The 72,089-nt window shown below is 43.8% G+C and overlaps 1 protein-coding gene across 1 annotated transcript; it reads left to right on the plus strand.

The window, feature by feature from the left end:
• The first annotated feature begins 6,444 nt into the window (after positions 1-6,444).
• Positions 6,445-30,841, plus strand: hapstr1a (HUWE1 associated protein modifying stress responses a). The gene is made up of 4 exons (XM_052021372.1): positions 6,445-6,794; positions 14,715-14,795; positions 20,110-20,388; positions 27,986-30,841. Exons 1-4 carry the CDS (start codon positions 6,584-6,586, stop codon positions 28,228-28,230), a joined length of 816 nt encoding a protein of 271 aa, XP_051877332.1. The 5' UTR covers positions 6,445-6,583; the 3' UTR covers positions 28,231-30,841.
• The last annotated feature ends 41,248 nt before the right edge of the window (positions 30,842-72,089 follow it).

The raw sequence follows: 72,089 nt of genomic DNA on the forward strand, positions 1-72,089 counted from the left end.
GATCGTGAGGTCACGGTCCATCTCATTGTATAAGGGGACTGTTCAATAGTCTTATCACAGTGGGGCAGAAGCTGTCCTTAAGTCTGGTGGTACATGCCCTCAGGCTCCTGTATCTTCTGCCCGATGGAAAAGGAGAGAAGAGAGAATGTCCCGGGTGGGTGGGGTCTTTGCTTATGCTGGCTGCTACACCAAGGCAGCAAGAGGTAAAGACAGAGTCCAAGGAGGGGAGGCTGGTGTCTGTAATGCACTGGGCTGTGTTCACAACTCTCTGTTTGTGCACGAGGTTCAACAGATCAAGCAGATTCCTAATTGTAATTCAGCCATTACCCTGTACTACCTCAGTGCACTCTGTAATGAATTGATCTGTACGAACAGTATGCAAGACAAGTTTTTCACTGTACCTCGGTACAAGTGACATAATAAACCAAACTGCATAGTTGGACGATCAACTGTGGGACATTGTGTTGTGACACATAATTTTTGTTTAATCTGGTTGTTGCACCACATAGAATTGCTCTGGCAATGAGGGAGACCTTTCAGTACATGGAATCTGGGCTCAGTCTTGGTGAGCAATACCATCAGTCCTGTTCCTCTTCGCTCTCCCCATGGACCGGCAAATCATTTTCCCTCAAAGGTTTTCCTTATACCCCTTGTAACTTTTCCCTAAAATTTAAAATCTGCACCTCCTGTCTTTGAATATTCTGTTATTGGAAAAACTTCCCTTCATTTATCCCATCTGAAGCAGCCATGGTCTTGTATAGGCTTACAATGATTTCTAACATAAGGACAATAGTGAAGATCACTTCCAAAAATGTGAAGATTGCTGCTATTTGCAGAACTTTGTGGGTAGACTCCATTTAAATCAAGCAAAATACAAATGGATGAACTCAGCAGGTAAAGCAGCATCTTTGGAAGCAAAGGGATGATCGACGTGACATTTCATGTTGAGACCCTGCATCAGGACTCAAATCATTTGCTCACCTGCTACATGATGTATGCTGTGTTAGTACAGTGTTACTGAGGAAATGAATTCACCTGGATCGTTCCTTCAAGTCCACAAAGCATACTTCATACTTGCTTTAAAAATACATTTTCATTCTTTTTTTAATAGACTCAATAGAGTAGTCCCTGACCTGGAGGAAATAGCTTCCTTTTTTCATTCTTCCTTTACACTTTCAGAGCATAGGCTTGTTGAAATGCTGGGAAAAATCTGCTTGTTGAACCTACACCAGGTTAGATCTGCACAGGAATACTGAGTCCATTCCTTTGACTGGAGAAATACAGCTGCAAGGAAGGAAAGGTCTTTAATCTTTTAAAATACAGTTCACAACTTTTCAGTTGTTTACTCGTAGTTTTGGAAATTCAGGGACGTTTAGAAGCATCAAAAATTCTTTCAATAACCAGCTTTGCCTCAGGCTTAAATCATTTTCTTCCTCAGTTGGTTTGTATGTTCTGGCCCACCCATGTGACAACAATGTGTTGGTCAAGGTCCGACCACCACATAGGGCTTTATCTTTTGGTGCATGCGTCAGCAGTAAGTATTGGTGACTCATTGGCAAGACTGGCACTCATTGTCCACGCCTAATTGCTGCTGAACTGAGAAAGTCATAGAGTCAACAAGATTGGTGGCACTGGGATCATATATAAATCTGAACAGTTGAGGATTTCTTCTGTGACACATGAATGAATTAAATGGGCTTTTAGCAGTCTGACAGGTATATACATAGTCACCATAAATGATGCATTAATTCCACATTTATTTAATTACTTGAATTTATGTTCCCTAGCTGCCTTGGTGAGATGCTTCAGCTCTCCAGATACCATCCAGTAATGTAACCGTTATACTCGCACACCCTCCCATATCAAGCAGTAAGCATTTTGACCATAAGACATAGGAGCAGAATTAGGCCATTCAGCCCACCGAGTCTGCTCTCCCATTCAACCATGGCTGATTTATTTTTCCCTCTCAACGCCATTCTCCTGCCTTCTTCCCATAACCTTTGATGCCCTTACTAATCAAGAACCTATCAACCTCCGCTTTAAATATACCGAATGACTTGGCCTCCACCAACTCTCCCTTGTCTGTCCTGCTTGTTACTTCCTCAAAGAATTCCAACAGATTTGTCAGGCAAGATTCCCCTTAAGGAAACCATGCTGACTTCGGCATATTTTATCATGAGCTCCAAGTACCCCGAAACCTCATCCTTGATAATGGACTCTAACATCTTACCGACCACTGAAGTCAGCTAACTGGCCTATAATTTCCTGTCTTTTACCTCCCTCTGGAACCATTCCTGAATCTAGTGATTCTTGAAAAGCCTCTACAATCTCTACAGCTACCTCTTTTAGAACCCTGGGGTATAGTCCATCTGGTCCAGGTGACATCTACTTTCAGACCTTTCAGTTTCCCAAGCACCTTCTCCTTAGTGACTACACTCACTTCTGCCCCCTGAACCTCCCAAATATCTGGCACATTGCTGGTGTCTTACAGTGAAGACTGACGCAAAACACTTATTCAAATTCGTCCGCCATTTCTTTGTTCCTCATAACTACATCTCCAGCGTCATTTTCCAGTGGTCCGATGTCCACTCTTGCCTCTCTTTACTCTTTATGTATCTAAAAAAAACTTTTGGTATCCTCTTTTATATTATTGGCTAGCTTACCTTCACATTTCATCTTTTCTCCCTTTATTGCTTTTTAGTTGCCTTCTGTTGGTTTTTAAAAGCTTCCCAATCCTCTAGCTTCCCACTAATTTTTGCAATATTGTATGCCCTCTCTTTTGTTTTTATAGTGTCTTTGACTTCCCTTGTCAGCCACAGTTGCCTCATCCTCCCTTTAGAATGTTCTTCTTCTTTGGATGAACTGATCTGTCTTCCAAATTACTCCCAGAAATTCCTGCCATCGCTGCTTTACCTTCATCCGCTGCTAGGGTCCCCTTCCAATCAGCTTGGCTAGCTCCTCTCTCATGCCTCTGCAGTTACCTTTACTCAACTGTAAATACTGATACATCCGATTTCAGCTTCTCCCTCTCAAACTGCAGGGTGAATTCTATCATATTATGATCACTACCTCCTAAAGGTTCCTCTATTTAAAGCTCTCTAATCAAATCTAGTTCCTTGCACAACAACAAATCCAGAATTGCCTTTTCCCTTGTGGGTTCGAGCACAAGCTGCTCTAAAAAGCCATCTCATGGGCATTCTACAAACCCCTTCTCTTGGGATCCAGTGCTAACCTGATTTTCCCAATCTACCTGCATATTGAAATCCCCCATGACCACCGTAACATTGCCCTTTTTACATGCCTTTTCTATTTCATGTTGTAATTTGTACCTCACACCCTGGCTACAATTCAGAGGCCTGCATGTAATTCCCATCAGGATCTCTTTACCCTTGCAGTTTCTTAACTCGATCCACAAGGATTCTACTTCTTCTGATCTGATGTCACTTCTTGCTAAGGATTTGATTTCATTTTTTTTAAACCAGCAGAGCCACCGCAACCCCTCTGTCCATCTGCCTTTGAATGATTTCTTTACAAGCTTTCTTAAAACAAAAATTGATGGGTGGTTCTTATTGGTCTTTCAGGATGGTTTCTCTGGATCTCTTAGGAAATCATTTTTCACTGTTGTGTCTTCAGCCTAATCTTCACTTTATTTCTGCTTTACTCCTGTTTTAAGCTTGAATCTGCGAACAAGTTGTGATGGTGATATGGTGTTAGGAACCTGTGACGACAAAAGTGTGAGAACAGGAAGCCAATGTGCCAAACAGGAAATATGTGCCAGAAATTGACTTCTGATATATTGTAAAGAAATACACTTTATTTGGATAATGTGCAGAGATCTATTAGAGTGCAATTTCCTTGAGGGGCTTCCCAGTAATCTTAATAATGATGTTGTCATTTCATAGTCAAACCACTCATTTTACTTTGTATATGTTTAGTATTTTCCAATATTTCTCACTTTTTTTTAAATTAGAAGGCACAGAGGAAACAATTTGGTCTAAGACTGCAAGTTACTGCAGAATTTCCTGCACAATTACAAAGTTTGAGGTTTTTAGAGGTTGCAATGTAGACTTCCATCTTCCTCTGTGTATTCCAGCTTTTCCCATTTTCCTAATGACATCCAATATTTTTTTAATAGAATGTTATAGCACAGAAAGAGGCCACACCAGCACTAACGTTTACTTCACATGACCAACCTAGAATAATCCTACTCTCTAGCTAGTTCTGCACATTTATTGTACTCTTTCTAAAGCAAATGTCTGATTAATTAATATGGCTTCTGTTTCATCAATAACAGCTAAACATTCTCCATTCTAAATACCTACTGTTTCTTCCACTTCAGTTCTGTTTTTTTTAATTATTTGAAACGTATGCAAAAGTCAAAAGACAAAAGACAAAATTGGAAACATAGCTCCATTTTTGAACATATGCTTATTTCACAGCAAGCCATTAGCAATAATTCTCAAAAAAGTGTCATAACTGCTAGCTCAGTTTCATTAATAATCAAGTTGCTGGTTAAATATAGATGTTTATAATTGATAATTGGTTTATTATTGTCACATGTACTGAGATACAGTTAAAAGGCAGACATGGTAGTGTAGTGGTTAGCGTAATGCTATTACAGCACCAACGACCCGTGTTCAATTCCGGCCACTGTCTGTAAGGAGTTTGTATGTTCTCCCTGTGTCTGCGTGGGTTTCCTCCAGGTGCTCCAGTTTCCTCCCACATTCCAAAGACGTATGGGTTAGGAAGTTGTGGGCATGCTATGTTGGTACCGGAAGTCTGGTGACACTTGTGGGCTGCCCCAGAACACTCTATGCAAAGATGAATTTCACTGTGTGTTTCGATGTACATGTGATATCTTATCACAGTATGAAGAAAACATACTGATTCGAAAGACAATTGGCAAACCTTCCTGTTTAAAAACACTTTGTCACCTTTGTAAATAAAACACAAAAGAACCCGTGGCTTGTTATTAAACTTTGTAACTATGGAGTACAATTTTCTTTAGTCTTGATCCAGGGGAGGAACAATGTTAACAGTAATGCAGTGCATTATCTCAAAACCATGCACTAATTTTGCACTCAAATGTTTAAAGTACTTCAGGACGTCTACTAGTGATTTAAACACAGAAAGTGTTTGAAATCACTGTAGTAGATTTCTAGGACTATGTGTTATTGGGATTCTATTGTGTGGAAAACAGTGGGTTATGTCTGATCTCTCAGTGGATGTAAAAGATCCCACGATGATGTGAAGAAAAGCAAGGGAGATCCTGTGTCCCCCAAATTTCTCTCTCTCTCTCTCTCCATTGATATCATCATTGAGGTATCAGGTTATCTGGTCATGATCACATTACTGTCAAAAGGGATCCTGCCAGACATAATTGCCTGCCACGATTCCACACACTTTTCCAAATCACTCACCATTTCTGACTCCAAAACACACTGCTGTTCCCTTATTGCCAGTGGAACCTCACACCCAGCAGCGTTCATGAAATGCTTTCCCCAGATGGATCACAAATCAAAATGGCAACTCACCACCATCTTCTCAAGGGACAGGCCAGTGACACCAACGTCCCAAAGAAGAGGATAACAACAACATGACTTCGAATTTTCTTACTAGATATTTTGAGATTTATTTTAAAAGAACGTAAATGGTACTCGATAAGTTCAAATCTTGCTTTCTAAGTTACACCACAAAGCCCAGTTAATCAACATGTCCAGATCACGTGACTCACTGCCTGTCCCGGACCTGGCGAAGACTCTCCTTTCGCGCATGCGCACCGCCCGACCGGACCGTTCGAGAAGCACTGACGCAAGACGTTGGCCCCGCCTGCTACGTCATATACTTCGCTTCCCTCCCCCCTCCCCCCTCCCCCCTCCCCGGACACGGCGTCACGACGCATCCACGCACGGGGAGAGCCTGCTCGCTCCGCCCCTGGAAGAGAGAGAGAGAGAGAGAGAGAGAGAGAGAGATCGAGGGGGAGGGGAAAGGGGTTGACGCACGTACGTACGTCCTCGCCCCGCCCCGCCCCGCCCCACTGGACAAGCGTCACACGCCGTCCCCGGCCCGCCCGCCGTCACGTCATGCAGAGTGACGCGGCCGCTCACCAATCGCCTGTGGCCCGTCACCAATGGGGAGAGCAGACGAAGGAGGCGGGAGGAGAGCGGGGTTGGAGGTGGAGGAGGAGGGCGGAGGAGGAGGAGGTGGGAACGCTGCGCGGTGTGGGGCGGCAGCTTCCGGCCATCACGTTAGGGGTGTAGGGGCGCGGCGGACGGCGCGTCCCTTCAGTTTAATAACGTCAGCGAAAAGTGCAAGTGGGCCGATTGTTGACGGCGCCGACCAGGTTTTTAATGGTGTCTGTGTTGGGGGAGGGGGGGTGGGGCTTGTGTGAGTTTAGGGTGTGGGGGGGGAGGGGGTGGGGCGGGGTGGAGAGACTGAGGGAAAACAGCCAGAGCTGAGGGGCAAAAATCATATAAAGCAATAAATTATACAGCGAAAAAATTACTAGAGAGAAAATTACTGGCCTCCCTCCCCCTCCCCTCCCGTCCCTCGGCAACGGGAACTCGAGGCAGGGTGGCCTGTGATGGAGGATAAGAAGGACGAGCGGGAGTCGGAGATCCAGGAGCACTGTCCCGAGCATTGGTTCTCCAAGTGGGAGCGGCAGTGCTTGGCCGAGAGCGAGCAGCAGCAGCAGGCCGAGGCCGACAGGGCGTCGCTGGAGCAGGAGCAGAGCCAGCAGAAGCTGTGGCACCTCTTCCAGAACTCGGCCACCGCCGTGGCCCAGCTCTATAAAGGTACGGCGGCGGGTCAGGGGCAGTGGGCAGGGTCCGGCCTGTCAATTCCACCCCCCCCCCCGACTCCCCTTCATCATCATCCCCCCCCCCCCATTCTCCTTCATCATCATCCCCCCCGTTCTCCTTCATCATCATCCCCCCCCGTTCTCCTTCATCATCATCCCCCCCGTTCTCCTTCATCATCATCCCCCCCGTTCTCCTTCATCATCATCCCCCCCCGTTCTCCTTCATCATCATCCCCCCCGTTCTCCTTCATCATCATCCCCCCCGTTCTCCTTCATCATCATCCCCCTTAATCCCCATCATCATCATCATCCCCTTCCACTCCCCATCATCATCATCATCCCCTTCCACTCCCCATCATCATCATCATCCCCTTCCACTCCCCATCATCATCATCATCCCCTTCCACTCCCCATCATCATCATCATCATCATCCCCTTCCACTCCCCATCATCATCATCATCATCATCCCCTTCCACTCCCCATCATCATCATCATCATCATCCCCTTCCACTCCCCATCATCATCATCATCCCCTTCCACTCCCCATCATCATCATCATCATCCCCTTCCACTCCCCATCATCATCATCCCCTTCCACTCCCCATCATCATCATCCCCTTCCACTCCCCATCATCATCATCCCCTTCCACTCCCCATCATCATCATCCCCTTCCACTCCCCATCATCATCATCCCCTTCCACTCCCCATCACCATCATCCCCTTCCACTCCCCATCACCATCATCCCCTTCCACTCCCCATCACCATCATCCCCTTCCACTCCCCATCACCATCATCCCCGTCCTCTCGCCATCACCATCATCCCCGTCCACTCCCCATCACCATCATCCCCGTCCCTCCCCATCACCATCATCCCCGTCCTCTCGCCATCACCATCATCCCCGTCCACTCCCCATCACCATCATCCCCGTCCACTCCCCATCACCATCATCCCCGTCCACTCCCCATCACCATCATCCCCGTCCACTCCCCATCACCATCATCCCCGTCCACTCCCCATCACCATCATCCCCGTCCACACCCCAACACCATCATCCCCGTCCACATCCCCATCACCATCATCCCGTCCACTCCCCATCACCATCATCCCCGTCCACTCCCCATCACCATCATCCCCGTCCACTCCCCATCACCATCATCCCCGTCCACTCCCCATCACCATCATCCCCGTCCACTCCCCATCACCATCATCCCCGTCCACTCCCATCACCATCATCCCCGTCCACTCCCCATCACCATCATCCCCGTCCACTCCCCATCACCATCATCCCCGTCCACTCCCCATCACCATCATCCCCGTCCACTCCCCATCACCATCATCCCCGTCCACTCGCCATCACCATCATCCCCGTCCACTCCCCATCACCATCATCCCCGTCCACTCGCCATCACCATCATCCCCCGTCCACTCGCCATCACCATCATCCCCGTCCACTCGCCATCACCATCATCCCCGTCCACTCGCCATCACCATCATCCCCGTCCACTCGCCATCACCATCATCCCCGTCCACTCGCCATCACCATCATCCCCGTCCACTCGCCATCACCATCATCCCCGTCCACTCGCCATCACCATCATCCCCGTCCTCTCGCCATCACCATCATCCCCGTCCTCTCGCCATCACCATCATCCCCGTCCACGTCGCCATCACCATCATCCCCCGTCCACGTGTCGCCATCACCATCATCCCCGTCCACTCCCAATCACCATCATCCCCGTCCACTCCCCATCACCATCATCCCCGTCCACTCCCCATCACCATCATCCCCGTCCTCTCGCCATCACCATCCTCCCCGTCCTCTCGCCATCACCATCATCCCCGTCCACTCCCCATCACCATCATCCCCGTCCACTCCCCATCACCATCATCCCCGTCCTCTCGCCATCACCATCATCCCCGTCCTCTCTCATCACCATCATCCCCCGTCCTCTCGCCATCACCATCATCCCCGTCCTCTCGCCATCACCATCATCCCCGTCCTCTCGCCATCACCATCATCCCCGTCCTCATTCGCCATCACCATCATCCCCGTCCTCTCGCCATCACCATCATCCCCGTCCTCTCGCCATCACCATCATCCCCGTCCTCTCGCCATCACCATCATCCCCGTCCTCTCGCCATCACCATCATCCCCGTCCTCTCGCCATCACCATCATCCCCGTCCTCTCGCCATCACCAACATCCCCGTCCCTCTCGCCAACACCATCATCCCCGTCCTCTTCGCCAATCACCATCATCCCCGTCCTCTCGCCATCACCATCATCCCGTCCTCTCGCCATCACCATCATCCCGTCCTCGTCGCCATCACCATCCTCCCCGTCCTCTCGCCATCACCATCATCCCCGTCCTCTCGCCATCACCATCATCCCCGTCCTCTCGCCATCACCATCATCCCCGTCCTCTCGCCATCACCATCATCCCCGTCCACTCGCCATCACCATCATCCCCGTCCACTCCCCATCACCATCATCCCCGTCCTCTCGCCATCACCATCCTCCCCGTCCTCTCGCCATCACCATCCTCCCCGTCCTCTCGCCATCACCATCCTCCCCCGTCCTCTCGCCATCACCATCCTCCCCGTCCTCTCGCCATCACCATCCTCCCCGTCCTCTCGCCATCACCATCCTCCCCGTCCTCTCGCCATCACCATCCTCCCCGTCCTCTCGCCATCACCATCCTCCCCCTCCGCTCCCCATCGTCGTCGTCATCCTCCCCCTCCGCTCCCCATCGTCGTCGTCATCCTCCCCCACCGCTCCCCATCGTCGTCGTCATCCTCCCCCTCCGCTCCCCATCGTCGTCGTCATCCTCCCCCTCCGCTCCCCATCGTCGTCGTCATCCTCCCCCTCCGCTCCCCATCGTCGTCGTCATCCTCCCCCTCCGCTCCCCATCGTCGTCGTCATCCTCCCCCTCCGCTCCCCATCGTCGTCGTCATCCTCCCCCTCCGCTCCCCATCGTCGTCGTCATCCTCCCCCTCCGCTCCCCATCGTCGTCGTCATCCTCCCCCTCCGCTCCCCAACGTCGTCGTCATCCTCCCCCCTCCGCTCCCCAATCGTCGTCGTCATCCTCCCCCTCCGCTCCCCATCGTCGTCGTCATCCTCCCCCTCCGCTCCCCATCGTCGTCGTCATCCTCCCCCTCCGCTCCCCATCGTCGTCGTCATCCTCCCCCTCCGCTCCCGCATCGTCGTCGTCATCCTCCCCTCCGCTCCCCATCGTCGTCGTCATCCTCCCCCTCCGCTCCCCATCGTCGTCGTCATCCTCCCCCTCCGCTCCCCATCGTCGTCGTCATCCTCCCCCTCCGCTCCCCATCGTCGTCGTCTTCCTCCACCTCCGCTCCCCCTCGTCGTCGTCATCCTCCCCCTCCGCTCCCCATCGTCGTCGTCATCCTCCCCCTCCGCTCCCCAACGTCGTCGTCATCCTCCCCCTCCGCTCCCCATCGTCGTCGTCATCCTCCCCCTCCGCTCCCCATCGTCGTCGTCATCCTCCCCCTCCGCTCCCCATCGTCGTCGTCATCCTCCCCCTCCGCTCCCCATCGTCGTCGTCATCCTCCCCCTCCGCTCCCCATCGTCGTCGTCATCCTCCCCCTCCGCTCCCCATCGTCGTCGTCATCCTCCCCCTCCGCTCCCCATCGTCGTCGTCATCCTCCCCCTCCGCTCCCCATCGTCGTCGTCATCCTCCCCCTCCGCTCCCCATCGTCGTCGTCATCCTCCCCCTCCGCTCCCCATCGTCGTCGTCATCCTCCCCCTCCGCTCCCCATCGTCGTCGTCATTCCTCCCCCTCCCCCCCGTCATCCTCGTCGTCATTCCTCCCCCTCCCCCCGTCATCCTCGTCGTCATTCCTCCCCTCCCCCCCGTCATCCTCGTCGTCATTCCTCCCCCTCCCCCCCGTCATCCTCGTCGTCATTCCTCCCCCTCCCCCCCGTCATCCTCGTCGTCATTCCTCCCCCTCCCCCCCGTCATCCTCGTCGTCATTCCTCCCCCTCCCCCCCGTCATCCTCGTCGTCATTCCTCCCCCTCCCCCCCGTCATCCTCGTCGTCATTCCTCCCCCTCCCCCCCGTCATCCTCGTCGTCATTCCTCCCCCTCCCCCCCGTCATCCTCGTCGTCATTCCTCCCCCTCCCCCCCGTCATCCTCGTCGTCATTCCTCCCCCTCCCCCCCGTCATCCTCGTCGTCATTCCTCCCCCTCCCCCCCGTCATCCTCGTCGTCATTCCTCCCCCTCCCCCCCGTCATCCTCGTCGTCATTCCTCCCCCTCCCCCCCGTCATCCTCGTCGTCATTCCTCCCCCTCCCCCCCGTCATCCTCGTCGTCATTCCTCCCCCTCCCCCCCGTCATCCTCGTCGTCATTCCTCCCCCTCCCCCCCGTCATCCTCGTCGTCATTCCTCCCCTCCCCCCCGTCATCCTCGTCGTCATTCCTCCCCCTCCCCCCCGTCATCCTCGTCGTCATTCCTCCCCCTCCCCCCCGTCATCCTCGTCGTCATTCCTCCCCCTCCCCCCCGTCATCCTCGTCGTCATTCCTCCCCCTCCCCCCCGTCATCCTCGTCGTCATTCCTCCCCTCCCCCCCGTCATCCTCGTCGTCATTCCTCCCCCTCCCCCCCGTCATCCTCGTCGTCATTCCTCCCCCTCCCCCCCGTCATCCTCGTCGTCATTCCTCCCCCTCCCCCCGTCATCCTCGTCGTCATTCCTCCCCCTCCCCCCCGTCATCCTCGTCGTCATTCCTCCCCCTCCCCCCCGTCATCCTCGTCGTCATTCCTCCCCCTCCCCCCCGTCATCCTCGTCGTCATTCCTCCCTCCCCCCCGTCATCCTCGTCCTCATTCCTCCCCCTCCCCCCCGTCATCCTCGTCCTCATTCCTCCCCCTCCCCCCCGTCATCCTCGTCCTCATTCCTCCCCCTCCCCCCCGTCATCCTCGTCCTCATTCCTCCCCCTCCCCCCCGTCATCCTCGTCCTCATTCCTCCCCCTCCCCCCCGTCATCCTCGTCCTCATTCCTCCCCCTCCCCCCCGTCATCCTCGTCCTCATTCCTCCCCTCCCCCCCGTCATCCTCGTCCTCATTCCTCCCCCTCCCCCCCGTCATCCTCGTCCTCATTCCTCCCCTCCCCCCCGTCATCCTCATCAACGTCCCCCTCCCCCCGTCATCCTCATCAACGTCCCCCTCCCCCCGTCATCCTCATCAACGTCCCCCTCCCCCCGTCATCCTCATCAACGTCCCCCTCCCCCCCGTCATCCTCATCAACGTCCCCCTCCCCCCCGTCATCCTCATCAACGTCCCCCCCGCTCCCCTTCCCCTCCTCATCAACGTCCCCCCCGCTCCCCTTCCCCTCCTCATCAACGTCCCCCCCGCTCCCCTTCGTCGTCTTCCTCATTATCATCATCAACCCCCCCGCACCCTTCCCTCCCCCCAACCCCCCGCACCCTTCCCTTCCCCCACCCCTGCACCCTGTCCCATCACCCCCACCCTGCCCCACCATCATCAGCCCCTGCACCCTACCCTCCCCATCACCCCACCCTGCGTCCTTCATCACCCCCAACTCCTGTCTCCGCCCCTGCCACCTGCCCATCCCCCGATATCAACCTCTCCCCATCATCGCCCCCACCCTGCCCCCTACCCCTTCATCATCCTGCATCATTAACACCCTACCCCCTCATCAGCCCCACTCCCTGTCCCCGTACCCCACATCATCAGCCCCTAACCCCCTCCCGCTCCCTTTCCCGAAGGACCCTGTACTCCTCCCTTCCATGTCATCGAGTTGTTCCACGTGGGAGCAGACCCTTTTGGCCAACTCGTCTATGCTGGTCATGTTGCCTACCTCAGCTTGTCCCAGTTGCCTGCGTTTGGCCCATATCCTTCTAACCTTTCCTATTCTTGTACGTGTCCAAATGTCTTCTAAATGTTTGAATTGTATGCTACTGTCCCACTGCCTCTGGCAGTTTGTTCCATATACTCTGTGTGGAAAATGTCACCCTTTGGGTCCCTTTCAAATTCTTTCTCTCTCACCTTAAATCTATGTCCCCTTGTTTTAGACTCCCTTGCCCTGGGGAAAAGACCGTGACTATCCACCTTATCTGTGCCCTTCATGTTTTTAAATACGTCTATAAGGTCAACCCTCAGCTGCCTCTGCTCCGGGGAAAGAAGTCTCAGCCTATCTAGTCTTTCTAGTTCAAGCCCTCCAGTCCTGGTAACATCCTTGTGAATGTTTTCTGCAATCTTTTCGGCTTAACGATATTATTCTTATAGCTGGGCAACCAGATCTGCACACTGGTGTGATCTCACCAACAACTTGTACAGTTGCAACATAAACGTCCCAAATCCTGTACTCAATGCCTTGACTGAAGGCCTCCTTCACCACCCTGTCTACCTGTGTTACCACTTTCGAGGAACTATGTACCTGTACTCCTAGGTCTCTGTTCTACCATACTCTCCAGGGCCTTGCCATTTATGTGTAAGTCGTGCCCTGGTGTAACTGACCAAAATGCAACATCTCTCACTTGTCTGCATTAAATTCCATCTGCCATTCCTTGGCCCACTTCCGCAGTTGAACTAGATCATGTTGTGATCCTAGAGAACATTTTTCACTGTCCATTACACCAACAATTTTGGTGTCAGCTGCAAACTTATTAACCATGTTAACAACATTGTCATCCAAATAGTTAATATAGATGACAAACAACAGTGGATCCAGCGCTGATCCCTGTTGCACGCCACTGGTCACAGGCCTCCAATCTGAAGAATGACCTTCCATTCCCACTCTCTCTCTCCTTGCATCCACCCAATGTTGTATGCAGTTGTTTAGCTCACCTAGATCCCATGTGATCTAACTTTCTATGTAGGATCTTGCTCTCTGCAATCTTCATTATCTCTTCAAAGATTAATCAAATTTGTGAGAGTCTATTTTCCACATTCAAAGCCATACTGACCATTCCTAATCAGCCATTGCCTTTCTAAGTGTAGGTAGATTCTGTCTCTCAGAATTTCATTGAGTCACTTTCCCACCACTGATGTTTGGTTCACTGGCCTGCAGTTCTCTGGCTTGTCCTTACAACCCTTCTTTAATAAAAACACATTATTCACTCTGTCTTCTGTTACCTCACCCGTTTCAAAAGATGATGCAAATTTCTCTGCCAGTGCCCCTGCGATTTCTTCCCTTCCTCCTCTCAGTGTGCCTCCTCCCCCCATCCCTCCTCATCTCTTCACCCCTCCCCCCCTTCTTCCCCCCCCTCCCCCACTTCTTCCCCTCCCCCCTTCCCCCCCCCCCCCCCCGGCACGGTGCCAGCGGTCTGTGGTGGGGGGTGGGTTGGCAGTTCATGTAGGGGAAGGGGGAGAGAGACTAAAAATTGTAAGGTCATGTTTTATTTCTGCAGGTGTACTTTAAGTGAGCTGGGAACTATGTAACCCAATCTTTGACGTTATGGAAGTGGGTGGGTCGTTAGTATTATGGTGGGATGCACACAGACAAAATTCAAAAGATTGTTTTACCAATTGAGATGGTTATAAAAATGTTTGTAGTCATAGTTGCAACCCCTTTATGTGTGTTTGTGTGGGTTGGGTGTTAATTTTGTAAGAACTGAAGTCGGGACGCTGTCTTGTAGGACGTGCTAGCATACACAGGAAAAACAACAGAAGGCGTGATTTATTTCCGAGCGTGGATTTAATTAGAAGAAAAAACATTTTAATGTTTGAAATCGCCTGAGTTTTTTAAAATTTTTTAAAAAACAGACGCAAGCAAAATGGCGAAATCAAACATGGCCGGCGGATTCTCTTTCCTTTTCTAAGTGTATTATAGTTGTCTTTTTGAGGAGCAGTTTGCGTTTAATGCACTTCTAACTTGCCTTTTAACCCTTCTTCCCTCTCCTTAAACCCCCTGCCCTTTCCCCTCCCTGCGTGGCCTTCGTAGATCGAGTCTGTCAGCAACAAGGACTGTCACTTTGGGTCCCGTTTCAAAATGCCGCTTCGGCTGTCACCAATGTGTATAAAGGTAATATTCAAATCTTTCTTTTTCTCAGCATTGTCTGGATTCGTGTATACTTGTGTCTCCGCACTCCAATGCAATGGGGTTGACATTTCAGGCGTCGGAGCTTAAAAACAGCCGAATGAAGTAATGTGCAACTAAATGTAATGGCATTTCCTAATAACTGCCAGTAGCGCATCTGTGAAGTATCAGGATTGAAAGTGAAATACTGAAGTTTCATGTAGAAGTTTGCTCAATTCTTCTTCTTTGGATGTGACTGAAACTTCTGATGAATTGATTTTGACAATTACACCATTTCAAATGAATCTGCATAATTTTAGCAAATGAGCTGAGTGCTGTTTCCAGTTTTTAAGTGACTCAAGGGCCGAGTCTAGAACTCTCTTCCTCTTCCCGTACTCCCCTCCCCTTCTTGTTAATTTCCTTGCATGACTCATGATTCTGGATACCCAAGACAGCCAAAACAAGACTTTTGCAATACATTTCCATTCTTGCATCAAGCATTTTTCGATTAATGCTATTTTTGTTAGCTGCCTTGGGTTAATTTTTAAAATTTATAATTGTGCTAAAAGTAAATAATAAAGGAAATTACTTTTCATTTTCCTTTAAAGAAGAATTGTACTCAAATATAACATTAACATTAGCGATATGGGGTGACTTTTTCTAAGCATTAAAGTGTGCAATTAAAATTACATCAGCCTCAGTTGTGTACATTTAATCTATTGATTGCTTTGCAACTAAAGCATTTCTATAATTGAAGCCCGTTGTACATGCCATAATTTGTTATTTTTATAAATTATGCAGAACCTTTACCAAACAATTGTAGAAAGTCTTAATAGCCAACTGGAAACTTGCTGAATTTCCCTTTTATGTTTTTATACTCGTATTATACTCGTAGTTGTATTCTGCCTGTATTTGGCTGTCCCTATTTGCTTTCTAAATGCTATGCTGTTTTAGTAAATCATTTGTTATCAGCCCTTATGTGCATCAACCTTAACATAGTATGCAAGATTTCCTTACTAAATACTTTGCCTAATCTTACAATAAAAAGGACAAATTACAGAGTTATATAAAAGAAAAATAAACACGTGTCCAACTGCTTCATACTACAGCGTGTTGGAGTGTAAAACTTAGCTACATTTGAATCATTGCCTTTATATTTGCACACAGCTGAATACGGGTCTTGTCTGTTTCATGTGTAGTGTTGCTGATCATATTACAGTCGCATGTACATGATGCATTCTGAGCACAAAGGAAAAGAATACTTGAAATCTGATACAAAATATGGCTGAAGTATTTTTTTGAGATTTTAAATAGTTCAAATCAAGTAATTTGAAAAATGGTAAACGAAGTATTTAATTTGGATTACCCAAGTTCACAGTAATAAATATAATTTGTAAGAGCAGTATTTACCAATAGATTGAGGGTTGAAAGATGAGATTAATCTTTACTGGTAACATTGTGTTGTTGTACTAGTGTTATTAATATAAAAATATCCTAGCGATCATCATTTTGCCAAAATCAACACGTTTTTGATTTGCACCCAGTAGCAATGATTTTGCTAAATTAATTTTAGTTGATCAAGGGAATTATATGTTGTGTGTTCTTCCAAATTGTTGACAAAGTGAATACAGTTTTAACATGTCAATTGGGGAAGAGATTTTAAGATCATAAGAGACAGGAGCAGAATTAGGCCATTCAGCCCATCGAGTCTGCTCTGCCATTCGATCGTGGCTGATTTATTTTTCCCTCTCAACCCCATTCTCCTGCCTTCTCCCCATAACCTTTGACACCCTTACTAATCAAGAACCCATCAACCTCCACTTTAAACATACCCAATGACTTGGCCTCCACAGCTGTCTGTGGCAATGAAATCCACAAATTCACCACTCTGGCTAAGGAAATTCCTCCTCATCTCTGTTCTAAAGGGATGCACCTATCCTGAGGCTGTGCCCTCTGGTGCTAGACTCTCCCACTACTGGAAACATCCTCTACATGTTCACTCTATCCAGGCCTTTCAATATTCAATGGGTTTCAATGAGATCCCACCACACCCCCCCCCCCCCCCATCCTTCTAAACTCCAGCAAGTACAAGCCCAGAGCCATCAAACGCTCCTCATATGTTAACCCTTTCATCACCTGGATCATTCTCGTAAACCTCCTCTGGACCCTCTCCAATGCCAGCACATTCTTCCTTAGATATGGGGCCCAAAACTGCTCACAATACTCCAAATGTGGTCTGACCAATGCCTTATAAAGCCTCAGCATTACATCCTTGCTTCTATATTTTAGTCCTCTTGAAATAAATGCTAACATTGCATTTGCCTTCCTTACTACCGACTCAACCTGCAAGTTAACCTTTAGGGAATCCTGCACTCAGACTCCTAAGTCCATTTGCACCTCTGTTTTCTGAATTTGCTCCCCATTTAGAAAATAGCCCACGCCTTTATTCCTTATACCAAAGTACATGACCTTATATGCTGTATTCCCTCTGCCACTTCTTTGCCCATTCTCGCAACCTGTCCAATCTTTCTGCAGACTCCCTGCTTCCTCAACATTACCTGCCCCTCCACCTATCTATGCAAACTTGGCCACAAAGCCCTCAATTCTGTCATCCAGATCATCAGCATATAATGTGAAAAGCAGATCCAACACTGGCCCCTGCAGGACACCACTAGTCACTGGCAGCCAACCAGAAAAGGCCCCTTTTATTCCCGCTCTTTGCCTTCTGCCAGTCAGCCAATCTTCTATCCACGCTTGTACCTTTCCTGTAAATACCATGGGCTCCTATCTTGTTTAGCAGCCTCATGTGCGGCACCTTGTCGAAGGCCTTCTGAAAATCTAAGTAAGCAACATCCACTGACTCTCCTTTGTCTATCCTACCTGTTACTTCCTCAAAGAATTCAACAGATTTGTCAGGCAAGATTTCCCCTTAAGGAAACCATGCTGCCTTCGACCCAAAACTTCCATGTGCCCCAAAACCTCATCCTTAATGATGCACTCTAACATCTTACCAACCATTGAAGTCAGGCTAACTGGCCTATAATTTCAGGTCTTTTTCCTTCCCTACCACCTTGAAGAGTGGAGTGACATTCGTGATTTTCCAGTCTTCTAGAACCATTTCTGAATCTAGTGATTCTTGAAAGATCAGTACCAATGCCTCCACAATCTCTTCAGCTACCTCTTTCAGAATGCTGGGGTGTAGTCCCATCTGGTCCAGGTGACTTATCCAACTTCAGACCTTTAAGCTTCTCAAGCACTTTCTCCTAAGTAATAGCGACTACACTAACTTCTGCCCGCTGATTCTCTCGAATTTCTGGCATGTTGCTGGTGTCTTCCACGGTGAAGACTAATGCAAAATACTTACGCAGTTCATCCGCCATTTCTTTGTTCCCCAGCACCATTATCCAGTGGTCCGATGTCCACTCTTGCCTTTTACTCTTTATATATCTGTAAAAACTTTTGTTATCCTCTTTTATATTATTGGCTAGCTTACCTTCATATTTCCTCTTTTTTCCCCTTATTGCTTTTTTTCAATTGCCTTCTGTTAGTTTTTAAAAGCTTCCCAATCCTCTAGTTTCCCACTAATTTTTGCAATATTTTATGGTCTCTCTTTTGCTTTTATACTGTCTTTGACTTCCCTTGTCAGCCACGGTTGCCTCATCCTCCCTTTAGAATGCTGCTGCTTCTTTGGGGTGAAATGATCCTGTGTCTTCAGAATTACTCCCAGAAACTCCTGCCATTACTGCTCTACCGTCATCCCCGCTTGGGTCCCCTTCCAATCAACTTTGGCCAGCTCCTCTCTCATGTCTCTGTAGTTACCTTTACTCAACTGTTCTACCGATACATCCAATTTTAGCTTCTCCCTCTCAAACTGCAGGGTGAATTCTATCATATTATGATCACTGCCTCCTAAAGATTTCTTTACCTTAAGCTCCCTAATCAAATCTGGTTCATTGCACAACACCAAATCCAGAATTGCCTTTTCCCTAGAGGGCTCGACCACAAGTTGCTCTAAAAAGCCATCTTGTAGGCATTCTACAAATTACTTCTCTTGGGATCCAGTGCCAACCTGATTTTCCCAATCTACCTGCATATTGAAATCCCCCATAACCACCATAACATTGCCTTATTACATGCCTTTTCTATCTCATGTTTTAATTTGTACCCCATATCCTGGCTACTATTCGGAGGCCTGTATATAATTCCCATCAGGGTCTTCTTATCCTTGTAGCTCCTTAACTCTACCCACAAGGATTCTACATCTTCTCATCCTATGTCACTTCTTGTTAAGGATTTGATTTTGTTTTTTACAACAGAGCCACCCCACCCCCTCTGCCCACCTGCCTGTCTTTTTGATAGGATGTGTATCCTTGCTTATTTAGCTTTCACAACATGCGTGCATTCAGATATAACACCTTCAATCCTGTATTCACCACCCTTGTTCTCAAATTTGTCTCCCATGTTAACTGAAGTTAAATTCTTATCCCTTTCTAAATTTTGTCTTATTCTTTATTCTGGAGACTTCAGTAACCTCTCGTGCACTCTCCTTCCCTTTTACTTTATCCCTACTATTTAGTTTAAAGCCCTATTCACAGCCCTAGTTATGCGATTCGCCAGGACCCTGGTCCCAGCATGGTTCAGGTGGAGCCCGTCCCATCGGAACAGCTCCCTCCTTCCCCAATACTGATGCCAATGTCCCACGAATTGATACCCACTTCTCCCACACCAATCTTTGAGCCACGCATTTAACCCTGAGATCTTAACAAATAACTCACCAATTCTGTTTAATCTGTGATTTAAGGATAGTACTGAATGATCTACGTGAGACAAGTTGTGCATCACTGGAAAAGATTCTGTATTACACTTCAGATTTCGACTGTTTCTTGAGTTTTCCCCCATATAGATGTATACAAAAATGGTCTTGCCACAACTCATTGTCAGCATACAATGTTACAACCAGATGCATCTTGGCTCAATCAAAATATAGTGCACACAAGTATTATAGTTTTATTTCAAAATCCAATTACCCTAAGGAAGTACTAGCTCTTCATTGGTTTTCAGTAACATGTTAAGCAGTTCTAGACTGCAGGCTTAAAAACAAAAGTGTGTAGTGTGGTTGGAAATAACCTTGCTCTAATTATGCTTAATCAAGTAGCTGTATCTGTTTGAGGCCTTGCAGAATTGGTTTCAAACTTCTTCCCTAAGTTCTGAAATGAGGAAGTAAATTGGTTCAAGAGCCGAATTGATATGGATAAATATGGTATATAGAATTTTAGTTTGGAATGTACCTGGCTATTCTGAGAAGTTTTTTTTGTTTCAGAAAGTATTGAAGCTCAACGCAGAAGTTATGATTTAGGAATTCAGGTCGGTTATCAACGACGTAATAAGGATGTGTTAGCTTGGGTAAAAAAGCGGAGACGAACCATTCGGAGAGAAGATTTGATCAGCTTCTTATGTGGAAAAGCGCCACCGCCACGCAATACCAGAGCTCCCCCTAGACTGACAGTTGTAACCTCTCCCACCAGAACACCCACAACAGAAACTAGCTCATCTGTAGAGACGGACTTGCAGCCTTTCCGTGAAGCCATTGCACTACATGGTAATTATGCTATTATGTGATTAAGCTCTTGGGAAAAGAAGATCCTGGTTTCAAAGAAGCTATTTATCTTTTGATATTCACTTGCTGAACTTCAGTGTTATTAGATTGATATCTCAATTTTGAGTATAGAGTAGTTTAGTTGGTGGTATGATAACTGTTGCTATATTGTAATGTGTACCTTCATTAATTGCATCAGCTGCTCTTCTATTATAATAAGCATCAATTAAAATAATACGAGTGAAATGGGAAAGGTTTAAATGCATTTTAAGGTTTGCTCATGTTTTGTAGCACACAGAATTGTGTGCTTTTATTGTTGGTAATGCCCTTTTAAGGTTCTATGAAATTCTGTATCATATTGCAGATTTGGCACCCTTTTCATCCAGAAAACAACTTTGGAACTTGGTATTGAGTTATGTTTTGCCATACGGTTGGAAATTATATAAATTTGGTTTAATCTTGTTTATCAAAATATTTTTAGTTATTTAACTTTTTTTCTGGCATTTCAATTTAAGGATTGCAGCACTGAATATTTAACACCTCTTGATTTCCTCTCTTTTGACATGGAGTTTTTAATCTGCTCTCTTTTCCAAGTGTGTTTTTTTTTACAATACTTTTATTAATTCTGCAAAGAAAATACAGAGTACATGAATCAAAAGGTACAAGTACTACTAAGTACATTGTGTTAAATCATACTTGAAATCACAATACTCTATATTAATAATCACACATGATAATTAATAACGAGTAAATTGGAATAATTTTATAAAAAAAATCTAAACCCACTACCAAGACCGAAGCTGTTTAATAAAGGAAAGGACAAGGAAAACCCCTTGATACATGGTGATATCAGCCAATATCTGTATTTTAGCCACCAAATCAAAGGTTTTGAAAATAATTCAAAAAAGGTCCCCACAGCATTTGAAAATCTAAATTAGATTCAGAAATTGAACAATGGATCTTCTCTAAATTTAGGTATGACATAACATCTCGTAACCATTGCGCATGAGTAGGCGGAGTGACTTCCTTCCATTTAAGCAACACAGCCCTCCTGGCTATGAGAGAAATAAAAGCCAAAATTTGTAGGTCAGAAGTGTCCAAAGTTGTATCTTTTTCTCCAACAATCCCACATAATGCAGTCAAAGGATTAAGTTTAAAATTTATTTTAAAGAGCACAGAAAAGTTTGAAACACCTCTGTCCAATTTTTTTTAAGACTCTGACATGTCCAGCAAATGTATTTTTAAAGCTTGTGTATTTCAGTTTTTGTTTGTCCATTCTAGTTCTATTAATATCACATGATATCCTCATGCCAAGCATTAATTTATACGATCATTACTTTAAACACTTCAAGAAGTTTTCTTGTCTTTGCTGAAGAACTTACGAAGTTTTGTACTTTATCATGGATGGTTTGTCGCATTCTTTCTTTGTGGAAGTAAACTTTCCTGGTTATTTTAAATTTAGACCGTTTTGCTTTAACACATTAGATGAAATTTTTGACAATACCATTTAGAATTCCATGATGGTGCGTATTAATTGGATTTGACATGTTAGGGAACTAATTTAACAAGGACTTTTGATGGTCTGTCTGGTTTTATGACTGGACTGTTACTACCATTTTCAGTTGTCACTAAATTGTAGTAGAATTACTCTCTCTATTTTGATCATTACTTGCATCAAGGGAGGGCAGTAAAAATGAGTCAAATGAATAGAACAAAATCAAAAAATACTAAACTGAGTCCATGCTGCTAGGTTTTATTAACTGCTTTTATGACGCGCACCCCCCCCCCCATATACTTCATAATTTTAAATTTAAATTCTTTGTAATTATCCAGTGTTTCTAAGTCTTTATTTCCTGTTTCCTTTTTGCCTGTTACCTTTTCTAAACCCTGCCCATTCATGTGGGCTAATTCAAATTTTGGAAATGGCCAGATGTAAATTGGTATGAAGTTTATTAAGAAGATTGGCCATGGAGGGAAGAAGTCAGCAGAACATAATGGGTGTCAATTGCTTGTTGGAAAAATTGGTAGGGGGTAAAATGGTTGCAAATTTTAATTTTGAGTACATGTGTGCGAGTAAAGTGCCACTATTGTCTGGGATTTCTTTAATTGGTCTGATACTCAGTTGTGTTGGTGAAGTTTATCCGAGAGCTACTTTTTAGAGAACTTGTAGGCTGAAACTAGTCACTGAGCCAGGCCAGGAAAGAAAATGCTGTTTAACCTTGCTTTTGTATCGCATGTCCAGTCTTTTGTTTGCTGCATGCTTTTGTAATTTGGTTAGATGCTAGTTATCTTGCATTTCTTGATATTGTGTAATTTCCCTGAAAGATCCTTAATCTGAATTAGGTATGGGCGGAAAAAGCTTTATGCAGTTTGTCATTTTATGTTTATTTTTGAAAAAGAGACACAGGCAGGTATAGATTGGTCTGTTTATAATTGGAGAAATATTTAGTCACTTAGAAGTTTTGTAGCATAGAGGGAAAAGAAATAGCTTGACAAGTTGAAGGTCAGTGTAAACAGTTTGATTATGAAGGATTTAATTTGAAGAGCATAGGGTCATGTTTCTAGGAAATGTACATTTGAGTTTTGATACTTAACAGGTACTGATTTGGATTGCAATGCTCAATTCAATGGTTTACTTGGGGGCGGAGGAGAAGAATTACAAATTGGCCCAGCTTTGTAGTGTTGGTACTTGAGCTTGTAAGAGTGAGATGTATTTGGAAAGAGGGGTTTGGTTTTGGGACATTTTTAGGGGATTGAGGAAATAGGAGTTGGGCTTGGCAGTGCATCTGAACCCCTGTTCAACAGCTTGTCACTTCAGATAAAGACTAGGAGTTTAGTTTTTGTTTAGTTTTTGTGGGAATCCATCTGTGTTCACTCCAGTTAAATGATTTATAACCAGAAGACCTGGCCATAACCCACACTTGTGGCAATTTTAATTCTGCACTGAACACTTAGGCTGGTTCTGACCCTATTTGCATCGAGTTTGAAATCAGAAGGGTGGTCCAGCTTTTCCTCTGCATTGGTTAGTTCAGTGATGTATGTTCCATTCTGTTTACTTGTATTCCTACCCAATTTGATAAATTCCTATGGCCAGTTATTAATGAAATGGACTTTTCTTTTACTGGCTCTGAAATCTGTTTTAGTGTAATATTTTGCCATGGGTATTTTAATTCTGTCAACTTTTGGTTTATGTTCAAATAATGGTATTTTTATTTGAAGCAATTTACTTCGTTTTGCTGAATGTTGACAGCAGTTGCATGTAGAACTGCTGGTACTTCTTTGTGTATTTGCAAGTTTCTGAAATCTTTTAGGTTTGTTGATCAAGCTCTGTCATATTGGCTGAGAAAAGATCCCACTTAACATTGAGACAGGATCTGTGAGCCCATTCATTTGGCTAAGGGCCAATGGGAGGAATAAGGTAGTTTACATTTTCTAAAATACTTTTTTTTTATGTTTAGCTCTTTAAATGTTTGGACATTATTCAAGTATTGAAAAGTTTTGATGGACTTATGCTGGGAAGGAGTGTATTAAGGAGGCAGGACTTTGCCACCAGTCAGACTTTGAGGAGTTTCATGGGCAGTATGTGTCCTGACATGTTTGTGTCATTATGACATTTGAGACTCTTATTACTGCGCATTGGACCATTTGGGCCATCTAGCTCTGCCTTCAGTGTATAAGGACTGTGGGCCCCACTAGGAATATCTGGTCATGAAACTTGGATGAGATGTAGTTTTATTGGAGTCATTAGACTCTCTGGTATCTTGCTGAGCAGATAGCACTAATAGCATTCTGTTAATTTTAGCTAGCCCTTTATAGTTATAAGAGTTCAGTCTTACTGCCTAACATCCACAATATGCACTTGCAGTAAAGGTTGTCAGATACTACTTGTCCTCCACATTTTACACCCCCCTCCTCTGCTGTTCTGTTTAAGCTGAATATCAGAGACTAGAGACTAGGGTTGCCCTTGTTAAATATTGTGATTTGAGCTGAAGGATCCTTCTGAGCAGCTTTATCTCCATTGTCCCATGCTGGAAGCTGACGGGCACAATGGGGACTATAACCTTCCCCATTTCCAAATCAAGAATCCAAATTTTTTTTTCTTCTGTTGTTTTCTGAAGATGGCCTATAAAACATTTCATACTTGACCATCTTTGAGCATGGTAGTTTGCTTGTGGCTATTCTTTTAAGCTTGGAAATCGAGCATTTATTTACAGTGGCACAGCTCATGGAGCCAGACACCTGGGTTCAGTCCTCACCTCTGTTCTCTGTGTGGAGTTTGCATGTTCTCCCTGTGACCGCATGGGTTTCCACGAGGTGGTCTGGTTTCCTCCCACAACCCCAGGGTGTCACAGTTAGTAGGTTAATTGGCCATTACAAATTGCCCTTTGTGAGTGAGTGGTAGAATCTGGGGGAGTTGATAGAATGTAGGGAGAAGGGGATTAATGCAGGATTAGTGTAGATGGGTGGTTGATGGTCAGGGTGCTCAGTGGGTCAAAGGTCCTGTTTCTATGCTGTATCTCTCTATCACAGGGACTCTATTGGTGGCGTCTGTTGATTATGATCTAGGGTTGAACATTTGTAGTTATTTGTAGCTGCTGTAGTTGGTCCAGAATCATGACATCCTGCAAGTCTGAAGTTGTTCACCGCACCTGTAAATGTGGAGATTGGAGACGCTGGAATCTGGAGCAAAAAAACAAACTGCCGGATGATATCACCTGTCCAGAAGAAGGGTCTTTACCCAAAACATCGACTGTCCACTTCCCTCCACAGACACTGCCTGACCTGCTGATTTCCTACAGCAGTGTTTTGTTTTGATACTTGTAAATGTCTTGGATTATGGGATAGAAAGTTTGATGGCCTGAAGGTAGCATTGTAAGGAGTTTGAATGGCAGGGTTAAATTAAAAAGTCTGATAGATTTGAACTGGCAAATTAATTTCAACAGGAACACGGGCAAGAACAGAAGAAAGGTCATCTGCTTTGAACCTAAAATGATAGAACAGAGTACTCTAAATGGGAAAAGCTCGAAGTAGTGGAGGGCAAAAAGATTTTGGGTTTCATTTATGTAGATTTTTAAGATAGGAAAACAAATGGCTAATGATCTCCTGCCCTTTATACCATGGGGACTAGAATGCAGGGACATTGAGCAATAGAAATAAAGCCCTGGTAAGATAACATTTGGGTATTGCCGGGATGTCTGGGTACCATATTTTGGCCTTGGAGGGCGTGCAGAGCAGGTGCATCAGAATGATGCCTTGATGTAAGGGTTTAAATTATAAAAGGTTACATAGAGATTTATTCTGGGGAATTTAGGGTATTTGGAAATGATCTGATATTCTAATTTCATGAAGGGTAACTGGCAAAATGGATTGAGGTTTTTTTTCTAGTTGGGGAACATCTATTCTACCAGAGTTGGATCTTTAGGAGTGGTTTAAAAATTACTTTTGCATGTAGAAGGTAGTATAAAGTTGGAATGTTTTTGCCATGGTAACTGTTGCTTAGCTTTAAATCTGAAGGAGTCAAAGATATTAAACAGCATGAGGGTGGTGTGTGAGTTATGAAAGACAGTAGAGGCATCTGGGTGTCCTCCTAAATGAAGCACAAAGCTAGACTGCGGGCACAGCAAGTTAGTCAGAGAGCAAATGGAAGATTGGCCTTCATTGCAAGGGAGATTAGAGAAGGAAGCCATGCTGCAACTTCTGGGTACTGATAAGACTATATCTAAAGTACTGTGTACATTTATAGTCTTTTAAATGAGGTGTATACTTGCATTGGAAATAGTTCAGAGAAAGTTCACTTGGTTGATTCCTGGGATGAAGTGGTTGTCTCGAGGAAAGGTTCAGCAGGTTGCGTCCATGTGCAGAGTTTAGAAGAATGAAAAGTGATCTTATTCAAACATGGGGGCTTGGCAGTTTATTTTCTCATGAGGAAGCCTAGAACTAGGGACCATAGTTTCTGAAATAAAGGAAGCCTTTTATGATGAGGAGAAATTCCTTCCTTCAAAGTTGCAACTCATTAGAATTGTCTAAGAAGGTGGAGTTGAGTGAAGCTTAGGCCAGGCTATTAAATGGCAGAGCAGGTTCAAGGGGCCATATAGCCTGCTCTTGTGTTTCTTGGGTGTGTATGCAGACTTGGGTTACAGATTAGCTGTGATCTTATTGAATGGCAGAGCAATGTCAAAGACTGAAATGGTGGCCTCCTGTTTCTGTTTACGCAGAATGATTTGTATAAGCAGTCCTTTAGTGGATCTAAATTTGTACCAACTAAGGACAGGGCCCTCACCAGCTTATGAATACATGAACAAGTGTTTTGGGAGATCAGCAGGATGGATTTGCTGGCTGCTGCAGGTAACTTCTGCCATGCGGGAACTCTGTTCACAGCCACATTTCTGACTTTCGAACTGTCTGGGTTATGAATAGTTCACAGGAATTGAACCCTGCTGTTGCATGAGGAAGACCTGCATGCTAAAATTTGTGTTCCTTACCAGTCTTTTGGCTTTGACTAAAACATCAGTATAATGCCCAAAAACATGTTTAGTTTAATGACAACAATCTTAAATGAAGATGACTTTTGTGAGCCAATTGAAATATTTCTTAATTATGTTGGTGAGTTTTGCCAATATTGGCTTTCTTTTTTCATAATGCTAGGAAGCAATTGTACACTGAACTCCTCCATTGCAAACACAAATACTGAAATATTAAATTATGCACAAGACATTTATGTGCCAAATTTGTTATGTAGTCCCTCAATTAACTCAGTAATTATATGCCTATTATTATTGGTTGTGGGAGCTTGTTATGTGCACATAAGCATTCATATTTCCTGTATTACAATAGCAAGGGCTCTTCAAAAGTTGGCCAACTGGAGATCATGAAAGGTGCATTGTAAATGTAAGTTTTTCTCTCTTGTTTCTGGTTCTCCTCTTCCCTGCTTAGTGTCTCAAAGATATAGCTCTTTGGTGTGCTTAAGTTGTCATCACACCCTAAATGGATATTATTAGGTGTAACCCATGGCTTTGAATATTGTCAGATCATTTAATTGTGCAGATCAGTGCAACCAAGGCTACACCTTTTCACTGCATGGAATCTCAGCAATGGTTGCTTAATAGCAACCTAGGGTTAGGCACATTAGCCAATTTCTCCTCTACATAACCCATAGTCAAGGCACCGATTACAACTCTGACTGAGATTGGTTTGCAGTACAGAAAAGGGTGAATCTATTTGGTCTCTATTGTTCAACTTTTTCCTGAGTAATGCACTGAGCTTTTTAAAGAGCCAGACTTCATGTTAATGGATTGTTTTGATGATTTCAAATGAATGTGACAAAATGAATTGGGCTTCTCATGCTGTCAAGTAGTTGAAGCCAGACTACTGAATTGTCATGTTTGGAATACATTTAAATTTTGGTGAGAATTTGCTTGTTACTTACTATTCGTGGGCTTGAACAAGGAAAATAGACAGTGTCAAAACATGCCTAGGTGCTATGAGCCTTCCAGTGATTGAAGTGGATTAACCAACTAAATACTAAAATTATAGTATCAGTGAACCATGCACTGGGGCCATTAACATACCCATTTAACAGTTGTTTTTTTTGTTTTCACAGGCCTTAGTGGAGCAATGGCTAGTATAAGTGTACGCTCAAGTACTCCAGGGTCTCCCACTCATGTAAGTGGTAGCTCTAACTCTTCTCGCAGGAGAAATGGACTCCATGATGTGGATTTGAACACTTTCATATCAGAAGAAATGGCACTCCATTTGGACAATGGTGGCACTAGGAAGCGTTCCTCAGCCCAGTGTACTGATGTGATCACTGATTCCCCAACGCACAAACGCAATCGAATGCTTTGAACTTTTATATTGTCGCCGTGCTACTTGAAAGCCACTTGATACTCGACACTTTCTTGAATGGAAATGGAGGGCCATCGTAACTAGTTTGATTGTGAAAGTACAAGTGAATTCAATAATGATTGCCATAAAGGAAGTTCTAACTAATGCAGTAGATGCCTCTTGTAATTATGGCTTTCCCAGTACTGGTCTTGTGACAGAGGACATCCAATCATTTGTGTAGTAGTTAGCAAGATCATCATAGGTAAACACATTAGGTTCCAAGCTAAAGTGACCTTAACTTTTTTCTCTTTAAGGGAAGGGTGATTTGGATGTTAATTTGGTTAACATGTTAATTGCCCTTTTTATTTTCTGCTGTGTTGACTGCTTGAACAGTTGCCAATGTATCACTGATATTGTCTATGTTAAAATGGCATCTTCTGTCAAATCTACAGACTTCCATTTAAAGCACTGTACTAAGACACTACTGGTTTTTGTATAGTGCAAGTACATAAGTTGTATCAATATTGGATTACTTTTAGTTAGACTCAAGCAGCTGCTAATTCTGTCGATTGTGGAAATGGTGCTATGATGGTCATGCAATGAATACTAAATATCAAAAAAATCAACAAAGATCTTTATTGGATTCACTTCTTGTGTTTGTGTTGCAAAAATACAAAAATACTATTGACTTCCCATAAATTCTAAAATACTCTTGTTATGTTTAAATATATAAATATATATAAATATATGTAATGTGTATATACTAAGCATTTGAATGCTGGTATGATACTCGTTCTACATAATGTAAATAAAATGTGCACACCAAACCCTGGAGTGGATATCCAAAATCAGAACTGCATCATGCTTGGTTTTAAATGTTTTCTCACACAATGGAGTTGGTTCAGATAGTTGGGTAGTTCTTGGAACAGAATCTTTGGTGGGTAGAAAATGACAACTTAGTTGTTTGTGGCCTGCTCACTCTAAAGTTGTCAGCAGTAGTTAGTTAAAGGAGGTTGATATTTTTGTGAAGATACTTGCATAAACTACTTGCATAAATTTGAAGAATTGCTTTTCGTCACGTAATTTGGTAACCTCTGATTGCATTATGTAGTGATGTTTGAAAGAGGAGCCTTGTAATGTCAGATTTTGGGGGAATTTTAACTTCTGAATTTACACTGTGGTAAGCAGGCTTAGCAAAAAAACTTCTGCAATTTACTGTAATTTTAATGGAGATCCTATTTCAGTTAATTTGTGTTTTGGCTTTCAAGTTAAAATCCATAACTGTGGGTCACTATGTAGTCCAACAACTTGCACAGAAACTTGATGTACACACACTAACTCAAGCAATTTGCCCATTTGCACATGCAGATAGTTACTGGTCTTGATGGCTATTTTGATTTGACTTGTTTTCTCACTGGGAAAGCTATGCAAAGTGCAATTTTACTGTTTCAAGTAATATTAACTGGGGGGTGTTGTCTGTTGGCCTCTCCTGCATGTTTGCAGTAGACAACCCAGCCAGCCTAAAAGATGGCTTGCTTTTTAAGCCAGAGGCAGTAGGGATATGCTGCAAGGCAGCACTTTTTCTTTTGTAATAGTTATAATTTTTAGGTAGATTTAATCTTCCATCTCTAGTTCCCTCTTTTCCCCACTCACTCCTCCCATTCACTGACTCCAAGCCAGGCAGAGGCCGTATTGGTAGATATTAGAAACCATGTCACTGGTTTCTAGAGAAGCTTATTTAAAAATGAATTGGAAAGTGCAAGAGGGGGCTTCATCTGATCCTGGATTTCCTAACGAAAATCCACATGGTAAGAACTGAGTACATCTGTTAAATGCTGACCTGTATTAGATTTTTAAAAAATTTATTTTGGTCTCTAGGTTCCTTTTGACATTGGAAATGCTAGGAGCTCACGATGATCAGTTTAGCCTTCAAAAAATGTTTTATGGCCAGGTATTGTGTTAAATTGTTTGTGTGGTTGGTGCGGAGGGGACAGTGTAATGTAAAGCTGCCCGTATATTTGCAGTTTCACTGTTTGAACAAGCATGGTGTTTTGTGGTAGGGTGGGGGGGGGGGGGGGGGGAGCTGGTATTGATCTTTACAGGTTTCTTTTGGGGGGGGTGGAAGAAAAGTAATGTACATTCAAAAAGTGAAAATAAGGCTTTCAGCAGACTTTGCACTAACAGTTTTTCTGTTTACATTTGATTGACATTTACGTGTCTGTTCACATCACATTCTTGCCACAACCCCCTCGATTGATCTTTTGCAGTAGTTTTTTTTTGCCACTTTTCTAGCTAAATGTATAATGTTAAATCTAGGTGATGAAGAACAGTAAGGGATAGGTCACCACCTTTGAGGCGATTGATAAAATTCCATAAATGTTTTGATAAAGTTAAATTTTAATAGTGTTCTGAGAAGGTATTACCAGATACCTTGATGCAAAGGTGCCTGGATGGGTTTCTAAGTTGCACGCTGTTTGCTTTTGAAGTATTTTCATTTGGTGGAAACCACTGTAAACTGTAATTGCCACTTTAAGAATAGGTAACTTACAGTTTTATGCATTAAAAATTTGTATCAAAATGTTACTTTAACTGTAGCGTGCACTTGGAGAAAGAATAAACACCATGCAAATCAGATCTTGATTTTTTTTCCATTGCACTGGTTTACTTGGAAATAATTTTAAAATGGCTTCATTTGGGGAGTAAGTTTTGTCTGTCTTCCTTTCCCCCTCCATTCTCCTGCAGTTGTGCGTCCACTCTGTGAGGGTAGGGACGGAATTGGTAAATTTGAGTTGGAAAATGCCTTCTAAAATGGGGAATTGAAAATGCAATGATCACACCAATCTGGGAAAACTTTTGGTTCATCTTTGCTTTCACCTCCAAAAACCCCAGCCTGTAAGGTGGCCAATCTTTTGCTAACTGGTATATTGCAGTTGCAAAAATGAAGTTAATTTTGGTTTCTGTTAGTTATCCTTGTAGCTGAGGGCATTACTGAAAAAATCAGTTAATGGTACGCTGTTAAGTTCATGGTACTTGTGCCATTTAGTATTCAACAGGTGTAAGTTGTCAATAGAAGATGGCTTTCAAAATATGGCATTTGCAATATAATAAGATTTTAGTTGCAAATGAATTGCTGTTATTTTTTAGTCAATACTCTTGAAAATGCTATAATTTTTAGCCACAAGGACTAGGTTGCAAAGATTTGAACTTTTGGCCTTTCAATCTCCAAATTTTGTTTTACCCTGTACACTCGAGTATCTCATTAATAAATATAACTGCACTTCCAGAGTGTCTGATTTAACTATAACAGTAATAAAGATCTACGAATTGTGTTGTGTCCAGTTTCCATGTTAGCACATTAGCCGGTGTCAATTTCTGTGTTTCTGATTTTAAAAATCTTGGTAGTACCCTTGGATGTTTTTGATCCAGTGTAGAACATTTTCTTAGAGTTCCTTTCATCCATCATTGCTGCCTCAACCAAAAACGGAGCACTAAGCTTAGAGCAGCACGTCTTCCTAAAGTTGCTTGACTCTTCTCTTGATTAAGGGGGGTGGGGGGGGGGGCGGGATTTCCATCAGCTTTTGTTTTGTAGGGGGGAAAAAACATCTTGACGAGATTTTATAAAATGAATTGAGTGAAATCTGGGTAGTGAAATTCAGATGGGTGTAAGATCGTAGAATTCAAGATATCAAATGCAGTGGATAAGCTATTCCAACCATACTGAAATAGGGAATTTGCGTTGGTCATAGCTTTACTTCCCTCACTTTGTAATGTAAGTTTATCTCTGGTTTTTGTTACAACACCGAGTAGTTGTAAAGGTCAAGTGTGAGGAGATGCATTTGGGGAGGACAGGTAAGAAAAGAGGTTTACACAACAAAAGTCTGGTACCAAGTAGTGTAGGGGGGGTTGAAGAGTGCTGGAGTGCATGTCCACAAATCTGCAGCAGCAGAACCTCAACAAGTGGTTCAAGAAACCATGTGGAATGGTCTTTAATAGCTGCAAGATTGATTAAAGAAACAGGAAGGTTACCCTCCATGTTAGGCTATATTATGTAGCCAGTTGTCACATTACAGAAAAGTTGTGAGGCTTCATCCCAAAGTGAGATATTGCCAGGATGGGACAAGTTCGAGAAAAGATTGGCTAGGCTGATTTCTAATTTTTATATAGCCAGGTGGCTTTAGTGGGTCGAATGGCTTTAGTACCACACATTTGTGACCCATCCACTTCCAGACCAATTGCAGTGGACTGTGCTGCATAGTCCATTGTAGATGATCACTTTCCTCAAGGAGAGGTTACTGAGTGTTCACCTTCCCATTGTTAAGATGGATCTTGGGGGAAATCTATTTAAATGCTGTCAAAATCTGTGCAGACAATGATTTGGGCTATTGCACAGATAAGTAATTTACTAATTAAAAGTTGTTCCATGTACAAAAATCTATAGTTCTTGGATGCTGCATTGATCTCCGCTTTGGTTGATGTATGGTGTCAATTACTATGGCGATCAGTGTGTTTAAGATGCAGAATACTTGGTACAATGAAGATGGTCAAACTATTAACCTTGTCATTAAAGAATTCCTGTGCAGTGATATTTCTCTGAAACAAATACAATATGAAAATTGAGTACTTCCTTCAATGTACTTGACCTTGTATATAATTAATGTGACCAAGTTAATCAAATTTTCATCAAGTGCAATAAACAGGCTTGTGAATAATTCAAATCAGGCAGCATCTCTTCTAAGAGGGAAAACAATTGAAGTTTTAGATCTTTTTGTCAGCACTGAAAGGTCATTGACCCTAAAATGTTAACATTAGCTCCACAGATTCTGTCTCATCTAATGAAGACTTCCAGATTTTTGTTTCATTCTGGCATTGGTATAGTGGACTGATTGAGCTGTTATTCCAGTAGTCTCTGATTTCCAGTATCTGCAGTATTTTACTATTGTTCTAATGGATTTGTGCTTGAGTAGAAATGTCTGATTATTTTATAACATCTTGGCTACTTCCTACACAGCCTCACTGCCATCCATACTTCTCAGATCCTGTCAAACCAAGTTTAAAACCAAGGATAGTTGAGTCCTAGCATTTGAATTACCATTTGTATTTGTGTAAACTTGGATAATATTTTAGCTTGCTAAGAGTCTTAAAATGTAAATATTTCAAGTCCAGAGACTGACTAACATTTTAAATGTCTCATGCTGAGATTGTTGCAAATAGCACTAGTCATAATGTTACTTAGAATAGCGATGTAATGTTTTTGTTGTGGATAACAGCCAGGATGTAAAATCATGAGGATATCAGTAACAGGACCTTAGTTTCCTGTAAGTGGCTGTAAAATTTTCAGCTTACTCCCACTGAAAATTATTAGCCAAACTTAGCCAAAGATCTGTGACTCTTCCGCTTGTTTTGCCTCACTGACTGGAGATGTGTCCCCTTTTCCCATTTATCGTTGTGATTTACATGACTAAGATTTTTAATTCATTCAGTGAATCTGACCTGCCTCCATGAGCACAGAGATTTACCACTGCCACACACTTGGTTGTTAAATTGGGAAAACGTTTTTTGTAATTAACTCGTTCTGTATAAATAGCTGTGTAAATGGAGCTCAATAGAATCCTGAGCGTACAGATGGCTACATGGCTCACCTAGATTCTGGCTGTTTTGGAGAAATCTTTTCAAGTTCCTGCCCTGCTCTTTCCCTATATTGCTGCATTTCCTGGTTGAAGTGCATTATTTTCCTCCTACCCTATCAGACAATGTATTCCAAATTGTAAATTAGAAGTACATAATGCTGGAAATGCTCAGTAGGCAGGCAGGCAGCATTTGTGGAGAAGGCAAGTCAATGTTCTGGGTCATTTAACTCTTTCTGAAGCATTAACTCTTTCTCAACACGTCACAGTATTTGTCGAGAATCTTGAGTATCTTCCGTTTTTATTTCATAATTCCAACCTCTGCCTGTTTCACTTTTCATTCCAAATCCTAACTAGTTGCTTTTGCAAGGTTTTCTTGTGCTGCTTCTGGTCTTTGCTAACTGCCCTCAATCATTCACTTTGGTTTTCAATCCACCACACCCAGGAACCATTTCAACCTTTTTCATTGTTTTATACATCTCTATCCAATCTCCTCTCGGCCTTCTGTGCTCTAGGAGAAACAAAGTTGACTAAAGTCTGTCGTGGTAATGGTAATTATCCCCATTCTAGTAAAATTTCTTCTGTGCCTTTCCTAAAGTATTCAGAATTGGACACTATCTTAGCTGGAGCTCAGCTGGTGTTTTACAGTGGTCTCGTACAGCTATGTGCCTTTTGTGTTCTTTCTCTTATAATAAGAGCCCAGCATTCCATGTGCTTTATCAATTACTTTCTTGACCTGCTTTTACACCTTCAAAGATCTATGCATGGGTTCCTCCATTCACACTTTTTGTGCACCTTCATTCACACTTCTTGTGTATAACATATATAGGATCCCTTTGAAAATTGCACCATTTATAGTTTCTTGTCATTTTCCCCTACCAGAATACATCACTTTTCTCCATTGAATTTCATGTGCCTCTGGCCTCTGTATGTTACCGTCTTCATTGTACTTCCATGTGTGTTCTCTGCACAGTCTTAAAAATGACCGATTTTGTCATCTTGCCTCTGGTTTAAAAGTAGCTCAGCCAACACCGATGTTGGATCCCTCATGGGCTGAAGGGCTTTACAATAAATATTAGTCGATTAGCATTGGTCCTGGATTGAACCACCTACACCTCATCTCCTGCTGCAATGAATAAGTCCATTTATTATTCAGTTGATTTACATATGAAACATTACAAATGTTCTGAAACCATTTGTAAACATTGCATCCAATCAATGCCCTTACTGTGTTGGGGATCTTGGCAGTGAAGCTAGACATGATGAGAGAGGTTGTATTGCATCCAACAATGTAAGGGTGTTTCAAAGAATTTCATAGCCACATAAAAGACATTTGGAAATGCAGTCACTGTTGAAAGGTGGGCAAACCTCAGTTATGAATTTTTGCAAGGCCATGCAAACAGCTTTATTGTTGAAAGACATAACATTGGATTAACAACATCTTTCTGACCAGAGCTATGAGGAATCCCATGCTTCTGCTTTGGTTAATACTGTAGAATAAAGTGTAATTGTTGTTCGTGATATCAACCCAACAAACTTTCCACAGTTCACTCTGAGATGTCTGTTTTCTGTCAGGATTCTAAGAACATAAAAATCAGGAACAGAAATAGATTATCCTGTCCTTTGAGCCAGCTCCGCCATTAATCATGGTCATGGCTGTTCCCCCACTTTCCGGCACTATCTGTCTATCTCTTGATTCCCTTGATGTCCACAAATTATCAATCACTGTTTTGAGTGAAGAGACTTCCAAAGGCTACCCTACGAGCGATGAAATTTTTCCTTTATCTTGGTCCTAAATAGCTGCCTACTTGTTCTCAGACTGTGATGCCTGGTACTAAACTCAGTCATGGGAAATTCTAACAATCTGATAAAACTTTTAATTTCATGGCCACATTAGGCAATATCAATGGGGGACATTTGTGGCAATGTCAAATTGTCTTATTTCAAATTTTGAACCTTCTGACCAGCTGGGTGAGGTAGACAGTGTCTTGGGTTGATGTTTTAACCAAAAAATAACCTTCAGCTTTACTTGACACTCCCTTGCTACTGGACTGAAGATTATGTATTTCATTCTGGAGCAAAACCCAACCTGTCTTGATTCCAAAATAAGATTGCCACCACTGAACTAGGGGCTAAAAAAACACTACTCGGATATCTTGGAAAGTGTAGGCCAAGACTGGGTAAACAGTTACGATGTTATCTGGCACATCCATTTAAGCAGACAACCTTGATTTCCTAGATTGGGGTCCCGATTACTTTTTTTTCCCCTCAAAGGGCAAGAGTCCCAATAACAGATTCAAGAAAACCATTGGGCAATTGGAAACAGTTGGAACAGGCAGCACCTCTGGACACAATCAGTTAATGTTTTGGTTCCATGACTTTTTATCAGAATGGGAAAAGTTAGAAACAAAATGAGTTTCAGATAGCTGAGGAAAGGTGGTGGAATGAGGGAAGAGGTTGTGACATGATGGACAAATGGGCACAGGTCCTTGACGTGATTGAGAGATTTGATGACAAAAGGGGTGTTGGAGTCATAGAGTCATACAGCACGGAAACAGGACCTTTGGCCCAACTGGTCCATGCTGACCAAGATACCCATCTAAGATGGTCCCATTTGGCCCATATCCTCTAACCCTTTCCAATCCATATACCTGTCCAAGTTTAAATGTTGTTAACCTACCTGCCTCAACCACTTACCACAGTTCGTTAATATATTAAAAAAGAGCAGTGAAAGCTGTAGAGAATAACAAAAGTTGGCACGGAGAAGGTGTAGATGAGAAGTCGTCTTTACCGCCCTCATTCACCTGGTTCTGTCCTCCAGTTTTGTCATTCATTTTCTATTCCTCCACTCTGTCACATTCTTGTAGGTGACGCATGTGTCTTGATGACTGAAAACGTTGTTTCTCTTTCCATAGGTGAAACAGAAGTTGTTGAGGATTCCCATCACTTTCCATGTTAGTGTCCTCTCCACCTCCACCACCAACCCTCCTCCTGCCTGCACACCTCAATTCTCTGCATTTCAGAACTTGTTTTAGCTCCAAACTTTTCCAGTTCCGATGAAAAGACTCTGGCGTGAAGCACCCGTTCTATTTCTCTCTCCACAGTTGCTGCCTGATCTGAATATTTCCAAAACATTTCTTTTTAATTGGGTTTCCAGCATCTGTTATATTTTGCCTTCAATCTTTAGAGATGTGCTATTTCAGGATTCTGTCAGCATACCGAATGTTTCCAAGTTGTTGCTGTCTCCAAGTTTTATTCCCATTTAGTCAATAATTGTTTGGTTATTGCAATCATACATTGTGGCAACTTGTGTCCTCTGCATACTTAGTAGTGATGTAGTCAGTCCAATTATAGGCCATGCATCTGAGTTATGGCTGTATTGAAACAATACAAGGGCATCAGATTGACTAGGAAGTGCTGCTCCTGAGATTGCATTGGCCCCAGCAGTATTGACCAGGGCATGTAACTTAAGTGAAGGAAATAAAAGAATAAAATGCTGGATACACTCAGCAGCTCGGGCAGCATCTGTGGAAAGAGAAACAGAGTTAAAGTTTCATGTCAAAGGTCCTTAGATAGAATTAGGACAGAGAGAAAACAAGTTAGTTTTAAGTTTGCGAGTGAAGGGAGGTCATGCTTGAATTGCACACAACAACACTGGTTGGGCCATAGCCGGTGCATGGTGTACAGTTCTGGCCACCACACTACAGGAAGGTTGTAATCGCACTGGAGCAGTCACAAGGGAAATTTATGTGGCTACCATCCAGTCTGGAGAGTTTTAGTTATGAGGAAGAGTAAGAAGTCTAGCCTTCTAATCTTCCCAGTATTTGATCACTCCCATTGGAAACCTTGCCTTCAGCCAACAAGACCCAAACTCTAAAATTCCCTCAAACCTCTTTGCTTGTCATTCTCTCTTCCTGTCTGACACACTCTAAAAATCAAAGTCATTGACTAATTTTTTTGTTAACTTAATATTTCCTTTTGTGGCTCACCATCAAATTTTGTTTGTAAATGCTCTTGTGAAGCATTGTGGGGCATTTCACCATGGAAGGTGCTATATGAATGTAAGCTTGTTGTTTTGTGGGTGGCCCTGGTGATAGGGTAAACCCTGATTCAGCCTTGAATTGAGCATTCTGTGCCTGTGACAGAATCAGAGCTTGGATTGCACTTGTGGTTACTGATACATTAGGATCTATGCCAGAACCCTTGCATTGGGCTTCTGGATACCTTTGAGGAAAGACTCAGGCGAGGCCAGTTTTTCACACTTGCCCGAGTGGGTTGGTGTGTGCTTCCCTTTAGCTGCTGGTCCTGTGATCTCTACTTCCATCTCACTGACCATCTGCTAGGTCCGGAGGTGAGGAGATGGAATACTAGTCCAGATGAAGGTGCTCATCCTGAAATGTCGACTGACCTTTTCCCTCTACAGAAGCTGCCTGACGTGCTGAGTTCCTCCAGCAGATTCCTTTTTACTCTGAATTCCAGCATCTGCAGTGTCTTGTATCTCCTCAACTTGGGATGGCTGATGTTTCTAGTGCAAATCCAATCACGGGAAGAATTGACCTCAAGTTTTTAAAAAAAGTGAAGGTGATTGGTTCACTTATTTTAATTAAATTTATCTTAATATTTTTTGTTTCTATTATTTACGGTGTTTCTAATTTTATAATATAGTCCCTTTGAATAGATTTTTTTTTAACAACTTTTGCTTATTACAGACATGTTAAAAACTGTTCAAAGGCCTTTGTTGGCAGTCTGTTAGGGCCATCTAAGGTTCCTCCACCTGAGGCCAAGTTGTTGCTCATGGCCTGCTTTGTCTGGTGGGAGGGCTCTCAAGTGCAGGTGGTCAGTTTGGTTAGCCATCTGGATTGGGTTACAGGGCGAGGGTGGATGGGTACCATGGGTGGCAAGTTCAGAAAGCAGGCTGGATCCAGGGTGATCTGGACCAATGTAGAGCCAGAAACTTCAAAATGACTGCCCCTGCCTGCCACTGTGAGCACTGCATGCCAGCATCCTGTCCTTCCAGTAAGTGAAACTCAAAAGAAACTGCAGATACTGGAAATCTAAAACAAAAAGAGAGAATGCTGGAAATATTCAGTAGATCAGGCTGCCCCTGTGAGAAGAGATCCCCGACCCGAAACTTTAACTCTGTTTCTCTTTCCACAGATGCGGCCTGACCTGCTGAGTATTTCCAGCATTTTCTGTGTGCTGTCCTTCTTGCTCAGGACTCGGCTGAGCACTGCACATGGTTTCTACTGCCTTTGGGCAAACCCTGTCTAGCACGTTGCAACAGGGTGACCAATGATGCTGATGGTAATAGGCAGGATTGTGCTGGACTGCGGCTCCTCAACCACGAGTCCAGACACACGGTCTGGAGAGTGACTGCGCTGCAGGTGGTTCTCTCCGATCCCACCCCTTCCACCTCCCTGAAGTGTCCTGACTACCCGTGACAGAAAGCAAAGCTGAAAGCAGAACTTTGTCGTCTGTCTAAACTCCAAGTGGTTTTAGCAGGATTTAGATGTCTCAGAATCAGATTTATTATCACTGAGCTATGACATGAAATTTGTTGTTTTGCGGCAGCAGTACAGTGCAAAGTCGTAAAATCTATACATTACAAAAATAAATAGTGCAAAAAATAAAGGAATAATGAGGTAGTGTTCATGGATCTTCAGAAGTCTGATGGCGGAGGGGAAGAAGTTGTTCCTGAACCATTTTTGATATCTACAAAATTTAAAATGCAAGCAAATATTTTGTTAAAAATTGTTAGGAATTCAAAGCATCAGGAATATTAAAGCAAAATAATCTTAGTAGAAGTCCAGATGAAGGGTCTCAACTTGAAGCGTCAACTGTCCATTCTGTCCACAGACGCTGCCTGACCAGCTGAGTTGCTCCAGCTGGGTATTTTTTGCTCTTTAATAAAAGGACCTTTCCCTTTGTTCTGGCTCTTTGGTCTACAATCCCCATTAATGTCACGGGGCCTTGGAATCCGCACTGGGTTTGACTGGCCCAGGATTCAAGTGCCCATTTCCCCAGTGGAACGTAGGGGAAGATCCCAGCAGCACAGGTGGATCCAGTAATGGATTGAACCACTGGCAGTAAATCCTAGAAAGTTGTTTCACGACAAGTATGAATAAATCCAGGTATTGCTCAGGTAACATTAGTGGAGGGAGAAAGAATTGATGTTTTGTGTCAATAACCCTTCATCAGATGAAGAAGAGTCGGATGAAGGGTCATTGATTTGAAATGTTAACCCTGTTTCTCTCTCCACAGATGCTGCCTGACCAACTGAGTGTTTCCAGCACTTTTTTTTGCAGTATTTTTCATATTTCTATTGATGCTCCAGTTTGAATACCCTTTTTGAATAGCTTACCGCAGCCAGCATGATTCAGCCCAATAATGCCCAAGGACCCAGAGGCATCGGCTGACAAGGCTGGACCCCTGTATTTCAAGTTGCATTGGGATTGTGAAGAAAATGACCAAAGAAATAATTCCAAAGGCTGAATTGAAGGTGTAAGCAGTTTTAATCCTTGTAGCTTATACTACTGCAGAGGAGTGATACCAATTTCAAACCAACTCATTGACCAAAGCTAGTTTGGACTGTAGTCTGCAAATATCCCAAAAGCCTACAGGAGATATTGGAAATCTGAAATCGGAACAAAAAATTTTGAAGATACTTGGGCTCCATCAATGCAGTGCGTAATGTTTAATCACTCCTGCCTCCATTTGTATGGATCTTCCTCTAGTTCTACCCCCTCACTTTCTCTGTGTTATAAAATGACTCATCTCCAACATTAATTCTTGCTGCCTGTTAATGTTGTGGATCTTTCCTTTGATGGGTGCCTTGCAGAGCTTGTGAGCTGCCCTCCAGTAAGATGGTGAAGCATGCATGGCTCACTTGCAGTCTGGAAGGTGTTGCCTGGTTTGCCCCTCACTGCAGTCATAAATACCAGGTATTGTGGGGTGATCCCTTCTCACCACTGGACCTCTTTGGTATAGAGGTGGTTTCGGGTCTTACAGGCGCTTCAATGCCCCTCTACCCCTGCAGAAAGCTGCTGAGTTGCCCCTGCTGACCTGGTTCTGTTGTGAGATCCTTTTCCACAGATACTCCCTGCCCCACTGAGTATTCCCATCATTTTCTTTCTGTAATCTGCCAATGTCATACTGATACTGTGATTAAATAAAACATTAACAACCTTGGCATTCAAGCTTTAGTCTTGGTGACAGAATATTTTTGTACAAAATGTATATGATAAAATGTAGTCTAAGCTATAGCAGCAAACAATCTGCTGGAGGAACTTAGTGGCTGAGCAGCATCTGTGGGAGGAAAGGAATTGTTGGTGTTTCAGGTTGAAACGCTGCATGTGTCCAACTGTGTTGCTCCCATTACTCATTCTTCGTAGAAGCTAGACCCATATTCCCACCACCCTTTGATAGAACATAGAACATTACAGCACAGTACAGGCCCTTCGGCCCACGATGTTGTGCCGACATTTTATCCTGCTCTAATATCTATCTAATCCTTCCCTCCCACACAGCCCTCCATTTCTCTATCGTTCATGTCCCTATCTACGAGTCTCTTAAATGTCCCTAATGTACCTGCCTCCACCACCTCTGTTGGCAGTGTGTTCCATGCACCCACCACTTTGCGTTTAAAAAAAACTTACCTCTGACATCCCCCCCCCCCCCCCATACCTTCCTCCAATCACCTTAAAATTATGCCCCCTCGTGTTAGCCATTTTCGTCCCGGGAAAAAGTCTCTGACTGTCCACTTGATCTATGCCTCTTCCCATCTTGTACACCTCTGTCAAGTCACCTCTCATCCTCCTTTGCTCCAAAGAGAAAAGCCCTAGGTTGCTCAGCCTATCCTCATAAGACATGCTCTCCAATCCAGGCAACATTCTGGTAAATCTCCTCTGCACCCTCTCTAAAGATTCCACATCCATCCTATAATGAGGTAACCTTAACTCAACACAATACTCCAAGTGTGGTCTAACCAGAGTTTTATAGAGCTGCAGAGAGCTTTATAGGGTTTTATGTGGGTTTTATAGGGGCAATGGGTTTTATAGGGCTTTTATAGAGCCTCACAGCTCTTGAACTCAGTACCCCGACTAATGAAGGCCAACACACTATACGCCTTCTTAACAACCCTATCGACCTGCGCAGCAACTTTGAGGGATCTATGGATGTGGACCCCGAGATCCCTCTGTTCCTCCACACTGCTAAAAGTCCTGCCATTAACCTTGTATTCTACCTTCAAATTCAATCTTCCAAAGTGTATCACTTCACACTTTTCCAGGTTGAACTCCATCTGCCACTTCTCAGCCTAGGTCTGCATCCTATCAATGTTCTGTTATAACCTACAGCAACCTTCTACACTATTCACAACACCACCAACCTTCATGTCATCTGAAAACTTACTCACCCACCCTTCCACATCCTCATCCAAGTCATCTATAAAAATCACAAAGAGCAGGGGTCCCAGAACAGATCCCTGAAGAACACCACTGGTCACCGACCTCCAGGCAGAATACGCTCCATCTACCTCCACCCTCTGTTTTCTATGGGCGAACCAATTCTGAATCCACACAGCCAAGTTTCCCTGGATCCCATGCCTCCTGACTTTCTGAATGAACCTTCCATGAGGAACCTTATCAAATGCCTACTAAAATCCATGTACACCACATCCACTGCTCTACCTTCATTCAATGTGCTTTGTTACATCCTCAAAGAATTCAATCAGGCTCATGATGCACGACCTGCCCCTCACAAAGCCATGCTGACTGTCCCTAATCAGCCTATGCTTCTCCAAATGCCCATAAATCCTGTCTCTAAGAATCTTCTCCGGTAAATTGCTCACCACTGAAGTAAGTCTCACTGGTCTGTAATTCCCAGGGTTATCCCTACTCCCTTTCTTAAACAAAGGAACAATATTTGCCACCCTCCAATCATCTGGCACTACTCTTGTGGCCAGTGAGGATGCAAAGATCATCGCCAAAGGTGCAGCAATCTCTGCCCTCACTTCCCGAAATAACCTTGGATATATCTCGTCCGGCCCCGGTGACTTATCTATCCCGATGTTTTTCAAAAGTTCCAGCACATCCTCTTTCCTCACATCGACATGCCCTAGCATATCAGCCTGTCGTACACCATCCTCACAAATGTCAAAGTCTCTTTCACTGGTGAATACCGAAGCAAAGTATTCATTAAGGACCTCCCCTACCTCTTTCGACTCAAGGCACGTTTCCTCTTCTATCCCTGATCGGTCCTACCCTCACTCTAGTCATTCTCTTATTTTTCACGTAGGTGTAGAACGTCTTGGGCTTTTCCTTAATCCTACTCACCAAGGCCTTCTCGTACCCCCTTCTGGCTCTCCTAAGTCCATTCTTAAGCTCCCTCCTGGCCACCTTGTAACTCTCCAGAGCTCTGTCTGATCCTTGCTTTCAAAACCTTAGGTAAGCTTCTTTCTTCCTCTTGACAAGATACTCTACGTCTCTTGGCAACCACGGTTCCTTCACTCTACCGTCCTTACCCTGCCTCAATGGAACAAACCTATCCAGAACCCCATGCAAATACTCCCAAAACAACCTCCACATTTCTGCTGTGCAGTTCCCCAAGAACATCTGTTCCCAATTTAAGCTCCCAAGCTCCTGCTAATAGCATCATAATTCCTCCTCCCTCAATTAAATACTTTCCCATATTGTCTGCTCCTATCCCTCTCCAAGTCTATGGTAAAGGTCAAGGAGGACATTTCTCCTGAATTCCCAGTTGGATACCTTGGTTCCATTTTGTATATTTGACCCTAATTTTGGTTTCTAGCACAAGGTGGAGAGACGTTCTCTACCTTACCAATCTTTCACATAATCTTAAGCACTGCATTCAAGTCATCCATCAATTTCCTCTTGACAAGAACCCCAGCCTATTCAATCTTTCCTAATGGACGTAACCTCCTGGTGCCATTTTGCAAATATCTACAACATTGCGAAATGCATTCATTTTACACAGAAATACATTCAAAATACACTTTTATGCCAGTGGATTGTGGATTTTAGCAAATGTTTTGGAAGCCACATTTCCCCTCCCTCTAAGCTTGTGTTTGTTGGAGGACTTGTTTTTAGTGCAATCTTTTCAATAAATTTTTAAAACAGTAATACAAGATTGGGAACATTATAAGGCAGAGCGGTCTCTGCTTTGTGGACACTGCTTCTCCTAATAAATTGTGTGGATGCTGTAAGTGCAGAACTGTCATCGTGCTGCAGTGAAATGACACCATGGAAAGTACCATGAGCAAACAAGAACTTAAATTTAACTGGCTTACAAGAATAATTCAATGTCGAGGTTAACCTGGGTTTACAATTAAAAGCTGACATCCCTTTGGCAATGTGGACCTGAGTCAAGGATTTACTGTTTTTATTGACACCGGACATCAGTCTGATGTGTATCTGGGTCTGAGTGAGCTCACTTTAGGCTGTACTGCAATATTCTGGCTACTGCAGTGAGCAAGTGGTGAACAGGGCTGACTTAAGCAAGTTTTGTGTTGACTATAGAAATAACTGTGTAGGGAAGGAATGGTCAGAAACTAGCTTCCTGCAGTGGGTGGCAGCTCTAGGCATGTTACAGACAGCTGAAATTAGATTAGCTAGGTCAGAGTAGAGGAGGCCTATGCACTGCTGTGGTATGTGGATTACATAAATGATTGGATTTGCTGCACTCTTTACTGTGTACATAATTAAAGCAATGGAGATGGTTTCATAAAATTGCATCGTATGATAATGCTGACCACTCTCGCTGGGCTGCGACAGCCTCGTGGCTTCCTGTGCCAATTTTGCTGAGGCATTTGGTTTGTAATCTGGCATCATGACCAGTAACCTGGTAACTGGTTCACGATCCTTCCCCAGAACTTTGGACCTGCAGTGATGGACTGACTTAGAGTCATAGAGCACTACAGCACAGAAACAGGCCCTTTGGCCCATCTACTCCATGCTGACCTGATCTTCCTAGTCCCATCCACTTGCACCTGGACCGTAGCCCTCCACACCTCTCTCATCCATGTACCTATCCAAACCTCTCTTAAATGATACAATTGAACCCTCGTCTGCCACTTCCGCTGGCAGCTCGTTCCACACTCGCACCACCCTCTGAGTAAAAGAGTTTCCCCACAGATTCCCCTTAAATATTTCACCTTTCACCCTAAACCTATGTCCTCTAGTTCTAGTCTCACCCAACCTGAGGGGAAAAAGCCTGCATGCATTTACCCTATCTATACCCCTCATAATTTTGTATACCTCCATAAGGTTTGGTATTGGTTTATTATTGGTATTGGTTTATTATTGTCACTTGTACTGAGGAACAGTGAAAAATTTGTCTTGCATACTGTTCATACAGATCAATTCATTACACAGTACATTGAGGTAGTACAGGGTAAAAACAATAACAGAATATAGAGTAAAGTGTCACAGCTACAGAGAAGTGCATTGCAGGTAGACAATAAGGCGCAAGGTCATAACAAGGTAGATTGTGAGGTAAAGAGTCCATCTCATTGTATAAGGGAACCTTTCAATAGTCTTATAACAGTGGGATACCTCCATAAGGTCTATACCCTCTCCACCAGTTGGCCTCGAGGGCGGCATGAGATGCTTTAAAGGCTCGTTGACTTCCATCACCAGACTTAGAGGTGCCTTTTGTTTTTGTGAGCATCTCTTTATTTAGTTACCTCCTCCTTCTGCATCAGCTCCGAAGGCAGATGGTGGATCCTGTGAGACTGAGGTGCAGGGCAAATGGGGAAGAAGGTGTCACTTTCTTGAAATCCACAAAAATCTGCAAATTTTACAGGAGGCTGCCCTGTGGAATCTCAATGATGCACACTGCTGTGAGCAACTAACTGTTGGGAATTGAGGTGAAGGCCTCAAGGACACTAGATTGCAACTGCAAACTTTTGCACTCTCTTTGCCCTGTCACTTGTTATTCGACAGTACTCCTGCTGCAGATCTTATACTGCTACAAAAAATAAGAATGTGTACTTCAGCCACTTTTCACACATTCAAAGTTGTTTCTAGCCCTCTCATGGAAATACCACGAGGATTTTATTGAGAAATTTGACTTGAATAGCAGACTGCCGGAGTTATTTTCACCCAAACAGTCTCTGCCATTCTATCTGTGTCCACTAGGTGGAGGCATTGACACATCGTCCAAACATTCAGAAACCTTCCCTTGGCTCAGGATCCCCACCGTATGGCCAAGGACTTGACTACATTCGAATTTTAAGGCAATTTTGTCCACGTTTTGCATGTATTTCCTTTGTTGGAGACCAGGTTTGGGGCTGATCAACTTTAATCAAATTGAATGGCATGGTAGACTTGAGGGGCTGACTTACCTACTCCTGCCCCTATTTTGTTATGTTTTTACGTTCTCATAGTCATAGAGAGAGACAGCACAGCAACAGGCCCTTCAGCCCATCGAGTCCATGCCGACCATTAATCACCCATTTACGGTAATTGTACATGAATCCTGTTTTTTATTCTCCTCACATCCTCATCAACTACATCCAGATCCTTCCACATACCTACACATTAGGGGTAATTTAAAGTGGCCAATTAACCCACAAACCTGCATGTCTTTGGGATGTGGGAGAAAACCAGGACACTCGGAGGAATCCCATGTGGTCTCAGGGAGAACGTGCAGTCTCCACACAGACAGCACCTGCGGTCAGAATTGAACCCCAGTCTCTGGCGCTGTGAGGCAGTAGCTCTACCTCTCTTTCTGGATGTGGGTGTAGCCCAGGAGAGAATTGTGAGAAAACTAAATAGTCACTTCAGGGAGCAGTTAACAGTGAGCCACTGGGGTGTGAGGTCTGGAGTCACAGATAGGTCAGACCAGTTAAAGTTGGTAGTCTTAGGTAGAGCTGTGGATGTCATCTATATGGACTTCAGTAAGGCATTTGACAAGGTCCCACATAATCAGTTAATCAAGGAAGTTCAGATGCATGGGGTCAGTGGAGAATTGGCTGTGTGGATCAGAACTGGCTTGCCCACAGAAGACAGAGGGTGGTGGTTGAAGGGACTTATTCAGGCTGGAAGCCTGTGAGTAGTGGTGTTCCGTTGGGATCTATACTGGGACTTCTGCTGTTTGTGATGTACAGAAATGACCTGGATGAATATGCTGATGGATGGGTTAGTAAGTTCGCAGACGATATCAAGATCGGTGGAGTTGTGAATAGCGTAGAAGACTGGCGACGGATACAGCGTGATATAGATCAGTTGCAGATGTGGGCAGAGAAATGGCAGATGGAGTTTAACCAGGATAACTGTGAGGTGTTGCACCTTGGTAGGACTAATGTCAAAAGGCGGTACACTCTTAAGGACAAGACCCTTAACAGTGTTGAAGAGCAGAGAGACATTAGGGTGCAAATCCATGGCTCATTGAAAGTGGCTACACAGGTAGACAGGGTGGTTAAGAAGGCTTATGGAATGCTTGCTTTCATTAATCGAGGTATTGAGTATAGGAGTCAAAAAAGTTATGATGCATCTTTATAGAACTCTGGTTAGGCTGCATTTAGAGTATTGCATGCAATTCTGGTCACCTCACTATAGGAAGGATATCGAGGCTTTAGAGAGAGTGCAGAGGAGGTTTACTAGGATGCTGCCTGGGTTAGAGGGCATGTGCTATCAGGAGAGGCTGGACAAACTTGGCCTCTTTTCTGTGCAGCGGTGGAGGCAGAGGGGTGATCTGTTGGAAGTGCATAAAATCATGAGGGGCATAGATAAGGTGGACAAGCAATATTTTTTTCCCATTATTGAGCAATCAAATACCAGAGGGCATGCATTTAAGGTGAGGGGGGTAGGTTCAGAACAGACGTGAGGGGTAAGTGTTTTACTGAGAGAGTAGTGGATGCCTGGACTGCATTGCCTGATAGGGTGGTGGAGGCAACTTCATTGAGGGCTTTTAAGAGGGGCTTGGATGGGCACATGAATGAGAGGAAAATGGAGGGATATGGGCGTTCTGTAGGTAGGAGGTGTTACGGACTCAGTGAAAGTCCCTTTAAGATAGAGAGTGTGTGTGTATGTGTGTGTGGGGCGTGCTTACGTCAATAGAAGATAAAGGACGTAATGACGTTGTTGAAGAAGTAAGAAGAAGAGGAAGGAGAGAGAGAGAGAGAAGGGAGAGAGACACCAGCCTGCTTGTTTTCTCTATCGATGGATGAGAAACAATAACTGTGTTTGCCACTGAAATCCATGTATGGAAGTTGGAAGTAATCCGGTGGAGTTCACTTTGTTGCTGACCTGTAGAAGGAAACAGGTATTTATGTGTGGACGACCACGGTTCGGATGCTTTTCGGGGTGAGGAAGTCACTACCGAGTAAACACTGAAGTGTCGTTTGGGTTCCATCGTGGAACATTTGGATTTCGTATGTACTCTCTCTATGTTTTTCTACATCTACATCTTATCTTCAGACAACGGTGGTTGTTGAAGAAGCCCTTGCTCATGTTTCACCTTATGGCTTGCGGAACTGAACTTTAAGAACCATTCCGGAACTGGGAGTTTTGGACTTTGTCACACACACACACGAAGAGTTTAGTTTTGGGGTTAACGTTCGAGGTTTAACATTTTTGAATTCTAACATACTAACATTTTTTTAAAACTTTTATTTTACGTATTATCATAAGTAGTGATTAATAAAATAGTTTTTAACACTGAATCATGCTCAGTGTGTTTCTTTTGTTGCTGGTTTGTGACAGAGGGATTAGCTATGTTGGCACAAGATTGTGGGCCAAAGGGCCTGTTCTGTGCTGTACTGTTCTATGTTCTATGTTCTTTCCTACCCCAGTGAGCAACCCGTGACAACTCAGGAGACACAAGAGACTGCAGACGCTGGAATCTGGAGCAACAAACAATCTGCTGAAGGAACTCTGCAGGTCGAGAAGCATCGGTGGTGGGAAAGGAATTGTCGGTGTTTCGTCCTGATGCAGGGTTTCGACCCGAAATGTCGACAGTTCCTTCCCCCCCCACAGATGCTGCTCGACCCGCTGGGTTCCTCCAGCAGATTGCTTGTTGCACTTGATAACAACCCAGCGATTGCAAAGGAACAGGTATCCATGCAGTGTTTTTCCATTGTCACGAACCAGCAGGTGTACCAGAGCTGCTGCAGGGTAGTGCTGAGGATGTGCTGCACTGTTGGAGCAGCAGTTGTTAAACAGAAGCCCCGTCTTCCCTCTCAGATGCGAATGATGCCGTGGCACTACTACAAAGAAGAGCTGTGCTGTTCTCCCCAGTGTTCTGCCCACTGCCAGGGCTCAGCAGTGCAGATAATGCTGACCGGGGAAGGTTGGGGTCAAGTGGTGAATGAAATCTGTTACAATCTGTGTGTGAGTGTGTGAGTGAGAGAGTGTGTGTGAGAGAGAGTGTGTGTGAGAGAGTGTGTGTGAGAGTATGTCTGTGAGAGTGTGTGTGTGAGAGTGTAAGAGAGTGTGTGTGTGAGAGAAAGAGTGTGTGAGATTGTGTGAGAGTGTGTGTGAGAGTGTGTCTGTGTGTGAGAGAGTATGAGAGAGAGAGTGTGTGGGAGAGTGTGTGTGTGAGAATGTGTGAGAGAGTGTGTGTGGGAGTGTGAGAGAGGGAGTGTGTGTGTGTGTGTGTGTGTGAGAGAGAGAGAGAGAGAGAGAGAGAGAGAGAGAGTGGTTGGACACACTGAGGTTGTTTTCTCTGGAGCAGTGGAGGCTGAGGGGAGACCTGATAGAAATTTATAAAATGATGAGAGACACAGATAGACAGCTGGTATCTTTTTCCCAGGGTTGAAATCTCTAATACTAAAGTGCATGCATTTAAGGTGAGAGGGGAAAGCTCAAACGAGATGTGTGTGGCAAGTTTTTTACACAGAGAGTGCTGGGTGCCTGGAATGCGCTGCCAGGGGTGGTGATGGAAGCAGATACGATAGCGAAGTCTAAGTGACTCTTAGATAGGCACATGAATGGAGCGATCTGGACCATGCACAGGCAGAAGGGTTTAGGTGTCATTAGCTTAATTAGTTTGACACAACATCATGAGCCGAAGGGTCTGTTCCTGTGCTGTACTGTTCTATGTTCTGTGAAGGTGGGAGCATCAGTAAATCTCAATTATTCTACAGAGGAAGGAAGCAAATACTGTGTGCAACTCATGGGTGAGAGTGAGGGTGCAGTTCAGACGTAACAGTGGACTGGGTGCTCACAGATGCAATCAGTGGCAGTAGGTTTTCTTTATTTGTTAATGAGATGTGGGGTCACTGACAAGGCATTCATTTCCCCAAGAGGCCTGGACCATTGATCCAGGGATTTGAGTTTAAATCCCACTTCGGAAGCTTGGGAACTTAAAATGGGAATAAAAAGCTAGTCTCAGTAATGGTAGCCATGAAACCTGCAGGTCATTGTAAAAACTCAACTGGTTCACTAATGTCCTGTAGTCTGTCCACTATATTCTGCATTCTTAACACTGTATTCTGCATTCTGTTATTGTTTTTCTCTTGTACTACCTCGACGTACCGATGTGGTGAAATGATCTGTATGGATGGCGTGCAAAACTAAGTTTTGCACTGTACATGTGACTATAATAAACCAATTACCTGGTACAGCCTGTGTGTGACTCCAGACCCACTAACTAACTTGTCTCTCCCTTCCCCAGTTCTGACAAAGGGTCTTCAACCTTAGTTTTCCTTCCATTGATGTTGCCTGACTTGCTGAGTCCTTCCAGCATTTTCTACACTTATTCTGGATTTCCAGCATCTGCAGCTGATGATTTTCATCCACCAGTTTAGTTGACCCTTAGCTATTGCCACAATCCAGGGCAATAAGGGATGGACAATAAATATCCGCATTGTCTGATGCCCCCATTCTTCGAATGAATAAATAAAAAAGCACTAAGCTAAGGCTGATAGCCAATGATATGGGTGTGTGGATCTTATCAAAGATTGGGCTTAGGTTGAAACCCCTTTGCGATTAAATACACTGTAAAAGTCAGTGTGAAGATTTACACATAAGTCCCAGGTATCGAAAAGATAAGATATCTTTATTAGTCACATGTACATCGAAACACACAGTGAAATACATCTCTTTGCGTAGTTTTCTGGGGGCAGCCCGCAAGTGTCGCCACGCTTCTGGCGCCAACATAGCACGCCCACAACTTCCTAACCCGTACGTCTTTGGAATGTGGGAGGAAACTGGACCACCCAGAGGAAACCCACGCAGACAAGGGGAGAACGTATAAACTCCTTACAGACAGTGGCCAGACTTGAACTCAGGTCGCTGGCGCTGTAAAGCGTTACGCTAACCGCTACACCACGTTTGCCCTTCTGGTGCCCACAGAGTACAAATCACACATGACCTGGATTTTTATATAGAGGGAGAACAAAATTGAAATAGTTGCTCATCTCAAGCCTGCCTGCAAAACGAATGCATTGACTGCTGTATTGATTATAAAACTAGGTGGACATTGCAGTGAGCAGATGAGGACTGCTTCAAACTGATTTAATCCCAGCAGCTGGCTGGGTTAGGAATTGGTAGAGTGTGGAGGGCTGAAGTGATATTGTTGAAAGAGTGGATCTTTATATTTTGAAACTATACCTCTGCTTCCTCAGAAGGTGAAAGAAATTCGTCATATCCCCGATAGCCAGTTTTCACTCTGCACCATAGAAAGCAGAGAAACAAAGGACTGCAGATGCTGGAATCTAGATGGAAAAATACTACGATGCTGGAGGAACTCAGCAGGCCAGGCAGCATCCGTGGAGAAAAGCAGGTGGTCAACGTTTCGGGTCAGGACCCTTCTTCAGGACTGAAGATAGGAAAAGGGGAAGCCCAATATATAGGAGGGAAAAGCAGAGCAGTGATAGGTGGACAACAGAGGGGAGGCGGGATAGGCGGAAGGTGGTGATAGGTAGATGCAGGTAAGAGACAGTGATAGGCAGGTGTGGGGGAGGAGGGGAGAGCAGATCCACTGGGGGATGGGTCAAAGGTAAGGAGAGAAAGGGGATAAAAAAGGGCTAGGAAAGGGAAGAAGAGAAGAAGCGTGTTGGGGGGTGGGGATTACCTAAAGTGGGAGAATTCAATATTCAAGCCGTGAAAGCATCCTACCCAGATGCATCACAGCTTGGGATGGTGGCTTCTCTGCCCAAGACAGCAATAAATTGCAGGTAGTTGTGAACACAGCCCAGTCCATCAAACCAGCCTCCCCTTCATTGACTCCATCTATACTTCCCGCTGCCTCGGCAGGGCAGTCAGCATAATCAAGGACCTCTCCCACCCCATCTACCCCTCCCGTCAGGTAGAAGATACAAAAGCCTGACAGCATGTACCATCGGACCCAAGGACAACTTCTATCCCACCGTTATCAGACTCCTGAATGAACCTCTCATACGCTAAAAGGTGAACTCTTGAATTCTTGATCTCCCAATCTACCTTGTCGTGGCCCTTGCACTTTACATGTCTCCCTGCACTGCACTGTGTCTGTAACTACAACCCCATATTCTGCATTCTGCTTCTTTTTTTCTACCCTCAATGTACGGCATGGTCTGTCTGGATGGCACGCAAAACAAAAGCTTTTCACTATATTTCGGTACATGTGACAATAATAAACCAATACCAACGGTGAGAAATAATACCAGGTTCCTACTTGTCCAATTGCTTTAGAAAAGAAGTCTGGACATAAGGAAAAATACGTTCTTGCAGTTGCACTAATGTCAGCTCCAATGATTGTCCGTAGTTGGACTAAACTTGGAACGTAGAACGAGTTTGCTTTGAATAAGGTCATTGTGGCACGCTTGTAATGGTCACACAAGCTCTACAGTCTGTGTAAGAGAGAAAGGATGCAAAGATCTCTGAGGCCATCTGCTTTTCTCTATCAATGGAGTGAGTGACCAAGCTGAGTAATTGCCTGATTTCTCCCACTTGCCCCCTAGAAACCTATCATCTAAACCCCTGAATCTTGTGACCTAATTCACACTGTCCCAATTGCCCATCTACCACCAATCTACTGACTTACTCTGGCTCCCAGTTAACAAACGCCTCCCTACTAAAATTCTCCTTCATGCTTTTAAATCTCTCCATGGGTTTGGGCCTCCCTATCTCCAGCCTGACACCTGCTCCATGCTTCTCCAATTCTGACTTCTCAATCACTCCCCGAGTCAATCGCTTCACCATTCCTGGCCGTTGCTTCAGCAGCTGAGACTCCAAGCTCTGGATATCCCTCCTTAAGCCTTCTCTCTTCCTCCCTTTCCTCCTACCTGATGTTTCTTAAGGCCTGTCTCTTTGACCAAGTGTTCGGCCATCTGCTTGACATTGATCCCTCTTCCTCTCAATGTCTGACCTAACATTTGGTGCAGTGTTTCACATTATACCGAACAGATGGAATAATTTAGACAGGATTGGCATATGATGTAGAAATGAGTCGTCAGAATCCACAGCTAATGAAGGCAATGTCCTCAGTCGGGAAACATACAGCCAGGACCTCCCAGTGGCCACCCATTTCAATTCCACATCGCACTCCCATACTGACATGTCTATCCACGGCCTCCTCTACTGCCACGTTGAGGCCAGGCGCAGGTTGGAGGAACAACACCTCATATTCCGGCTTGGGAGTCTCCAACCTGATGACTTCAACATCAGTTTCTCTAACTTCCGGTAACCCCTCCCCTTCTTTTTCTCCACCCCCCCCCCCCCCCCCGTCTTCCCTTATTCTTGTGTCGCCCTTCCCCCACCTCGATGACCTGCCCATCTCCTGTCCTCCCCTCCCCCATCCTTTATTCCATGGTCCACTGCCCTCTCCTACCGGATTCCTCCTCCTTCAGCCCTCAGCCTCTTCTAACCATCACCTCTCAGTTTATTACATCTTCACCCCCCTCCCCCACCCACTACCTTCCCCCTCTCACCTGGACTCACCTATCACCTGAACTCACTTATCCCCTGCCTGCATGTGATCCTCCACCTCCCCCCTCCCCTTACATCCTGGCTTCTGCCCTCTTCCTTTCCAGTCCTAATGAAGGGTCTTGGCCCGAAACGTCGACTGTTTATTTCCCTCCATAGATGCTGCCTGACCCGCTGAGTTCCTCCAGCACTTTTTGTGTATTGCTCCAGATTCCAGCATCTGCAGAATTTCTTGAGTCTCTGCTAATATTTTGTGCTTGATCTGAGTGGATCATGTTTCCAGCGTTTCACAAAGCAACTGAACTCAGCTGTAACGCAACATACACGTTCTCCTTCATAGGCAGCCTCTTGGGATCAAGGATGACTTGCTGCCATTCTGGTCTTGTGGTTCTTGAGTTAGCTAATGAGGCCAGTGCGAGAACTGCAGACTCTTCCATGGATTGGGCAGGAGCTGGATAGTTTGTGGGGTGCTGTGCTCTTTCCACTGCTTAAACCGGGCTTCTGTGTGCTCCTGATGCACAACCTTAAGGTTCTCAATACCATCCTGATTGCTCCTTCCCTACTTTGTGCATTCATGGCCCAGATATTCCCGGGAGTCAGTGGGAATGTATGGGTATTGGTATTGGTATTGGTTTATTATTGTTACTTGTACCAAGGTACAGTGAAAAACTTGTCTTGCATACCAATCGTACAGGTCAATTCATTACACAGTGTGGTCACATTGAGTTAGTACAGAGTGCATTGGTAAAAACAATAACAGTACAGAGTAAAGTGTCACAGCTACAGAGAAAGTGCAGTGCAATAAGGAGCAAGGTCACAACAAGGTAGATCATGAGGTTAGAGTCCATCTCAGGAGGCTTTGACCACCTCCTTTGTCCAACTCCTAACCTCATCCCAGCTCAGAAAAGTGTCTCTTTCAGGAGCCTGGTGTGTGGAAATGTACTCACTGTTGTAAGGGAAGAAATAAGGCATCCAATTTGTTCTCCCACATGCAGCATTGTGGTATGGACTGGACAATCTAGTTTCAATGACGTTGGATGAGGGATGTATATTGGCCAGGAGACCAAATATACCTCACCTGCTCTTCCTCAAAATAATACAATGGGATCTGAGAGTCATAGAGTCAAATGCATGGAAACAGGCCACACCAACTAGTGGGCACCCATCTGCATCAATCACAGGTTCCAGCACTTGTCCCCGTGGCCTTCAATGCTGAGGTGATTCAAGTATTCATCTAGACACCTCCTAAATGCTTTTACCGACTCAGCTTCTGCCCCCCTCTCTGGCAGCGGATTCCAGGTACTCACCATTCTCTCGGTGAAGAAGGTCCCTTACTAAATCTCTTACCCATTACCCTAAATCTACATCCTCAGGTTTTATTCACTCAGAGGTAGCTTTGTCATAATACCTTCTCTGAAAGATGGCACCCCCAACATTATCCTCTCACAAGGCAGGGCAGCATTGTTACTGGAGCCAGCTCTGTTTCAGTCTTTGGGGGGGGGGCGGGGGGGGGGGTGTAGGGTTTGAACCCACAATCTTCTGTCTTAGAAGCAAGATTGTTACCCACTGAGCCATAGCTGTCTCAACTCTATGATGTTTCTCCAGCTGGCACTGATTTACATGGACTGATGCCAGAGCCAGCACATGATGTGTAGTCCTGTGGCTATCACATGGGCCAAAGTTGCCTCATATTGCCTTCACAATGGGACCACCTGCTTTCACCATCTTAATGAAAACTTCTTCCATCATTCAATCCCCTGCGCCCATCAGCAGATTATATTTAAGAGCATTAGGTCGAGAAGTAGGAGGAATATAGTTTAATGTGCCTAATATACAGAGACTGTGAGCACTGACCCTTTGCTTGAGATTTTCAGCTCCATTCAGTAGGCTAATAGATTGATTAACAAGCAGGTCAATTCTTTGGGGAGAGTTTGATTTAAGACAGCTAAACTGTTTTATTGACATTGACTACAAACAAGGCTAGATAGGGATTGACTCTTTCGTGCCACTAATGTTGATTTTTCATTCATAAAGCAGTGCATGCTATAAACAAAGAAACCAATATTTGATTTTTTTTTGATTTTGAAAATCGTTTATTTATTATTTTGGTTGCTATAGTTTTGAGAAGGCAATTAATTTATCAGGTTCTTGGAATCCGGAATCTGGGATGGTGTACGACCTAGAGGAGAACTTCCAGGTGGTTCTGTTCCAATGCACCTGCTGCCCTTGTCCTCCTTAGAAGTAGAGGTTGCAGGCTTCAGAGGTAGTCTAGGTAAGTAACTGCCAGAGTAGTCTAGGCAAGTAACTGCCAGAGTAGTCTAGGCAAGTAACTGCCAGAGTAGTCTAGGCAAGTAACTGCCAGAGTAGTCAAGGCAAGTAACTGCCAGAGTAGTCTAGGCAAGTAACTGCCAGAGTAGTCTAGGCAAGTAACTGCCAGAGTAGTCAAGGCAAGTAACTGCCAGAGTAGTCTAGGCAAGTAACTGCCAGAGTAGTCAAGGCAAGTAACTGCCAGAGTAGTCTAGGCAAGTAACTGCCAGAGTAGTCTAGGCAAGTAACTGCCAGAGTAGTCAAGGCAAGTAACTGCCAGAGTAGTCTAGGCAAGTAACTGCAATGTATTTTATAGTTGGTGCACACTGCAGCCACACTGTACTGGGGCTGGAGGGAATGATAGGTTAGGGTCAAGTCAAGTGGAGATTTTTGTAATGTGCACAATTACAGTGAGGTGCAGGTACAATGAAAAACTTGCTCGCAGCAGCATTACAGGCGCGTGGATTCAGACAATACATAGAACATAAATTATACAAGACAGTGAAGAGAATGGTAGTGGATGGGGTGTCAATCAGTTAATTAATTACATACTTCTGAGTATTAGACAACATGACTTAACATCAAAGGAGTGGGTTTTGGACTTTAATGGGAGAAATAAGTGGGAAACAGTCTTTGGGAGAGAAACCCACAAGACAATTGGAAACCCAAACATTCACGGAAGCCAAGTTTGGTCGCCTTGGACCTGTAGAAAATCAAATTGTCAGAATTTATTGTATAACCACCAGAGTTTCATTACATTTGGCATTTGAATGATAAACTTGCAAAACCATAGAAACATAGAACCATACAGCACAAAACAGGCCCTTCGGCCCACCACGTTGTGCCGTCCATCAAACCATCCTCACACTATCTAAACCTTTCCTCCTGCATATCCCTCTATCTCACATTCCTCCATGTGCCTATCCAACAAACTCGAACCTGTCCAATGTATCTGTCTCCACCACCACCCCAGGTAGTGCATTCCATGTACCAACCAGTCTCTGGGTGAAAAACCTCCTCCTGACATCTCCCCTGAACCTCCCACCCATAACCTTAAAGCCATGCCCTCTCGTCTTGAGCATTGGTTCCCTGGGAAGGAGGAGCTGGCTGTCTACTCTATCTATTCCTCTCAATATTTTATATACCTCTATCATGTCTCCCCTCATCCTCCTCCTTTCCAGTGAATAAAGCCCTAGCACCTTAAGCCTCTCCTCATATTCCATATGCTCCAATCCAGGCAGCATCCTGGTAAATCTCCTCTGCACCCTCTCCAACGCCTCCACATCCTTCCTATAATGCGGCGACCGAAACTGAACACAGTACTCTAAGTGTGGTCTAACTAGAGTTTTGTAAAGCTGCATCATCACTTTGCGGCTTTTAAACTCAATCCCACGATTTATGAAAGCTAACATCCCATAGGCCTTCATAACTGCTCTATCCACCTGTGAGGCAACTTTCAGTGAACTGTGAATATGCACTTGAACAATATACTGTAGCCTGAACCATGGGGGACCTATTTAATTAGGTTTATAAAGAAACTTCCTTACAAATGGCAATGGAAACTTAGAGCTCATGACTTTCAAAAACCACAATCCTTTTCTCAATGACAATGTTTCCTTTCCACCAGCCAACCACTTTCATTCAAATGACTTCTGGTTTCATGGTGCTCCCACTGCCATTTGGCCTATGCCTGATGGCTGGAGGCTGATTCAGGCCAGAATTTGATTCACTGAGGGATGTGAATCTCTAGTATCCACTCCAACGACGAGTTGATCTCGTCGATACATGAAATTCTTTAGTCTTCGTATTACCTGCCCTTCCCAACAATGAAAATAATCTTCACATACGGCACCAAAGGTTTATATACCTTGTAACTCTACAATCAGTGACAGCTTACTTTAGTAACTGGCAGAAACACCATTACCAAGTAAGCCAAATGACGATCAAACTTCACCAGCCAAGTCAGGGATTAGGCACAAAGCCAGCAACCATCCTTTTTGCAGCTATGAAACTGCAAGCCAGAAATAAAAGAAGCCTGGTCTGGCTTCAACAGATTAAACAACAGAATGGCACAGGTGACAAGGGAAATCGAAAGCCCGTTGCCCAAATGATGAGATTCTGTTGTCAAAACAATAATTGCCATTGCAGTTGAGAATGAGAGACAATAAATCGCTTTGAAAGCTATATAAATGCATGATGGTATTGCAATAAATAGTGATCACGGTAAATTGATGAGCATCGTATAAACTGGGAAATTACACAGTGGTAGGAATATCAATACTCGAATGAAGCAACACGGGCTTAAAGAAGACCATAAAGCAAAATTAAAATTAGATTGCAGCAGCCAGTTCACTGTTGGCACAGCAATGTTACAATCCAATATAGTGGCATCTCTCTTCTGGTTCCGAAGTTCCACCAACTTCCATTTCAGAAGGAGATTGCAATGAACCGGTGCTAATGAGCTAGCTTGTATTTACCTTTCACCAGTGGTACTGTACAGAACTGTCCTCCTGTTTCACCCGCTGCACTTAAGACTGACTATAGGTGATCAAAACTGAACTTAAGTGCTGAAGATTAGCTTCAACAATTTGTGTTACTCAGTCTAAATCAAAAAGGAAAAACAATCTGGCTCAATGGGTTTGAAGGGCTTCGACAGAATAAATAAAGAGGAAATGTGTCCAGGAGGCATGTGAGGAGAATGAAGATGTGTTCTGCTTCTCATTCTCCTTGGGTTCAAGGATGGTTTGATTCCACCACAGTTCTGTGGGTTGGATGAGCTTAGTTGTGGAGAGGAGGTCACGGAGATTGAGCAGTGTCCCACTCACCCTGCAGCTAAATTCATTCCAGCAAGAAGCTTAATGCAGCAAGGAAGATTTTTGAAGAGGATTCATGGAACTATACACCTTTTTTTTTAACCTCAGTCTACACCGGGATTGGCTCTGCAGTGCTAACAATTATGGTCCCTCAGCCATCGTGGAGCAGAGGATGCTGACAAGTTTTTAAGGACCGCCTGTTTGAGAAGTAACGTCCATACTCCATCTTGTTGATGGAGTCAGAGGCTTTCATGAGGTTGAAGATGACGACGTACACGGCGCTGCTCCCTGCACTTGCCTTGCAGTTGTCGTACAATAAAGATCACATCCATAGTTCCTCGGAATGGGCAGAGGAGCAGGTACAGAAGGCTGGCTCCAGGGGTCTTTCCTCTAAAATGTGCCGTGGTTCAAATGATGGAGATGTCATTATAAGAAGAACAATGGTTTTGCTGTGAGTCTGGTGCCTCAAATAGCTGCACTTTTCACCTCCAGTCACGCTAGAGGTTTGGCACCACTGTGCTCATCTGCTAGCAGTGCACTTAAATAGTTTACAACATGGGTCACATCATAAACCTTTGACTTCATGCCACTGACAATTACTGACCTCAAACACTTTCCTTTCATGCCCCAAGCTCTCCTGCAAGACAGAAATAGTGCTTAATCTCTTGATTTAAGTTTTTCATTCCAACTTCGATCTCAAGCCCTTTTGCTTAGATACATAAAACCAGCACATTTTATCTCTTTTTCCATAAGTTTAAACACGAACACCTTTGTCCATTAATCTTTCCGGCAGCAGTGATAAGAGGGAGCACAGTAAATGGACAGCATTGTGTTGCATTCATGGATGTAGATTGCCGAGAGACTTGATACTGTCTCAACAGAATTTGAGGGCAAATACCCCATCAATAATAATCCAATCAGTGCAAAGAACCTCAGCAGATGCTTATCTGTTATTACTTGTAGGTGTGAACAATGACCTGGCATCAAAACAATCTTAATGACAAAAGGGGATCTAAAGGCACCCATGACGTACAGATAATGATAAATAAACTTACATGAGTGCCAATGAACATGTTACAGATAGTTACTGCTGTGATTGGAGTCTTTTGCCAACAACACGGATGTCTACTATGATTTTCTTTTAACGTACCATGCACAGAATTAACAATATTTTTAATGAAGTATATAGAACCTATAACACATCACAGTGCTGCTTGACGCCACTATTAAAGCTGTATTGTCTGACGAACATAAAACATAGAACATTACAACACAGTACAAGCCCTTGTTGTGCTGACATTTTATCCTGCTCTAAGATCTATCTAACCCTTCCCTCTCATATAGCCCTCCATTTTTCTATCATTCATGTGGCTATCTAAGAGTCTCTTAAATGTCCCTCACATACCTACCTCCACCGCCTCTGCCGGCAGTGCGTTCCACACACCCACCACTCTGGGTGTAAAAAAACTTATCTCTTTGTTTGAAATTCTTCCCTTGGATTATTTAAGGATTCCTGTTATATATTCACATGTGTAATACCAGGAATCATTAACAAAGGAGTTACACTTCTTTTAGACCACTAAGTTTAAGACATTGACTGTTTGGGCAGTGTTTTCAGAGAAAGGAACCAACTCCAGTTTACCACCACTCCCTGCAGTTTTCCGGAGCGATTGCCCTGTCTATAAAGAATGTGAGGAATAGAAGCAGGAGCAGGCTTACCCCCATCTGCTCTGCCATTCAATAAGACCGCGGCTGACTTTCTACAACAGCGGCACTTCCCTGCACTAACCTCATATCCCTCAGTTCCCTTAATGTCCAAGCATCTACCAATCTCTGGCTTGAATATACTCAGCGATTGAGAAACCGCAGCCATCCAAGGTAGGGAATCCAAGGGAAGAAGCTGGTGTAGTTCCTGCTTCCTTTGCTTTTCAGCTGGACTTAATTATCTGGCACATTAACTTTGCTATGAACCCAGATATATGCCCTGCTCCCACCTCCAGCTCTGATTAATGCAGTGTTGTCAACAAGGTTTCCAATAGCATTAGGATACTTGGTAATTGGTATATTATTATCACATGTACCAAATTACAGTGAAAAGCTTTGTTTGGAATGAGCTGCCATAAATATAGGGACAAATATATCCTTTTCAAATTGGCAAGCTGTAACAAATAGGTTGACGTGATAATCAGGGGACACAAAAGAGACTGCAGGTGCTCGAAATCTGGAGCAACATCCACAAAGTGCTGGAGGAACCCGGCGGGTCAGGCAGCATCTATTGGAGGGAAATGGACAGTCGACGTTTCGGGCCGTCCTGTTGAAGGGCCTTGACCCGAATCGTCAACTGTTCATTTCCCTCCTTAGATGCTGCCTGACCTGCTGAGTTCCTCCAGCATTTTGTGTTTGTGGCGTAGTAATCAGTTGCAGGGCCTTAGCTATTTACAACCTGAGTTAATAACCTAGATAAAGAGCCAAGTCTAATGTATTTAAATTTGCGATGGTACTGCAGGATATTAGAACATAGACATAGAACGTAGAACATTACAGCACAGGCCCTTCGGCCCACAATGTTGTGCTGACATTTTATCCTGCTCTAAGATCTATTTAACCCTTCCCTTCCACATAGCCCCCCATTTCTCTATCATTCATGTGTCTATCTAAGAGTCTCCTAAATGTCCCCACTTGAAGGGTAGATGGTGAGAGGATGTTATCGCTGCTTTAGATTTGTATCTGCCCCCACAACCCCTGCAGGCAGTGCGTTCCACGCACCCACCACTCTCTGTGTAAAAAACTTACCCCTGACATCCCCCTTATACCTTCCTCCAGTCACCTTAAAATTATGTCTCCTCGTGTTAGCCATTGTCACCCTGGGTAAAAGGTCTCTGACTGTCCACTCGATCTATGCCTCTTATCATCTTGTACACCTCTATCAAGTCACCTCTCATCCTCCTTCTCTCCAAAGAGAAAAGCCCGAGGTCACTCAACCTATATTGAGTTATGCAATGCATTATGTTTGTCTACCTTGGGGTTGCCATAGTGATGGCTTACCAGTAGTTAACCAGTAGAGGGCAGAAAATTAAAGATGGCTGCATACAGAAAAATAAGCACATACCTCTAACTTCCTTCCTGTATTATTATAACAAAGGTTGTTACAGGTGACCCAGATAAATGTTGCGAGGAGGGCAGAGAGTCTGCATAAAGGGAAGTAGACAGCGTAGGTGAGTGAGTAAAGAGGTACTCATGGAGTATAATGAGGGGAACTATGAGATTCTATGCTTTGGTGAGAAGAAAATAAAAGCAGAGCATTAGTTAATGATGTGAGACTATTGAATGAGATCAGGGAGTCCTTGTACACAAAACATCAAAGGTTAGCATGTAGGTTGAGTAAGTAATTAAGAAGGTTAGTGGCTTTATCGCAATAGAGGATGAAGTACAAAAGTCCGGCACTCTCATTGCAACTGTACAGTCCTTTGGTGAGACTATGCCTGGAGTACTGTGTTGGTGTCATTTGAGGAGCAGTATACTTGCCTTAGAAGTGGGACAGTAAAGGTTCACCAAATAGATTCCTGAGTTGAGGAAATTGTCTTATGAGTAAGGATTGAGCAGAATGAGCCTTTGGCATTTATAAGAATGAAAGATGCTCTTACTGAAACATGTAAAATTGTGAGGAGACTTGAGGGGTAGGTGGTGAGAGGATGTTATCGCTGCTTTAGAGTCAGGTGCACTGTGCTGACATGAGGAGTATGTCCTTCTCTCAGAGGGTTGTTAGTCCTCAGAACTCTCTCTCTCATTGTTTTGGGCAAAAATGGAGTTGAGACCAATGTTCAGTTCCACCATTGTCTTTATGAATGATGCAGTCTTGAGGAGTTATTTGACATTTATCAATCCACACTAGATGCCATGTAGACATGTTTTAAAGGAAAGGACGTTATATAGATGGGCCAGAGCTGTAACAGCACTACAGCAATTGCCAATGGCAGAAACATTAGTCGACACAAAGAGTCAGAGGCACCTCAGGAACATTTATTACACAGTGAGTTGCTGTGATTTAGAGCCCATTATCTAGAGAGATGGTAAAAGCAGATTAAAATAACTTTCAACAGGAAGTTTGGAGAAATACTCAAAGGATTTTTCTTTGGATAAATACTTGAAGATTTGGTCTCTGCAAGAGCAAAGAAGATTGGGTAGCTTATTCGAAGAAATGGCATTGACAAGAGGGGCTGATTGGTTTCTTGTTGCGTTATTCTATGATCCTGCAGGAGGTTGTGTGAAGGAATGGTCTGTGCTCCAACAAGATACGCATGACCCAGTGTGAAGGAAGAACATGATCTCTTGGATATAAGCAGTAATTAAAATTCAATTATTTAATAACTGTTGTAGTCAGGAAATCATTATCAAGTTAATAGCTGTCAAGAGACTGGAAAAAATGTAAAATGCAGTGCTAAATTAAACATAAGTAGGAAAAATGTATAAAAATGATTAATTATCTGCTCTTAATGAGGAGACAAAATTTGTGAAGATCAATGTACAATGGTAGGCTGGGTTAGGGGGAAAAGGTAAAGGGGGCTGCTGGATTGAATCAAATTGGGAATAAAACCAAGAAAGGATGCAGATGACTGAGTCCTGAAAATAACTTCTGAAGGTAGCTTTGATAATCTGGATAAAGATTTCTCAAATGGCTCATCTATAATTGATTGCAGCCTAATAAAGTTTGAATATCAACCTAACTTCTTACTCTCTTAGGAAATGATTTTTTTATTAATGAAAATGCTCAAAGAGGCCTATAACATTAAATTTTTCTTGGATATTCCTGAAGAATGTTTGAAGGAGGCATGAGTTTAACTATAATAAGATTGCAGGAACAGGATTGTTAAGAAATCAAAGGTAGCTGTGCTTTGGCAACCCTAATTTGAGCAAAAACAATCTAATAACTATTGAACTTTAATTGGATGCTAAAATCACTTTGACCACAGTGATCAGACACTGAAATTTCTTAAAAAGTTTAAATAATGAAACCCTTCTGGAGCTCGACTAACTCTCTGCTGAGAGTCCAGTAAATGCTTTGGAAACTAACAAGAGAAGTAAGCACAGTTACAGCTGAAAATAACTATTACATTATTATTCTACAGCTTGGAACAGTACAAAGTGAGCATAATCATGTGCAAAAGGAGTGAGCCAAATTCGAGTTTTATACCAGCAGGAGGAAAGAAAAGAAACCAGATTTTGAAACCTTGGAGAAAATAATAATTGCATTCATATAGTGGCCCATGGTTTGCATTTGCAATGATGTTGAAACTGATGTCAGCAAAACAAAAGTCCGGTCATTGACTTTGGGAAGGGGGGCAGTGCACATGCTCCTGTTTATATCAATGGTGCTGAGGTCGAGAGGGTTGAGAGCTTCAAGTTCCTAGGAGTGAACATCACAAAAAGCCTCTCCTGGTTCAACCATGTAGACGCCACAGCCAAGAACACTCACCAGCACCTCTACTTCCTCAGGAGGCTAAAGAAATTTGGTATGCTCCTGTTGACTCTCACCAATTTTTATAGATGCACCATAGAAAGCATCTTATTCGGATGCATCACGGCTTGGTACGGCAACTGCTCTGCCCGCAAGAAACTGCAGAGAGTTGTGGACACAGCCCAGCACGTCATGGAAACCAGCCTCCCCTCCATGGACTCTGTCTATACTTGCCTCCTCAGTGAAGCAGCCAACATAACCAAAGACCCCACCCACCCGGGTCATTCTCTCTTCTCCCCCGTCCCTTCAGGAAGAAGATACAAAAGCCTGAAAGCACGTACCACCAGGCTCAAGGACAGCCTCTATCCTGCTGTTATAAGACTATTGGACAGTCCCTTAGTACGATAAGGTAGACTCTTGACCTCACGATCTACCTTTTCATTGCCCTTGCACCTTATTGTCCACCTGCATTGCACTTTTTCTGTAGCTGTAACACTTTACTCTGCATTCTGTTATTGTGTTCCCTCAACTACCTCAATGCACTGGTGTGAAGAAATGATCTGTATGGATGGCATGCAAAACAAAGTTTTTCACGTATCTCAGTACATGTGACAATAATAAACCAATTTACCAAATTAATTTACCAATTTATTTATCATTATTGCACTGTGAAATGGACAACAGCTTCTTGAATTCCCTGAATCCATTTAACTTGAAGAAAACCAAAGCTGCAGTCGGTGATTTTTGCTCCTCTGCTAATTTTGTAGCCTTCTCTGCTTTAGTTGAGAAAAAGTAACAGCTTCAGATGTTCTTCAGATACTTACAAGCTAATGTCCCTTTACAATATTCTAAAAATGTAATGCTTTATATGATATTCCAGCCTGTGATTCACAAAAGGCTAGTATCCAGACACGGCATGTACATAGGGAAGTTAACAGAATGTTTTAAATTTTTGCTGGGGGAATTGACTAAAAAGTAGGGAGGTTATTCTTCAGTTATATGGGACGTTGGTGCGGTACTGTATGCAATATTAGTCTCTTTTATTAAGAATGATATTAATGTGTTGGAAAAGCTGTTCACTGAAGATTTATTTAACTAAAACTTGGAATGGGCAGGTAGTATTTTTGAGGAAAAGCTGGACAGGCTCAGCTTGTTTCCACTGGAGTTTAGGAGAGTGAGAGGAACTTAATTAAAGTATATAAGACCTAAAGACTTCAGGAATCCCTCCTGCACCACTGCTCCATCCACACATTTCCCTGTGCTCTCCTATCTCTGCGCTCACTGAGGCAGTCTGGAAATTGCCACTGCTTCAAGGATGGACTGTATTGACAGCTGTCACTCAAGCTCCAAAACTCAGAGGTCAGGCTCATCCAACAGACAACAATTCCTGCCCTGTATTTATCCAGGACATCGGAAGCATCCTGGAGTTCTAACATTGCATAATTTGTGCATTCTACAGGTCTATGGTGCCCTGCCATGCCTCTATTTGTTAGATTAACTCAACTAATGGAAAGGGTACGCTTAAAATACTATAACTGTTGGATTACGAACTGTTTTCCCTATCTCTAAAGGAACGTTTTAATTCTCTGGCTCTTTGTTTAAATTCATTGAACTGTTTCCTGTGTTTCTTTCACTCACCAAGGCTCAGATCCCTGATCTCCTTTTACCCACCTGGGACACAGGGAAACTGGGGCTTCATTTCCCAAACTCCTTTTACTCACTGGTGTTTTACATAGAACAGTACAGCACAGAACAGGCCCTTCGGCCCACTATGTTGTGCCGACATAGCTAATCCCTCCTGCCTACAGAACGCCCATATCCCTCCATTTTCCTCTCATTCATGTGCCCATCCAAGCCCCTCTTAAAAGCCCCCAATGAATTTGCCTCCACCACCCTATCAGGCAACGTATTCCACCACTCTCTGAGTAAAAAATGTACCCCTGACCTCTGTTCTGTTCTGATCCTACCCCCTCTCACCTTAAATGCATGCCCTTAAATGTTTTGTTTCCCGTTTTCCTCTTACTCACCCGTTCTCTGTCTCCCATATTCCCTGTACTCACCAGGGCTCTATTTCTAGCACACATTGTGGCTCTGTTTTCTGTAGTCCTTTTACTCTCTGGGCATTTCCCTGCACTCACTCTAGTCACTGGAACTCTGTTTCCTGCACCCAGTTTACTCACCAATACTTTGTTTCCAGCACTCCTTTTAAACTCACTGGCATTCTGTCTCCACTTTTTTATACCGATATCTGTTTGACGCTACTGAAAAGAGCCAGAAATTAGGGTCAGGTGATAAACACTGACCTTGCCAGTGACATCCATGCACTGTGGACGAATTACTAGAAATGCTCATGTTACCCTGTGAGATGATTGTATTCTTGAGGCTGATAAACTCAGACAGGGAACAATGAGGGATGAGGGGGAGGAATCAGAATCAGAATCAGGTTTATTATCACTGACATGTGTGGTGAAATTTGCTGTTTTGCGGCAGCAGTACAGTGCAAGACATAACAACATAAAAATTGCTCTAAGTTACAAAAATAAATAGTGCAAAAGAGGAATAACAAGGTAGTGTTCATGGGTTCATGGACCGTTCAGAAATCTGATGGCAGAGGGGAAGAAGCTGTTCCCTGAAACTTTGAGTGTGGGTCTTCAGGCTCCTGTACCTCCTCCCCGATGGTAGTAATGTGAAGAGGATATAGCATATACAGTACGTCCTTGAAATAATCATTCTCTCTTCTCCCCCACTCCTATCGGGTAGAAGCTTGTGAGAACATACCACTGGGCTCTCAGGCTTCTGCCCGATGGGACGGGGGAGAAGACAGCTCAAGGACAGCTTCTATCCCACTGTCCTGGGGTGGTGGTGGAGGCAGGTACATTGGTCAAATTCAAGAGATTACTAGATAAGCATATGGAGGAATTTAAAACAGAGGGATATATGGGAGGAAGGGGTTAGATAGTCCTAGGTGAGGTTTAAAGGTCAGCACAACATTGTGGGCCGAAGGGCCTGTATTGTGCTGTACTGTTCTACATTCTATGTTATCAGATTCTTGAATGGACCTCTTATCTGCTGAAAGACAAACTCTTGATCTCCCAGTCTATCTTGTCGTGGACCTCGCACTTTACTTGTCCTTGCACTTTACTTGTCTACCTGCACTGCACTTTCTCTGTGACTGTAACAATATATTCTGCATTCTGTTTTTTCCTTTTTACTACCTCAATGTACTTATGTATGGATTGATCTATCTGGACGGCATGCAAACTAAAACTTTTCACTGTATCTTGGTACATGTGCCAATAATAAATACCAATAATATGGTATAGGAAAATAAGCCTTAACAGCAGCCATTCATTTGGAATGAATGGTCATTGTCGTGAAACATGGTCATTCTTGTTCTGTGGGTACAGCTGAGAGCACTGCCAGCATTTTCTGTTTCTATTTCAGAATCCCACCAGACACAGGACTATGTGCTTGTACAAACAAATTAACGAGATTCTGGAGGTATTTGGCCATTTGGTGGCAGTGTTGAAGCAGTTAGGCACTCGGAGTGGATCCTACAGATTTTTTCAGTTTAGATAAATAAAATCGTGTATCTTCATTCCCTGCACTGAATGAACTGTTCTTAATGTTAAGAGACGAGGTCCCTCCATATTATGGTGATCTTCAGTAACACAACATAACTATTGGACATTGTTTCTATTGAGTTTCTACACATTCATTTCCTGACTTCTAAGGCCTTATATAAACACTATTAGTTATACTAAAATATCTCTTGGCAATCAAGGACATTCTATAGAGCTAAATGAATAAAATTGCTGTGATTTTAGGTGTGGCAGAGTACCAACAGAACAGTTTGATCAATACATGAAACAACGCTTCACAAAATAAAACTGTGGCAATGAGAGCAATGACAATACAGATATTCCTTGAAAAGCAGAGCTTCAAAATTTAAGCTAATTTTAAGCTATGAATATTACTGCATTCATATGACATGGTTTTGTAGTTTTAGGAAAAAGGTTAACCACTGATGAAACTCGGGTTAAAGATGACAGTGTAATCCTGATGAGTACTTGCTCATGCAATGTAAAGTCAAGGATGAACTTCTTGCAGAGGCTGCAGGGTAAAAGTGATGATCCTCTCTCATTCTGTGATGGTTAGACACAGTGGCATTTAGAACTGGGGTGTAATATCTCAGACCAACAAACAATCTGCTGGAGGAACTCAACGAGTCAGGCAGCATCTGTTGGGGCGGGCAAGGAACTGTCAACATTTCAATCTGAAGCATCGTTCCCTCCCCCCACAGATGCTGCTTGACCCACTGAGTTCCTCCAGCAGCTTGTATGTTGCTCCAGATTCCAGCATCTGCAGTCCCTCGTGTCTCCTCTGTAATACATTACAGCACAGTACAGGCCCTTTGGCCCACGATTCCTTAGAAACTGGCTAGCTTTGGCCAGGCTGAAGAGCAGATGGAGTCACTAGTCTCCAAGTCTCTTTCTCTGCTCTTTTTCTTGCATCCAGCGCTGTGGGTGAACTACTTTGTTGCATTCAGAGGGGAGTGGTGGTAAATTCCCTGGACAAGCATTTAGAAGGACCAGAATCCCAGAGGCAGCCTGAGAGTTAAAATTCAAGTAATTAAATACTCTGAAATTAACTTGAAAGAAACTAGTGCCAGAATGAAAACACCAGTTTGTTAAAATAGTCCACTTTTATTTCAGAGAGTTGAGGATGCTGCATCTCTGGGTACAAACAAGACTGGCATTGTTGGATTTTTGGGCTATGGTGCGTTGGGATCTGGTGAAAAACTGCACTTGTAGAGTATCGGCCGTGACCTCATGGAACGATGGAGAGGCTGGGATGGCTGACTGACCTATTCTGGCTTCTATTTCCTATGTTCTAAATATAACGTGGATTTCTGCCTCCAACTACCCTGTCAGGCAGTGGATTCCAGTTCCTCACCATGTTTGGTGATAATACCTTCCCTCAACTCATCTCTAATTAATCTACCAACTACCTTCAATCCCGGTCCCTTCACTACTGACCTCTCTGCTGGTGGAAATGTGTCCTTTCTGTTCATAAGAAGTAAAAACATAAGAAATAGTACATGAAGTAGACCATTCGGCCCCTCCACTATTTGATAAGATGGTAGCTGATTATCTCAGCATCACTTACCTGCATTAACTCCATGTCCTTTAATATCTAAAAATCTATCAATCTCATCTTGAATATTCACCATGTCCAGACCTTTCAAAATTCCATACATCTTGATTAAATCTCCCTCTCAGTCCCTTTTGCTCATAGAAAACAACCCCAGTCAAGCCAATCTCTCATCAAGTGTGAAACTCTTCAGCCCTCTTGATATTATGCGGAAATCTCCTCTGCACCCTCTCTAGAACGACCCCCACCCCTCTTGTAACTTGGGACCAGAATTTTACTTTCTTTCTGCCTTCCATCCATTAGTTTTACAGCAAGTAATGTTTCAGGCCATTTTTTGACAAACAGCTTGAAGTTTGCAACGGATGGTGATGTATTAAGTTAGCTTTCTGCTGTTCCAATCTAACACCACTTATGATGACTGAAACACTTGCTCTGCATTCATTAATTCTGTTGGAGTCATCGATAGGCCTCCTTGTGATAAGGTACAGTATTTCTGAGAAGTATAGGACATTCTTATTTAACCTGAAGGAAAATAATTCCCAAAGCAGATATCCATTTAACACCTATTCCTCTTGCTTGTTAATATCCCGAGGGTGTCACATTATTGAACAATGTGTGTTGCTCATTTTTGGAGCCTAAAGAGTAGATTTTGTCAGCGTGAAGGTCCAGAATTAACTTTTGTCAAGGGCTTTATGTGGGATGCTGAATTTAGCTCATTTTGAATCCTCTGACATAAAGCCAAAATAGATTATAATTAAAAGATCAAACTGCATTCAGCTACTAATGAGAACAAAGTACACGAGTGCTTGAGGTACTGTTTAATATTTCCTTACATTTGAATTAGCAAGTACTGCACTGATACATGGTGTCCTAAAAACAACTTACCTTTATTTAACAACTAAAAGCAGGATGATATCACCACTCATGTCACCACTTCCAAACAACAATTTAGTTCAACAGCACCACAGCACAATCTACAGATTTTAGTTCAGTATCACCTGACAGTGGCTTCATAACCAAAAATAACACGCTGTGCTTTGGGTTGAATAGGCTTTGCTGGGCAAGTCTAGTTTGATTCAAAGAAAGATCTTATCAAAGTGTTTGTCAAGTAAAGGTTTAGTCACACAGCATTTAGTTGCCTTGTGTTAGTTGCTCCACTGGTCTACAACCACAGTAGTCGGCTTTCAATCCCACTTTGCAAGTATATCTTTTCTCTTCCTATCTATTACTCACAAAGCATAGTCTACCCTGTAAGATTAGAACTGATTTTATTAGATTTTTTTCAATACCTTTTACATATTTCCTGCTGTTTATGGTTCGTTTCAACTTATCATGCTTTCCTTAAATCTGACCTTCCCTAAAGATGTCAGGTTATTCACTCAGTGACACTCAGCAGGAAGATGTGTCATCCTGCCGTTAAAATACTGCTTCTGAAATAGCTTCGTTCAATGGATTTCAAAGCAGTGCGTTAAAGAGGATGAGGTAGAATTAGGTGCCATTCGCTGTAATTTGCTTTGCTTTCCGAAAGCAAAGTTCTGCAGGTGCCGTAAAATTGAAACAAAATGGCAAATGCTGGAAATTCTCTGTAGACCAGGTAGCATCTGTGCTGAGAGAAACAGAGTTAACATTACAGTTTGACAATCATCAGGAATAAAAAAACTCATAAACAAATGAGCAAAAACATCACAAAGTGGGGCAGCGCCATATGATATGGATGCAATGGGTCTAAGGGTCTGTTACTCTGCTGTATGATTCTACGACTCTATACAGAGTCATACAGCACGGAGACAGGTCTTTCAGCCTGCTGAATCTGCACTGACCTTCAAGCATCCATTTGCACTAACCATATGCTAATCCCATTCTATTCTCCCCACGTCACGGCAGTGTAGCTGTTAGCATAACGCTATTATAGCACCAGCGACCTGGGTTCAATTCCGGCCACTGTCTGTAAGGAGTTTGTACGTTCTCCCAGTGTCTGCGTGGGTTTCCTCCGCATGCTCTAGTTTCCTCCCACATTCCAAAGGCATACAGGTTAGGAAGTTGTGGGCGTGCTATGCTAGCGCCAGAAGCGTGGCGACACTTGCAGGCTGCTCCCAGCACTCCCTACGCAATGGATGTATTTCACTGTGTGTTTCGATGTACACGTGACTAATAAAGAAATACTATCTTATCTTATTCTACCACTCACCTACCCACCAGCGACAATTTACAGTGGCCAATTGATTCACCAACATGCACGCCTTTGAGATGATGGATGTGGAGAGAATGTTTTCTCTTGTGGGAGAATCAAGAACTAGGAATTATTGCTTAGAAGTAAGAAGTCGCCCATTTAAAACAGAGACAGAGTGAATGTTCTTTTTCTCTGACAGTCATGAGTCTTTGGGGCTCTCTTCCTCAAAGGGCAGTCTATGCAGAATGTTTGAATATGTTTAAGGAAGGGGTTGATAGATTGGGTGTGAAAGGTTACCACAGGTAGACAAGAATGTGAAGTTGAGGTTAAGATCAGATCAGCTAAGATCTTACTAAATGGTGGAGCAGACTCAAGGGGCTGAGTCTCTCTCTCCTGACCTAACTGTTCATGTGCTTCTAAGTTTGTATCTTGGAACATAAGGCCATAGCTGTGACATTAGTCTGGGCTCTTAATTTTCTGGTGCTTTAA

This window comes from Pristis pectinata, chromosome 8 (assembly GCF_009764475.1).
Source record: "Pristis pectinata isolate sPriPec2 chromosome 8, sPriPec2.1.pri, whole genome shotgun sequence".
NCBI lineage: Eukaryota > Metazoa > Chordata > Chondrichthyes > Rhinopristiformes > Pristidae > Pristis > Pristis pectinata.

Excerpts from the sequence above, each read along its gene's own strand:
- hapstr1a (XM_052021372.1), top strand. The coding sequence starts at position 6,584 with ATGGAGGATAAGAAGGACGAGCGGGAGTCGGAGATCCAGGAGCACTGT. Across the intron at positions 6,795-14,714 it reads CGTGGCCCAGCTCTATAAAG|ATCGAGTCTGTCAGCAACAA; the intron begins GTACGGCGGCGG and ends TGGCCTTCGTAG. Across the intron at positions 14,796-20,109 it reads TGTCACCAATGTGTATAAAG|AAAGTATTGAAGCTCAACGC; the intron begins GTAATATTCAAA and ends TTTTTGTTTCAG.